Source organism: Rhinopithecus roxellana, chromosome 14 (assembly GCF_007565055.1).
Source record: "Rhinopithecus roxellana isolate Shanxi Qingling chromosome 14, ASM756505v1, whole genome shotgun sequence".
NCBI classification, from domain to species: Eukaryota; Metazoa; Chordata; class Mammalia; order Primates; family Cercopithecidae; genus Rhinopithecus; species Rhinopithecus roxellana.
In genome coordinates, this window is record NC_044562.1 from 71,411,419 (window position 1) to 71,483,507 (window position 72,089).

Genomic DNA, 72,089 nt, shown 5'->3' on the forward strand with positions numbered 1-72,089 from the left:
TCTGGGGAACTACTGTGAAGCTGGACAAATGATGAAACTGAGCTTTGAACAAATATACCCCTAATCCAACATAAGACATGGCTGAACAGCAGACTCAATGAGATCTTTGGTTTAGCAGAGAAATTATGTAATGTCAGAGAGCCCCAGACTTGCTTAGCTACATGTCTGAGAATGCTTAAAATGGTCCTTCCACACCAACTAATACAGATGTACAATTCACTGACCTAGTTTTCCCAAATTGGATCAGTAGCAAATGATGATGATTTATGTCCCAAACCTTCCACCATGAGCAATCCAAAAAACATAGAATTCAAAGGGGGAAAAAAAATCACATGTTCAAAGGAATATAGAATACCTGGATGTTGTAAATTAGGTTACAGGGCCACTGGCTAGTATTAGAATATATCTTCAGCATTATAAGCTGCTGCTAATCTATGAATATACAAAGAAAGAACATTGGTCTGGCACCTCAGACATTTATAAGGAACCATTCATTCATTCAAATGAACAAACCTAAGGAGAGAAGAGTCCACCTGTGAAGTTAGACCCTAATGTAGGGCATACACACTGGCATTAATATCAGATGGCATCCTAAAAAGAGGGTTCTTGTTGACTAACTAGCCATGTGTCTTAGGCAATTGATTTTGCTCTCTGGCCCTTACTCAGTTTTGTGATCTGTAAAACAGGGGTTAGATTAGAATATACCCAATGTCCCAAACATCTCTGATACTTTGTAATTCGAGTTGTTGATCAAATACCAAGAGAAGATTGTTAAGGACTAACATGATTTCCAGGATAAATTTAGATCAGTCTCCTCAGTGCATGCTAAACCTCTTCCATGATAGACCACTGCCTTAGGGTATGCAGGAAGTGGGCCAAAATGTTCAATTCCAGTCTTTAATTTGAAAGGGTCTGACACTTTGGTTCAGGAGATAGGACACATGCATAAAGTTGCAATATGGAGTCATCAGTGCTAAATTCCAAATGTCCAGCACAGATACAGCACAGAATTCAAAGGAAGAAAAGCTTCTCCAAGGTTTAGGGCAGAAGGAATCATTTTCAAGGAAGAAGTGGAGCTTTAGCTTAATTCTCTCTGAAGGTAAAAAGCTCAATTGGATAACTTCTCAGAATCCTTGCAAATCTAAAATTATCCTGTAACAAAAATTGTTATTAACTGTTATTAATGTTAATGTTATTAGTGTAACATTAATTTTAATAGTTAATAAAGGCCCCACCTCTAATAGGTATAGTAATATTACTAGTACCATAAAAATTAGTTCAATTTATATAGGACTTACTTTTCTAGTAAAGGTATTTCATGATAATTAATTACAAATTACCTTTGAATAATTATACCATACACGCTAACTACCTACCTTATATGTAACTTAATAACTAATTCACATTTAAATAATTGCTTCAAAATAAATGGAAGAAGATTGTTGAAAATTATGACTACCCAGCTACTAGGATTTATGGATTTATTTCTTGACCTTCCAGTAGCTATCTCCTCACCATTAGTACTTCTAGGGTGGAACACAAGTGAATTAAACCAGTTGTTTGGCAGCTATAAAGAATTCCTCTTTCCATGCCACTGACCTTTTCATTGGTAAACTGGTGGACACGGTTAAGAGAGCAGACTTAACAATTCTGCCATCATCAAGCAGCTTTATCATGTTTGGCAACTTGACTCAAATCTGAAAGAACACAAAAGAAAGCTTCCCCATAGCCAGTGGCAGAAGGTTACCTGTGACATATCCCTCCTTTTAGTGACCCCACCAAGATTACAGTACCCAGGAGAGAAGAGGGACTCTCAGCGGCAACACTCAGGGGCACATTTAAAGTACATCAAATTCTGAAAGAAACACAGGCAAAAGCCTAATTTCACAAAATGGGGCCATCCTGTGCTTGCAGCTCTGCTAATGGTCGAAAGGGAAAGATTTTTTTAAAAAATAAAAAGAAAGCAAAAAATGGTAAAGCACTTATTTAAAATTAATGTCACTTCTCATTTTCAATTAGTCTTTCCTGAACTCTGCCTCACCCCTAACCCTTTGCTTGTTGTATATACTTAAAGCTATAGACAAACATGAAATTAGTTTGCATAAAGACACTAACATACACTGCTTGATGATAATAAGCCCATCTTTTCATCTATTTTTAAATTCTTATTGTGAATCCTTAAAATATACCCCATTTTAAAGCATCACTGATTCAATTTTAAAACATTGCCAGAACCTGCTTTGCTAATCTGCAAACTCGATAATTCTCCCCCAAACCTCAGCACACTCAGCAACAATTTAATAGCAAATATCTCTAGTGGGACCTCATATTACTAAGATTCTATTACTTTTTATATTACCAAAAAAGTGCTAGTACACTCTAAAGTATTATAAATAGTTCAGACCATGCAATGCTTGTCAAAATATATGAAAGTTTATTTTTTTGCACTCAGAAACCTGGGATTTTTATCTTATGTATTTATAACCTATAATGTGCTCTCCACAATTAGTACAAAATGTAGATTACTAATCAACTTTCTAAAGTTTGTAGACATTTTATTTCTGTTAATGTGATTACTAAGGTTGGTATGTTGTATGCTTAATAACCCAATCTTGCTACTAAATGCAAATCATAAACATATCTTAAAATAATTGCATATATGCCTAAAATGGGCTTCTTTAATTATATTCTTCTTAGTCTGCTAAGCAGCCTTTTTTTGATTGAGGGAATTTGTGTTTATGCTTCCTGAAGATTTTTAGTTTGGGGTTTAAGAGACAGATATAATCTACACACTTATTTAACAGTTTTAATACACTTAAAAATGACCTTTAAGAAGTATATATCCCCCCTTAACTACTAAATGCTTTGTATCTTGTCAGAAGTCACTGTAAAACTGTTCAACTTTTGAAACATTCAAGTTCTTTCATCATTAGTACAAGTCCAACTAGAAGTATGTAGAAGTAGGTCAATCTATAAATGCAGAGATATTTCCATGAAGAAGAGATTTTATAATGCTCGATCAAGGTATGTCTTCAGCAATTTCATGCTAGCTCCATTTTTAAACAGATTATTACTCATTCTGTGTGTGACCACTGTGCTTTTTATTTATTTGCAATAAATACTATTCACTATACAAACCAATCTTTAATAAACTACTCACATTCTTTATTACAGGTCAATTGCAAAATTCCACCTTAATTATAAAGGAAATCCACTGTTGATATTTGCACCAAGTGTGTATGGACAAGCCAGCAACACAGACACACTATTAACCTCCAACTTGTATTCCCATGCCCTGTGAAATTTCTCTAAGGGTTACAAAGTGATGCCCTTTTGGCCCAATTTTCTGCCCCTCCTCTACCCTTCAATGTTTTTCTAGTATGTTCTATCCCTTTAAATTACCTCTCCATGCTAATACAATCTACTCACCTTTTAAAAAATTTACCGTGAGGTATACCTGTTACAGAAACAAAAATACTCCAGCTTCTTCTCTCCCTGTAGATGGATCTAGCCAGAAAGCCAAATCATAAGGAAGAGGCTCTTTAACAAACTTGATCAAACAAAGGAGGGTACCTGGAAATCGACTCAAAGTGGATCCTGTGCATTGAGAGATGGTCTTGCTCATTGCAATGGAATTTTCCACCTCCCAGTGAAGGCAGCACAACACTGCTCTGGGTTCCCCTTGGCAAAAATGTAGTCCTGCTCCCTTACTATTTCCATGGTATGATCTGGACCATGCCCCAGAGTGAGATTGATTCCATGGCAAAGCTAGAGGGCAGGCTTAGTCTCTGATACACTAATCAGGCGCCTTCAAGTGACAAAAGTCAACACACTTTTTCTGGCTTGATGGGCAGAAGTCGCCCTATCCATCCATTCCTCATTCAAACAATTTCGGACAAATTCAGCACCTACTACTATTCCAAAAACACATTTGTGCCACAAGTGTGGTCGTCGATAAGCTTAATGCCCAGCTGCTTAGAATCATAGAAAATTCCAAGCTCCTTTTAAGACACAGAAAACAAGACCCAGAGAAGTTATATGATTTTCCAGAATTAGACAACTGGCTAGAATGCTCCGGCTTTTCTTTATATCCCTTTTTTATTTTTATTGTTTTCACGAGACAGCATTTAGTACAATCTTTACTGGTTTTACAGCTATTTTTTTATTTTATTTGTCAGGCCTAAGGGTCTCTTCCATCCTTGTCAAAGGGGATGCTAACCTCTCTAGCTATTAAGTAAACTAGACCACAAGTGACTATTGCAACCAAGCAGGCAGGGGCTGGGTGTGGAGCATTGCATTCAACTTTAGTTTTCAGACGTCCTCGGTCGGGTGCTTTTATGTTCTTGTTAATGAATATAAATAAAAACTTAAAGTTAGTCTCCTCAGAGTGAGGGTCTCTAAAAGCACAGTTCAGACTCCCAAAACAAGGAAAATTCATGGAGATGTAGATCATTACTTGTGGAAAGTAGTAAAAAGGACATAGAATAATGTCTCTGGGCTTCTTGAATTTGCATCTCTGCTTCTACCTTTGTATGTGATAGATAGATAGATAGATAGATAGATAGATAGATAGATAGATAGATAGATACAGATACCCCCATTAAATATGTATATATTGCATATAAATATGCTATATATATATATATCTGTTTTCTATTTAGAGTGTAAAGAGTATCTTTAATGTTTTCAAGCTTCTATAATTGGAGCTAATGTGAAATTGTGAAAATAACTAGGTCGAGTGGATTGGCTGTGTCAGACAGATACAGATTTGAGATATGACTAGAGGGTAATCTTTTGCTGTCCTGGTCCTCAGTGTCCACCCCTCCCAACCCCCTGCTAAAGAGAGAGCATATCAAGTCATTTCCTCACACAAGTGACATCAGGAGTGTTGGGAGGAGGTCCTGCAGCTCCTAGAACAAGAGATTAGAATCAACTGTTGATGGCAGAGGATATTTGGGAACTTAGAATCCTGTGAATTATATCATGTATAAACATTCTACATGAGTGAGCCAGGCTGTCACAAACCCTGGTTGACAATATAACTGGACAACAAGCCGTTCACCCCTAGGAGCCTCTTCACCCTGGAAGCAACCATCATCCTCCTGACGGCTCCCTACCCTTTAAAGCTCACATGTGTCTGCCTCTTCATGTTTCTTCCAGTCAGAAAGTTGCTCAGGTGGTAAGTATAAATGTTCTGTTCTACCTCCTTCAGTGGCAGAAAAAATAATGAAGGCAGTTTAGTTGCAAGAAGGCACTTGGCTTTTAGCCACTGGCCAATTTTCCCACCTATTAGCGGCCTTTGAGCCTTTTTCACTTATCTTCTTGTTGTTACTCTGCTTTTTCAGAAATTATATCACTTCTGATAAAATAACTCAAAAAGCCAGTGGTCTGAATGTTGTTTTAATCCCTGAGGACATCGCCACTGGTGCAGAATTCAGCCCCATGGGTGTTCCCATACACCTGATCCTGGCCCACCAAGAAAAGATTCAAAGTGTTCTGCCTACACTGTGCATGACAGCAGGTGAGGGAGAATACTTTAGAAAGGCTTCATTATGAAGTATTCAAAATTAAGGCAAAGTACCCAAATCTTAGCTCTTCAGAAAACCCAAATGCAGATATCCACGTTTTGGGGGTTTTGAAAGGATCTTAGAGACCATCTCATATTGCTTTATTTTATAGACAAGAAAACTGAAACTAAATGAGCAAGAATCATTTGCTTTTTGAGATTTTTAAAAACTAAAATGAGAAACAGAAAGAATTAATTGGTGTCATAACAAAGTAACTTTTGTCTGCATATACTTTCTTCTGTAAGCCACTGGTTACTATGTAAATGTTAGTGCTACAGGTCTATTTAGTAACCATGCTAAGTTACAGGAAAGACCTCATAATAGTGGCTTTTCTTAAATATTAGACTATCAACTGTGGGAACCAGTGGCTCATCAGAGAATGTTTCCATGCCTCTGACAACTTCAGAGCAGAACAGAACCGGGAGGACTGATGAGAACATCCAGCTGCTGTTGGTGTCTCGGACCATCCTTTCTGGAGGAAGCAGCAGGATCCTAGGAAATAAATGACCTGGGTTCTAGTCTTAGATCTGCAGTAAGCAGCTATATGGTGTCGGGCAATACATCCAGTCTCTCTGGGTCTTGATTTTTCAACTGCAAATTCAGAGCTTAAAATTGTATTGCTTCCTTCTAGCTCTGAAATTCTTTGAGGTCAGTATGCAGAGCTGGGGAGCGACTATATGACGTGTATTCATGTGTTTGCACAGGACAGATGTGCAACCTCTGTAACCAGCAAATAGTGAGTGGGCAGAAGGGTTAAAAATTTAAGCACGTTGGAATAGCAGCGAAATAAATGAAAGCCGCAGCTCCTACCTATTCCTTATCACCATTTGATTCATAGTAGAGTTACAGAGAAAGCATCTCTTTTCCAGAGAAAATTAAGAGAACCAGAGCATCATTCATGATGCAAGGGTTCAAGAAGAATGGAAAGAGGTGCTGGTTAGAGTGAGAAGTGCACTGATAGCAGATGAGAGGAATGCAGACATGCATAGGCAGTATTGTGGGTTGGGTACTAGGCCACTGCAATAACACAAATCGCACACATTTTTCGGTTTCCCAAACATATAAAAGTTATGTTTATACTCTACTGTGGTCTACTAAGCATGCAATAGCATTATGTCTAATAGCACAATGTACACACCTTAATTTAAAAATACTTTATTACTAAAAAATAAAAAATAATAATTAAAAAAAAAGCTAACAATCATCTGAGCCTTCAGTGAGTTGTAATCTTTTTGCCACTGAAAGGACTTGCCTTGATGTTGATGGCTGCTGACTAACCAGGGTGCTGGATGTTGAAGGTCGGGGTGGCTGTGGCAATTTCTTAAAATAAGACAGCAATGAGGTTTGCCATATCCATTGACTCTTTCATTAAAGATTTCTCTGTAGCATGCACTACACACGCTCTTCACAGAATTAAAGAGAGTTAAGGCCTTGTTCTGAATTAGGCTTTGGCTTAAGGGAATGTTGTGGCTGAACTGATCTTCTACCCAGACCACCCAAACTTTCCTCTATCAGCAATAAGGCTGTTTCATTTTCTTATCATTCATGTGTTCATTAGAGTAGCATTTTTCATGTCCTTCAAGAACTTTTCCTTTGCATTCACAGCTTGGCTAAATGTTTGACACAAGAGGCAGAACTTTTGGCCTGTCTCAACTTTCAACATGGCTTCCTCACTAATCATTTCTAGCTTTTGATTTAAAGGGAGGAACATGTGACTCTTCCCTTCACTTTAACACTTAGAGGCCACTGTAAGTCATTAGTTAGCCTAATTTGAATATTATTGTATCTCAGGGAACAGGGAGGCTCCAGTAGAGGGAGAGGGACTGGAGAACGGGCCAATCAGTGGAGCAGTAAGAATAGACACATTTTTTTTCACAAGAAATACCCATTTATTTATTTTCTTTAATCAAATTGTCTGACACCCAGCCCCTGACACCTGACCAGGCTGATGGGAATCTTCTGTCTCCATTGGTAAGGAACATTCTACTTTCCCAGGGATTTCCCACTCAGGAAGCCTTACCCAGAGCCCAAAAGACTGTGGACATTTGTTGGTTGTTCTCCCAGGATCCATTCCCCCTCCACCCTATTATTAATTTCAGATTTTCTTTTGTTGTACAGCAGTCATGGGGTTTAGGTGAGACTGACCCCATCGTCAGTTTCAGAGGAGGGCCCTGCTGGTCTAAGGCAATCTTTATTGTCTTATCCCACCTGCCGCTGTGCTCGGTTTGCAGTTTGCACCAGTCCAGTCAGAGCAAACCACAGGACACTTGTTCTCTGATTGTGGGAACCAGTGGTTTCTATCCCATAGGTGAATGGGGAGGCTGCAGCCCCAGGGTTTACAGCAGCTTTCTTGTGACCATGAGAAGAGTCAGCCTGAAAATGAGGCTGATACGTGGAAAAGCAAAGAATAAAGAGAATAAAGAGAACCTCAGACCAAAGGAGCTGGAGTCCAATTAACCATGCCTGAGGCTGGACCTACTTTTGAATAACCACATTTTTTTTATTGATATATAGTATTTGTACATGTCTATGGGGTATGTGTGGTATTTCATATTTTGTTACATGTACAATCTATATAATATAATGAATGATCAAGTCAGGTATTTAGGGTATCCATCACATCACCTCAAGTATTTATCCTGTGTTGGCAACATCTCGAGTCCTCTCTTCTAGCTACTTCGAAAACACACAATATATTGTTACAACACACCCAACACTTAAGAGTTAAGTTTGCCATTTCATATGAGCACAGTTAGTGGTGTCCCAAAATAACTATAATAGAAACATCAAAGATCACTTATCACAAGATCACTGTAACAGATACAATGAAAAAACAATCTGTGAAGCACAATAAAGCAAAGTGCAATAAAATGAGGTATGTCTGTCCATCACTCAAGTGTATACATGGATAGGAAGATTTGGCCTGCAACATGTCGCTCACCTGCAATCAACATGGTCTGAAATTTTCAAACTTCCTTTAGCTCAGGAATCCTGTTGTGGCAGCCTCTATTGGTTAAGGAATCAACAGTCATTCCCTTCACTCCTCCCTTTCTGCCCTCCCACACCAAATCTCAAGCAACTATGAGCTTTAGGTAGATAGGGGTTTTCTTCAGATCCAAAGACCAAAGTTGAAGAATCCTATCCAGGTGTTGAATACAAATGCCTGAACCAACATCTAGATGTTAGTGTTAGTGTCTTAACTAAATGTTCCAGGGCCACGGCTGCCTAGGCACAGACTATACAACCAGCTTTCAAAAGGGATTAACGTCGACTTAGGTGCCAGGTAAGTCAATACTCCATCACCACATTTCTAATAATTGTTTCAATACATAAGTGTCAGAGACTGGGTAAGTGAGATCCAATTGCAGTGAGGAGGAAAGATAAAGACACAGCTAATCAGGCACTCACACCTCCTTCCTGAAAGGATGAGCATAGGGGACCAGATTCTGGCTACAGGGAAACCCAGCTGGACCACCTTAGCAGCAGTCATGATAAGACAGGTCCAAATTTGTTTGTGTGTTTTTGTTTGCTTGCTCATGTTTTAATGAAAAAACAAACAAACAAACAAACAAACAAACAAAAAAAACAAAGATATTTCCTGTGCTTTCTGTGTTTTTGAAGATTTTCAGCATCAAAATCTTATTGCTTTTGCTAGAAAAATAAACCATTAATATTTTAATGGTACAAACTTTGAATTTGATAACTATTGCTCCTAAGACTATATGAATTTCCCTTGAAGTATGATATATAAAGTTATACATACATACATGCATATATAATTTAAAAGAACCAGTAGATAGTATAGTACTTCAAAGAAAAAAATGTGAATATTGATTTTTTTCCCCCTAATGAGATATTACCTGGGAATCACAGCCAAGGTGAGACTATTTAGACCACTTGATCATTAACCTTTCTCCATATGTAAGTTCACAGACATCTAACTATAGAATGTGATTGCTATATCTAAAGGGACCTCAAGTCTAATACAAACCCTTACTATGAAAATGAATATTTCTATCTTATTCCTAAAGTACTCCAAAAGTTCTTGGGGTATCCTGTTCCCACGTTCAGTCATAACCACAGGTCATCAAGTCTTCCTGTGTGTTAAAAACAGACTTTCTCTTGATGCAGTCTAAACCCATTTTCTTCTGTTCAGTCCAGTGAGATGGAGAAGGCTGACTGGTGTTCTCCAGAGTTCCACCTCACTGCCCATAGGTTGTTAATTTTGTCTCCCTTCAGCATTCTCTTCTCCAGAAAAAACAACCCACCTCCTTTCCTTGTGTACATAGTCTCCAATTCCTGTCATCATTTTCCTCTTCTATACGTGGATTCTATGCGATTTTTCTACATATGTTTTAAGTTACAGACCCAAAGTGTAATATTCAAATAAAAGCCCAACCTACAATAAATTTGACACAAGGGTTATTTCCTAGCTGCAAATAATACTCGTCTTAACACAGCCCAGGATAATATCACTTCCTTAATGCCATCACTAGGTTAATGACGAATATATTTCTGGAATGCCAGATCTTCTGCAGCCAAGTTTGTGTCAAATTATACCCTCTATCTAGACCCTTCTCCTACCATGTATTCTCCAAAGGAAGTCATTATTAATAAATTTACATTTCATTTCTTCCAGTGGTTTCTACTTTAACTTCAAATAAATTATATGCCTGCATCTCTCTCTCTTGATTTTTCAGTCTTAGGTAGTCTGTACCTACTGACTTCTCTGCATGAAAGATGAAGAATTTCATTCATTTATATGCCTTCCTTCCCTCTCCACCTGCTCCCCAATTTGGGTTAGCTCATGATTTTTTAGTTCTTCAGTTGGATAGATGTATTCATTTCTGGATCTAGCAGCTTTAGAAAAGATTTATTGACCTTAATACTCTCAGATAAGAAAGTTAACACACTTCACCATCTCTGGACTTCTGTCAGGGTATAGCTCTATACTGTCAAAGTTTGTAATATTTATATTTTGTTTTATAGATATTATGACTACCGATATTATGGAAATGTTATTTATTACAGACACAAGAAGAAAATTAATCCTATGTCACCAACTCATGCTGTTCAAAATAGAATGCTCTAAGCATCACGGTCAGTAAAATGCATTCTCTTCAACTCTAACAAACTCTCAAAATCATGCCACAATTTAGTTTACTTGTTATTTGAGTCCTGGATTTTTAGGCGGTGCTATAAATACTACAACTGGTTACAAGCAGTTAACTTAATAGAAAAACTTAAGAAATTTGTCGGAAGGATATAAGGGTCACTCTCAACTGAAAGGGAAAGCTAAGGATTAATCATTAAAAGTAATGGTAAAAAATGCAATTACTTTTGACCAACATAAATACAAACTTTGAAGATCTTTATACTATGAAACGAGAGAGACAGAGAGAGAGAGAGAGAGAGAGAGAGAGAGAGAGAGAGAGAGAGAGAGAGATGGGGGCGGGGAGCACTCATTACTGGAAAAGGGCATCTTACTAGCCTAGCTTTAATCACAAGCTAGGGGCAGAGCCCCTCGACTAAGAGTCTCATCAAGGTTGCATGCAATGGTGAAGGATAGTTCTCAAAAACAAAATCAAGATGCTGTCACTGGAAGAATAGAATCAGGGTAGACAAAACAACAGCATTTATTGCTTCCGACAGCACTTATCACATTTTCATTAATAAACAATTTGGGTAATTTTCTGTTTGATATTGTCCTTCCCAACCAGATTCTGTATTCTACAGAGGAGAAGTTACATAGAGCATTCATTCTCTTAATTCACATGCCTAGTAGTGTCTGACAAGTTATAAGCACTGACTAAATAGCTCTTGAATATTGTTGAATAAAAGCCAAGGGCTTCCAGGATATACTGCCTAGACTATTTGTCATAGACTATTTGTATTAGTTTATTTTAATAACAAGTATTTTCAGATGGCTGAATTACATATTAAAGAAGGGACTACTCTTTCCAAAGGCACATTATCATGGAGGAATACAGCCTAAATTTTCTATTACAAGTATTGTAAAAGAAGGGCACCTCTCCAAACTTTTAGATCATGGCAGGATACCATGATCTTGTCTGCATGCTACCCACACAACTGATGGTGTACAATCACCTGATCCAAAGAATTGGCCACCAATTTAAATGTTCATTATTCATTCAGGGTGTCATAGTCAACAGCCTGGTGATCTTTGCAGTCAGGACTTGGTAATAGCACTACATAATACCTGGTCTAATATCTCCTCTGCAAAGGGCTCAGTCCTTCTCCTGACTCCTCTCCATGTCATCTTTCCCACTTCTTTCTTTTTTCTTCTTCCTCCTTCCTTCTCCTTCTTTCTTCCTTCTCCCTTCTTCCTTTCCTCCCTTCCTCCTCCTCCCCCTCCCTTTCTATCTTCTACATTTTTCTAGCTTCTACATTTTTCTCTGTGTTTCACTGGCACTCCTCCTCCCTCTGTGTTTCACTCCCCCCATCCTCCCTCCCCCTCCCCTGCCCTCCTACCTCCTTCTCCTCCTCCTCCTCTTCCTCTTCCTCTTCCTCAGACAGGGTCTTGGCTCTGCTGTTCAGGCTGGAGTGCAGTGGTACAATCATAACTCACTTCAGCCTTGATCTCTTGGGCTCAAGTGATCCTCCTGCTTCAGCCTTCCATGTATTTGGGACCACAGGCGTACTCCATCACACCTAGCTAATCTTTTTTTATTTTTTTTTTAAAAGAGATGGAGACTCACTTTGTTGCCCAGGCTGGTCTCAAACTTCTGGGCTAAAGTGATCCTCCTCATCCTTGGTATCTGAAAAACGTTGGGATTACAGGCATGACACGGCACCCAGCCCTTGCCCACTTCTTAACAAACTGGGTGATAGTTAGTTATTTACAAACCTGTCTCTCCAACTAAACTGTGGATCCCATAAAAGAAGAAAGTATGTTCGATGCATCTTTGTTTCCTCAGTGCCTAGCACAGGGATTGGCAAGTAGGAAGTATTCATTAGATGTTTACTGAATCTAAATAACCACCAGGAGAGGAAGTCTTTGACAAAAAATGCAACAAGAACATAGAAACACCAGTCCAGACTCTAAAGAGGAAATATTTTATCTGCATCTAAGAAAAAAGCCCCACCCCCACCTCAAATAAGGAAGGAAAGGAAGTAAGGAAGGAAGGGAGGGAGGAAGGAAGGAAGGAAGGGAAGGAGGGAAAAAGGAAGGAAAGAAAAAAGGAAGGAAGGAAGGAAGGAAGGAGAGCTTTAGTTCTCTAAGCTGTAGAGAAATTTTAAGTTCTTTTTCATGGATTAGTCAGAGGGGTCTAATATCTCTAAATCAAATGATCTAAATCAAATGATCAAATGATGACAAAAGAAAAAACAAAGAATGCAGAAATTATCCTCTTCCAGGGTTTCATTCCTTTATGCCAATCAAGAAAAATGTTAATAAGGAGGGTTTGGCAGGGGTCAGTAATTCCTCACTGATGTCACAAATTTAGCTTCACTTTTCAGAGGCTGTTCCTGGCCATGCTTGTGAAATCTGTAATTCACCTCTAGACAATAACTAAGTATTACTGATTACTATGAAATAAGTCAACAAAGATTTTCCTGTTTACATTCTTATCAGACTGTATCACAACCATCTGTTTTCAAGTTTGTTGTTGCTGGGTGTTTTTTTTTTTTTATCCCAAGGGATAGATTCTCCACATTGTTCTCTGAATATATGCGTGCAAAACTGCCTTTTAACGCACAGTTGCAGTTTTCACTAAAACATTTGGGTAGGGGGAAAAAATCACATATGTTTTTGTGAAAGTAGATGATAATAATTAGGTATCTAGCTGAATTTATTCTATCGTCAAACGAAGGATATGTTGGGGTCTGTCCCATCTCTAATTACCATCTCTTCATCTGCATGCGGTGACTATTGATTTTGCTAAAAGTACATATGTGGAGCTTTATGACACTAAAGTAACTTCAACCTGGAAAACACAGTAAAGGACTCCATTAATATGAGAGAGTCTACAATTTTAAAACAAGCAATATGTGACTCCTTTGCTCCATTGTTCATTGACACCAATCTCCTGTGATACAAGCAATAATTTTGTTCCATTGTTAAGGAAGCAAGAGTGTAAGATTTTAAATACTGGTACTCACCAAGTTGCTACATGGCTTTGGGCAAGCAATTAACCTTTGGTGTCTCAGTGACTTCGTCTGTAAAATAGGGATAAGGATTTTACACAGGTGTGATGCCTGGACTAATTAGTATAATTATCATTATAGATGGGAAAATAATGCTGGTCGTTGATATCACATCTCACGTTAGCACCTGGAGAATCACATATCTTCTCTATGTTGACTCCATTTTATAGGAGTCTGTAAAAAAAATGATGACAAAGGCTACATATGAAAACTGGGACAATACAGTTAAAAAGGTCTATATCCACATAGGCTCATATCCTTAATGGATTATTTTTGAATTTGCATTTATCATTTAGATGCTTTCTAAACTGAACACATAAACTATGAAATTACAAGGAAATTTTTCAAGGCCTACATTCAGTTGATAAGCCTCCTTGCAGCAAAATGCTTTCCAGTTCATTTGTAGGTAACACCATGAGCTACCATAGAAGTTTAGGGTTGAGTGATAGAATTTAGGGTAATCAAAGTCAAGTAAAAGTATACACTGAAGACATTGCTCATATAACATTCCAGACTCCCCACTTCTGTGTGTGTATGTGCCCGAAAAGAACCCCAGCTCAAACAGTTAGGGACCAGGACAAACAACTGAGCTGCATGAGAAGCCAACTCTGCAAGACTGGGGTCATTGAAGCTGGGGACAGTAGGGTGTCCTTATGCCACAGCATGGGTAACAACTCATGGGGCAAGGAAAGGGACATGCGGAGAAAAACAAAAATGGCGTTTCTCTTAGGGCTTATCTAGTACTCCTAAGTGCACTTATTATGATTCCTAGGTGAGGATGAAATAACTGCTTTAAAAAAAAGATTACCTCTACATGTTGGCAAAAGTGCCAGTGAAACACAGAGAAAAATGCAGAAGATAGTGCTCAAAAGATCAGTACTCAACACTATAACCTCTGTATCCCTTACCACAGATTCGTGTTCTTTCTAGGTCCAAAATGTCTTCTTTTGGCTTTAGTTCCTCCCAGCAAAAAATTCTCTTTTCTTGAGCTCAGTGGATGCCAAGCCTCAAATCTCCAATGTCTCCAAAGAAGTAGCCCTAAATTAGCCTCTTGACAAGTCATTCATACTAAGGACCGTATTCTTTTCCTCTATATTTGCCTCAAAACTATGGGCAACAACTTCCAAAAGGAAAGGCTAAAGCTGTTGCCGTTTTCCTATTATCCTCACCTATCATATGAAACATAACAATTAGCATTTTTAGCAGGATTGAAACTGCTAACACAACTTCTCTATGTCTTACACCATTAAACTTGATGAGAAATCCCTTCATGATTAACATTCATCTCGCTGTATCGTGCTTGAAGGTTAATAATATCCACCATCTCCTGAGAGAGGGGGAGGGGAGCTTATTTATTAAATGAATAGCAGAGTGAGGCAACCAGGAAAAGAAATTCCCCCCTCAGTCCACTAGAGGGTGGTTTGGCAGAGCCGAGGGAGGACGGCCGAGGCAGAGAGGCACAGATAGCTTCCTGTCTTGTTCGCCTGCACTTTAGTTAAGAAGCAGCAAATTAGTATTCATTGTTTTCTATTCCTCACCCTGGGTAGGCTTTCATTTCTATTAGAGACACTTTACGAATGCCAGAAGTCAGTGTTGGCTGGGCCATGACATGGTGGGGGAAAAAGAACCTATAGAGTTAGACTGCTTAAAATAACATCCGGTCTAATTCTTCTAAATCAACACTGGGTGAGATAAATGGATATGTATTAGCAGATCCTAAGTTTAAAACTTTCACAGATTATGTAGCAGTATGTGTGCACTTCAGATATGGATGTGGAGTGAATGTTGCATGTACATTATGGGGAATTATACATAATGCATAAAGAAATGTACCTAGCCTTTAGCACAACAGCTGTTTCTGCTTATAAGCCTGAGTTACCCATGAAATGCAGTAGACATTTTGTAGTAAATATCCTACTTGATTGACTTTTTTTAGGCCTAGTCACCTATGCTGATTTATAGAATTTAGGAAGAAATATAAATTTTAGTAATGAAAGATGGAATTTTAAAATTTCCTGTATCAAAACATGCTGTGTTCTGAGAAAGAAGAGATGAGGAATTAGCCTGTTTTGGTGGTCTCTACATAGGTGGTAAAGCAAAAGAGAACACGTTTTTCCTATCTGTAATATTGTTCAGTGTAGCAAACCCTTTTGCTTGTTACAGTACAGCAAATGGAGTGTTTAATTTGGGATTCAATGTAGTCTAGAGTCAAGGTGCAGCAGTTTTATTACAGAAATACAATTTTATTGGAGGCTGAAGATTTAATTTCCACCTTACGTAGAGAGCCATAAACGGCATGCCTGTTTTACATTTTGCATAGTATTTGATATATGTAATTCCTGGCCTAATTTTAGAGTTTCAAAAGGTGGAAGAATCACAATACGTAGATTCAAATTCTTCAACACTTCAGCCACAGATGACATTTTAAAATGAGCAATTTTCTGTTTCTTAGTCATGGATTTGAAACCTTTGCTTCCCTCTCCAGAGCTCTGCACCACATCCTTTCCAGGTCTTCCTAACTAGGTGAGCCACAAAGCCACCTAAAGGACGCCCTCATGTTGGAACAAACGCTTCCTTTGTTTAAATCTGTCTACTAGATGGCATTCTACTAAAACCTAAGATGATCAGACGATATGGATAGCTTGCCATCAGTTGTGCCTAGTATTTGTCAGGGTCATATATGTTAGTAATTGTTCAGATGTATGTATTTTGAATAAAATAATTTGTAAACATATTGGAATGACTGTGAGAGAAATAATCAAATAATGTTAGCTGTAAGGCTGTATCCACATTGGAATCCAAATTTGGAGGATTTTGTCATTTTCTTTCCTTCAAACATATTCATTATCGGACACACACACACACACACACACACACACACACACACACACACACACACAAAATGTTGCTCTTCCATCTGTTTGCCTTTGCAGCATTAGTTCTCTTTATCAACATTTCATACCTCCTCTTTACCACCAGGTGGAGCCCTTTGTTTATGGACATCTGTCCATTTCCTTTCTCTCAAAGATGCTACCACATAAATAGCTCCAGAGCTAAAATACTGTTGCAAACACGAAAATTTAACACACAGAGATAAAAAAGTAAAGCTTTTCAGGCATTGGTATAATAAACCTTGCTTTGAGTCCTATTGCTACTAGATCTGATGGCTTACACATTTTCCTATTTACAACTCCGGCACACCAAACAGCAGAAAATAATATTGTTGCGTGTGCCATAAACAGTGTTGCTGCAGGTCTATTTTATGTAGTACTATCTTTTTTATAATCTCAAATGTTTGGCAACTGCAGTCAAAAAAAAAAAAAAACCTAACCAAATACTATATGCTGTAAGCTTCAGTTGTCTTCAGTCTTAAAAATATATACCTCATTGAGAAGAAAATATTTTTCTTCAGACAAAAGAGAGTGGTAATTCAGCTGTAATAGACAACAATGTAAAAATCTTCTCTTAATCAAATTCATCTCTCCTCAATTTGAGATCCAGTTAAGGATACGTCAAAATCCATTTTAGCTTTGATTCTATTTAGGAGCTAATTAAAACTGAATATTATTAGCACAGGTACATTGCTCAATTATTTTCATATTCTTATTTTAAGAACATAATCAAAGTTCTTCTCATGAACAAAAAGCAATAATATTTTTAAAATTGGAACCCCAGTTTGCATGTGCAAATAACTGTAGAATGAGCTCACCTAAACTACCTTGCCAATGACCTCAACTTTGATCTGGAAAGATCGTTTATGCACAAGTAAAACATTCACATTCTCTATGCTAATTCTGTGTTGGATCTTTTCTCAAGGTAGTTTACTTATGGCAACGTTGGAAGGTCTTTTAATAACATATGTATTTTCTAACATCACTGAATTATATATTTAACTGGAATATCATTTCTGTTTCATTTTTTATTTTAATCAGGATTTGCTCCCTTTGTACTTATATATGTAAAATTTTGGTTAAGCATCTGCAAAGCAGTGAGTGGAAGAAGATTTGCGTACCTGGTTTATTTAGTCAGTCTCCCAGCCTGAGAAATCTGGCTTTTCTATCGGTATACAAACTGGTTCTTCAATCAGAGGCTGAATGTGAAGGAGTCCTTATACAACAAAATGCTGGAACCACCATTTTGCCGTCTGCTCGCATACAATAAAATGGTGGCACAGAAAACAGTTAACACATTGTGCCCACGAGAGTTGTCTGAAAGTATTCTACTCTCTAATCCAGGTATCAAGCCGCTTTTTAAAATACTGTTACCAAGTGGCTAGACGTATTTGCGTATGTGTGTAATGCACGTGTGTATGTGTGTGTGGTGTGTATGAGATGCCAGAAGAACTGGATGTGTACATTTGACGAAAGGATAGAAAGAACTAGTCAAAAATTAACACTCAAGCTGAGAGTGAAAGTAAACCTACGTAAAAGCACAGGTCCTGCAAATTGCTTCTAACAGTTTACAAAAGCTGTATAGTGTATTTGGCCTTGATAACTCCTTTCATTTTAGCATTCACTGAAAGCAACTTTGAGCTAGGAAATTTAAGGGAGTTGGTATTCTTTTTATTTCTTTTTCTTTCCTAATGTCCTGTATAAATTAAAAGCAAGCCCCCAGTAGACTCTCACCTGGAAACTGAATGGTCTTGCTTTTTACAGAGGGGAAGGAAAACTGAGAACCACTCTTTCTTTCCTCTTTTACTTCTGCTCTTATTTTTGTCATTACAAATGCTGCCTTGGCTCTTTTAAAGTGTGAAAATTCTCATTTTTCTGCAGTACTTCAGACTCACGCAGACTCCTTGGGGATACAGTGAGGAGCTAACCAACTGCACATGGGAAATGAGACTGTTCGTGGTTAGAAAAACTGCAGTCTTTGGTAATTTTCCACATGGAGTAGAAGTCATAAGTGACTTTTTTTCTTTTATGTATAATGACTTTACTTGAGTAGTTGGTATAGAGTTGTAGGCTCAGGTTTGAACATGTGAATGCACTAATGTGTTTTACAAAATTTAATTTGACTTCTTTCTATAAACATTTTCACTATTTTCAAGTGCATAATAAATAGGTTAAAACAGGACACCCTCCCTCTGTGATCCCCCCACTTCCAGACAGAATTATAAAAGGCTACTGTCTGTAAATGAGAAATAGCCCTGTAAGACCCACCAGCAGGTTATGCAATATGTGACATAGACCACCAGGGGCTGAACTGAAACCACTAATACTTTTTTCATAGCATCATTAGCTAGAGTTAAACAAGGTGTCAAAGTGGAAAGATGGGGAGGTTAACCTGGCTCATTATACTTGCCTGCCTTCATTTTAATTATTTTTTGCATGAAAATTAAACACTAATATTCAATTTTATGATTTAAATGTGTTAGCCAAATACAGTACCTTTTATCTTTTTAAACGATTCATCGATTATTTTGTGATTATTATCTAAACTTGATTTTCAATAAATACTAAAATTCTCTTAACAAAAATGCAATTTAAATTTAAGGCTAAGGAGAGGTTATTAGTAAAAATTTTCCCCGTTGTATTTTATGAGATAAAATTGATTTTCTTTTTTTGAAATTTAGATCTTAAATCAAAATCTGCCTCCAACCAAGATGAGTGGGCCCAGGGCTTATGGAGTGAGTTTGCATGCATTCTTGACCTCATGTTGACAGTCATCGGGAAAAAATATGTTCTCTTTATAATAGCTGCTTTACAATTTGGGACATTGCTAGGTTTTTACATGCACTAATATTAGTTGCCCCATGTACCTTAAATAAAGCCAACCCAATAAATTTAGGATTGTGACTGAGAAATAAATGCCATGTCAGTAAATCTCAACCAGATACCAGAAGAAGGATTATGTGATTGTTTAGTCCAAAAATTAAGTTTCATCTCTTTAATTGGTGTCATATCCTGTCCTAAGTATGTAGTGCTTAAATCAAAGGCAGCCACATTAACCTGGGGAGGAAACATAATAACAACTCCTTTCATCCCTTGCCTCAAATGTTTGTATGCTCAACCCTAATTTTTGTTAAAACACTTTCAGGCAAAGACAACAGGAAATAGTAAACATGGCAACACCGTGAAAATAATTTTCGGATGCACTATTTCTCTCCAGGTTCAAAGAATCAGTTGTACAGGCTGTGGAAGAAACTGATGTATCATTAAACCCAGTGCAGACAAAAACAACCACCCTTCCAGCAAAATTGATACTTCTGTTCATTTTATAAATCTTGGTTCTAGCCAGACTGAAGCCGGGAATTAACTCGGTCTCTCACATCAATGGCCTGAAACGGTGGTGCATCACGGTAATACATTCAAAGGGAATCAGGAGTATCTAACAACAACTTTAGGAGCAGGAATGCAATTGTAACTGACAGCCAGATGTCTGGTCGGGCTGCTGCAACTACCTATCAAGACTGCAGATGGTCTTGAGATCTTTGCATCTAAACAGCAAGTCCAAGTGAATGATATACAGATAAACAACAATACCACAAATCATCAACACAAACCAAAAACATCGCTGTGACTGATAAAGATTTCAGATGTCAAGAGTTAGCCAGCTCAACTCCTTACTCTCCCCTTTCTCTCCTATCCAAACAAAAAGCATGATAGTGGTTGAGGGCCCAGCAGGAAATGTTTGGATACCCAGTGCCAAACATTAGTCCTTCACTGAAGCCTTCAATATACTTCAATGTTTAGATTACAGAGGCAAAAAAGGCTCCAGTAGAAATTACTTTACATGTGGGATATTAATAATTTGGCTAACTCTATGTTACATTTATTGTACTTCCTCTTTACCTTAGAAGAGTACAGTAAAATTCAAAGAGAAAGAAAATTTAATTACCATTAAAGCAATGATCGGCATAAAGCTTTTTGTTCCTCGAATATGTGTTTCAAAAAAAATGTGATGTTATTCTAGTAGATTAGATAGTGTTTTTTAACCTAGCTAAATACACATATTTCTTCATTTTCACAGATTCCATATTATCTTGAAATACTTTTCTTTTATATACCAGATTTGACATGAATTTTGCACTTCATAAACTACTACAAGTATCAAGCCATTCTAATCCAAATGTGGATAAAGAATTTGGGGGAAAAACTTAGTAAAAATGTCTTATTTTGTAAAGCAGTCTGAAATTTTAATTGATTTTATAGTATTAAATAGTTGCAAAAATAATAGAATTATATTCAACCTATGTATTCTTTTAGTGAGCATGGGTGGGTATTTCAGTACCATCAACCATTTTGCAGTTTTCATAAAGTCTCTTCGAGTAACTAAAGATTATGCCCTTTCAAGCAAATGCTTTTTAATGAAGTTAATCCAAAGGTTCCTAGATTAAATATTTCAAATACATTTCGCTTATGTGACATTCTTCACCAGGGCTCCAGTGTACCCTCCTATTGTTGCCGGTTCCAAACCCATTTTCAGGTCTCAGCTTTTTCCATGAGAATGTCAAAACTGGAGGCCTTTCAAAGTAGCTGTTGTGAATACGGAGGCCCCACAGCCAGGCTGACAGTCCCTCCAGTTGCTCTCAGAGACTTGCTTCATGTGGATACACAGAGCAATTCTCCAGACACAGACGCATCTGATGTCCTTTCCCGAAAATATCATTTCCAGAAAAGATGCTGACCAAGAAGAAACAGCAGGGGTGAGAGAGTGGCCAAAGCACTTGAAACATCTTAACAAGCACTAATTAAATGTCGTGCTTAAAAAATATGGCTTAAGAAAGCCAAATACAATAACTTCTTACAGATGGTTTTAGGAACTAACAAGACCTGTAGGAAATGGTGCATTAAGATTAGTGTCCCCGAAGTCTCTTACAACCATTAGTGACTGGAGGTGCTGTGCACTTTAGAAGGAAATAATCAGAATTTGCCTGATGTGAAGCTGTTTGTTTTTTTTCTCATTTCTCTCTGAAGGGAACTGCGCATCTGTCAGTGCATTACACAGTCAATATTGACACGGCCAGCAATGGAATATAAAAGGAGCATTAGTGGCCTTGAAATCTTTTTCTGATGGGGTGCAAAGCCATCCTGAAAAACAATTGTGAGTATCAAGAAGGCAGGGACTGTGCTTCATCATATAGGTATGACAATGCCAATATCGTGGGCATTTTGTAACTGTTCACTTATTTATTGAACAAATATTCCTTCAGTGGTTATCCTCTGCTGGCTATGGACTATGATTTGGAGATAAAGTAGACAGATATGGTATCTACCTTTCCGAGTGTGGAAGCTGTGTAAGGTTATTTGCTGGAGACGGATGAATGGATGGATGGGAAAATGTGTGCTGGGGGAAAAAAGGTATTTCTCAGACACAGGTCTGGTGCTCTAGTCTGATATTCCTTTAGGATGCGACCCTTGGTCTGAGCACATTGAAAGAAATATAGAGGCAGATTCGCCAGGTGAGATGGCTCAAGACAAACCCAGTGGCAGTAATTAGTCCCAACATGAGCCTGAAACTAGGTGCTAGTATGGAAGTCTGAGCTTCTAATGAAGGGGCTTTGAAGTTAAGTGAGGTTTCCCACGATCTTAGAACCTATATGGCATTATTGTTAGTATGAGCTTTCTTGGTAGAATCTGGAAGAGCCTCTGGTAATAAAGGAAAATATAGGCCTAATATTTAAACATTTTTTTAACCCAAAGCATAACTAAAAGATTGAAGGGTGTATATATGTCTGACTATTGTTAAGAAGACACCTGTTGTTTCCAGTTGCTTGTATATTACCCCTTGGGAAGATGTGACTTAGCGGCCCAAACTGCCTTTCACACTAGCAGGCTTCTTGATCTCTTTACTGTTATTTGTCTGTCTTAATTCTACTCCCATTTGCCATGTATTCAACTGTTTAATACTAGTATTCTACACCTTGTCTATACCCATGATGCAAATTGGGGTTCAGCTGTGAAAGGATTGTTAGAAGCAGTTAAGACTCAATGGAGGGGAGACTGGAGACTGTCAAACCTGCACTCTCCAGAGCAGCCAGCAGAGTGCTTTGGGGATAGAAGGAGCTCTGGGCAGGGGTTCTGTCACAGAAGCTCTGTCGAGTCAAGCTGGTCAGTTGGAAATAATGAGTCAATCTAGCCCGGCCATCAGGGAGGTGTGAGGAGACATTCAGAAAAAAAAAAAAAAAAAAAAAAAACTTCTGTCAACTTGGATGTTTTCCATAAAAGAACTAGTTAACTAGATTTTCCTTTTCTAGCTGGTTGCTTTGCAGTATAATGAAAAGGAATTTCCAAATGATTGGGTTGATGGGCTAGCCATCCCTGACCCCACACAACCACTTGTGCCACATCACTCCTGGCTATCAAAACCACATAGCAACCACCACCACCTACCCCATTCAAAACAAAATCCTCATTAGAATCAACAAGAGAACATAAACTTGCTTTGGAGGTGGTGGTATTGTTCATTTCATACATTCACTCAACAAACATTCACTATGAAACTCTTCGGTGTCATCTACTGAATAACTCTACACATGCAAATTGGTAGGAAAAAAAAGCTGCTGAAGGAACTCTTAAGGGAAAAAATTATCAAAGTTATAGCATTACAAATACAAGTTTCAGCCTTGGGAGAATCCAAAACCTAAAGAAAACAAGGCTGTTTTCCTCTAATGTCCTGGATGAGGACAGAGTGTTTCAGGTAATGCTGCTGATGAAGATGATGAGCTGATGTGGATGCTAGCGCTGCCATTCACATGGTGAGGGCTCACTGTATGCCTGGCACTGTACACAATACATTGGTTATTTCATTGCTGTAACAAACCTATTAAATTGGACTCATTATTCCCATTTTACAGATGAGAAAACTGAGGCCCAAAGAGGCTAAGTAGCATCTAGTACTGGTGACATCTAGTAAATGGAGGAATCCAGATTGAACTTCACAGTCATCTTGCTCCAAAGCCCATAGCATTTTGCCTTCTTTCTAATTTGGTTGACTTGCTTTTGGTTGAGGCCATGTAATATTCAAGTCAAAATCTAAGTGATTTTCACTCACACATGTGAGAACTGGGTGAATGTTTTTGAAGCTAGGTCTGGAAGACGATTAAGATGACCTGTTAAATGCATATTTAAATGCAACATTCCCATGTATTGTCTGAATCTTAGTAATATTTCATGGGTTCCAAATTTCATTCTTTGTGTTCCCTTTTACATCAGACCTCTCCAAAGAGGTGCCACAGATGTAATGTTGCAGGTCCCAAAGGTATTGCCCTTCATGTCCAGATGGAACAGCACTGCCCCAAAGCTGGCCCCTCAGCAGCTGTGACAGGCAAGAAGCAACCCCCACATGTGTAGCTTAGCAGGATGCCACCCAGAGGTCTGAGACACGGTCAGGGAAGAAGAAAGAATGGAGGAGAAAAGAAGAGAAGGTGAGGGAAGCATAGACAAGAAAGCAAGGGAGAGAGAGGGAGAGAAAACTGCAAACAGCCATCTGCCACTGCCTCCCAACTGGCCTCTCCAACCACAGGCCAGCCTCCTTTCAAGTTCCTCAGCAGAGAGCTGCATTCAGAAAGAAGCAAATGAGGGATGTGGAGGCAGAAGACCTGGAAGTCTTGACTTGTCATCTGAAACATTTGAACTCAGGCAAGCCGTGAACCTCTCTGGGTCTCAGTTTCCTCATCTGTAAAAATGAAATAAGGATAAGGTCCATTTCACCAAATATTGAACACCTAATGAGATCATGTATTTTTAACAGCTTTATTGAGTTGTAATGGACATATAATAAACTGTACATGTTAAGCGATGATGCATTTGAATAGAAGCATTTGTAAGCCATAAAACTTTCATCTCTACCAGGCTCAGAATCTCACAGTAGCTCCCTAATTTCTTTAAGCCATTTTCTGTCTGGTTTTTAGGAGTCTTCATAACTGGTCTGCACCTTACCCAGCCACCTCATTTCTCACCATTTTCCACTACAGACTCTGATAACAATGAGGCTAGCCTCCTTAATTCAGCATTCTCTCCACTAGTTTTTCCCTGGAACACCAACAATGACCACCAAGCCCCTCTGCTCATCTTCAGCATCTTCATTCTCCTGCATTTGTTCAGCCGTTGAACACTGAACACTCTGACAAATACTGTCCTATGTACTGGTGATGCTTCTGGGAGCAAGAAAGAGAAGTTCACTGCCATCAAGGGCCCTCCGAGAGAGCTCTTGACAGTAAACAGGGTGTTCCCTGTCAGCATCCTCCTCCCTATGTGAATCCTCCAGCTCTGATGCTCTCTCCTCTGTGAAGTCTCTTTTAATTACCATTAACTCATTATCTTCTCTCTCTCTTTTTTCCTACAGCTCTTGTGGGCTGTTTCATATAAATTAGGGTATGATTTTATTTTTTTAAATTCTCACCTAAAAAGCACCACCCAGGAAGCTGTTTTTTTTCCATATTCTTATAACCCAGAGTAGACATCAAATGCTTGTTGATTTCAGAAGAGCACATCAGAAAAGCTGGGCATGTGTGAGAAACTCTCCCAGGAGACAGAACCCACCATTGCCCCTCAGTGGCACCTGTATGGTGGGCTGGTCGGCCCTGCTGGGAGGGTGGCACTAGCAAGGACAGTCTGATTCACGGCTTGTCCAAAGCCAACCACAGGGGAAGCCATGCTCAAGGACATCTTCCTGCTGCTGGCAAAAGACGAGTGTCTCCTAGCAACCGGCTTGCAGTGGCTTCCTGTCCTGGAAGCCTCCCTGTGTTCACAGCTTTACATCCTGGGGTTTTGTATTTTGGCCTTGCTAATCACTGTGTTTATTCTAGGTTCTGAAAATTGAGGAATAAATGCAGGTTAGCTGCCGACGTTCAAGCGGAGACACCATTTTATTCATAACCTCCTTTCAGCAACCACTCATGACTTTCATGGAACAGAATGTTTGATCTTCGTCTAAAAAGGGTAAATATATTTTTTAAAGATTTCATTTATATCAAGGCAGTTGGTTTGAAAGATACATAAAAAAGGAAAAGCACACATTCTTTCCATTGAATAATCAAAAAGTACTCAGACCTTTTCAAAACAGATACACTATCATTCAAAACCTGTTACAGCAATAAACTCTAACTTGGCAAGTTCACAGATGCAGAAGGAAAGGCGAGGCAAATTGGAAGAAAATGGTTCAAAGGTCCTTAAAAGTTTTGGTGGCTTAAAGTTATGTCTGCTGCAATATGGATTGAGCATTTATTTCCTCCATGTTCTTCCTAGAGAGTCTAACATTAGTTTCAAGGTATATAGTGCTACATTTTTATTTTTGTGGGATTGAACTCTGCAGTTGATGTTGCTTTTTAACATGTTCTCTTGTTTTTATCAAATATTCATCAAGACACAAATTCCTCATCTGTTAAAAAAAATTAATCAGACTTCCCACAGTGAAGAGCTCAAAACTATAAGTATATCCTTTATTCAAAAAACCCACAAATGTAAGTTAAAAGTATGATTACTCATCTCTTTCAATAAGAAAACTCAAAGACTTAAGGTGAGTTGAGTGCCCAGAGTTAAATATATGAGAGGGCTGGTAAACCCCAGAACTCTTTTCCAGCAAAGCCACCAAAGCCTGGTACTGCCTGGGGTTCCCTGAGCAGCAAGTTGAGGTTTGGAGTCTGCTACTGCTGTATTTAGGCAGTGAGCTTGGTCTCTGCAGACTTGTGAGTTCTTTGGAGGTATCCCTCAATTCCTCCCCCCATTTCCCTCCCCCTGTCCCAGCAATACAGCCACAAAGTCATGAGTCCAAGATTAATTCTAACTGTTTTGGCCGTAGTAGACCCTCTATAAACCTAAGAATGACTTCTGCCTTCTCAGGGATGGTATAGGATTTACCAGGTAGCACCAGTGACTTCCAACTTTTCAGCATCTACTTTTGAAATTTATCCATGGATGGAGTTTTTAATAGGGGGTGTTGCACATTCCTTAGAATAACTCACAGGCTCCTTAGCTTCCTCTTTTGGGGTTCTGTACATATTTGTTTCAGGGGTACAAAATGAATCACATGGCTACAGCAGGGCACTCCTGAATGACTCTTGCTTATTCATTAAAGAAACTCGTACATGAATCAAGGCTTTCCTTATGGTCTCAGGCTGTTCTTCATTCCCTGAAATGGTCAGAACACCCATCAAGCATCTTGGAAGAATGCATATCTTCAAAGGCCATAAAGAAAGAACGTTTGGTTAAAATGAAAAACTGCTCTGCCACCCACTTGTCTGAGTTCTCCTTTCTTCATCTTTAATCAATATGTAAATCTGTTCACTTGATGTTTTAATACAAGTTGAGGTAAATTCAGCTTCATCATGTTTTTCCACAGAGGGGAAAAAGTAACCCTGACTTTTCCTCTGGCCCTTTTCAAATGTCTACATGTAGTGGTGGAATGAGCTGAAGACATGAAAGGCCCTGGGAGGCAGGCCTGTGTCTTACCCTGCTGGGCCTAGTATTCCAACCACCACACAAGACTAATTCAAGAATAACAGGCCTGGCTCCCAACCTTAATCATTTCCATTTTCATTATGGTTTACACATTAATTGTAAATGACCAGATTGATTAGGGACTCTTTAAAAAAGCCAAACAGATTGGGAGGCAGTGCAGGATAGCATTAACTGTATAGGTTTGACATTTTCATAGACCTGGACTAAACATCCAGACCTGTCATTTACTAGCTGTGTGACCTTGGGAAAATCACTAGGCTTCTCTGGGCCTCATATTTTCCTTAACTATAAAATAGGGATTGTAACTACCTGTATGAAAATCAGTGTGAAAATAAAATGAAACACTGTATGCAAAAGATTTTGCATAGTGCCTGTAACTACTGTTTATTGAATAAAAGACTGTAATACGTACTGCTTTGATATGTGTGGCATACTAACTGTCTTACCAATTGTCTATTACTTATGTACAAAGCACTGTGGTGAGTGCTATAGAGACCCCTCAAAATTTTGGATGCTCTCTTTTCTTAAAAGCTTTATAATCCGATTACTAATCAAGGAGACAACACAGAAATCCATAGAAAAAGTAAAATTGCAGTTGGATAAAACTTCTCTTGGAGTGCTGCCCACTCTCAGTAGTCAGGTTCACACCCGAGGCTGACAGTGCTTCAGTTATTGTTTCATGGGTCACACCTGAACCAACTAGGGCAGTCAGCGAAATAACATTCAACATTCATCCAACAAATTTTGATTGACCTACTGTGTGCCAGGCACTGTGCCAGGTGATGGAGATGTCAGTCTTCCTGGAGTTTAAGAAGCACTCGGGGTCTGTTTTAAGCATTTCATATGAATTAACTCTTTTAACTTTTTCAACAAAAGAGGGGGCTACTAGCATCAGTCTCATTCCACAGATGAAAAAACTAATCACAGAGAGGTTACATAACTTGTCCAGGGCCACACAGTAATAGACAGCAGAATTGGATTGGAAACAAGCAAAGTGGTTCTAGGGTCTGCCCTGGTATCACCAATACCTTACTGCTTTGTAACAGCACCTTTTCTTATGAGGAGACCATTGCATGCCTCTGGTGTGGTTCCTTTACTCCTGTTTTTGAAGATGGATTCTCTAGATGAAAAGACTAAGGGTTCACTCTTTTCTTTCCTTTCGTCACTGAAGACCTGAGAAGGGACTGTAAAGTCCCTGTGGACACTAGTTAGCCCTCCATTAAGCAAGCTGTGTGTCATCAGTTATATTTAAGCCAATCTCTTGCTGTTTTGAATAAGAGTTAAAAACATACTTTGATGCATTAAATAGACCTACCTTAGGGGAAGTTTACTTCATAATTGAACACAATAGATTTCTAACTTGAAAGCTACTGTAGGCTTTCAAGTATTATCTAAATTGTCCTAGACACAAATTACTCATAAAATTGAACTGTCACTTCATAGCAGAATGAAAATTAATATGCTCCTCTTGATTCCTGAACTTGAGCATAAATTCCCTTATGCAAAACACTCTGGAATTTGGAGAGCTAAGATCAGAACCTTTTTCTCTGCTCCATGTCATGTCTTGTGTCTCGTGTGGTAAAAGGCAAAGAAAACAAGCTATCAGTAGTAAGCAGAATGAAGAAAGAATGTTTAGTCAGGGCATAACATCACTTTCTTTCCTAGTTCTTTAACTGTTAGAGAAATAATTTGAAAAAGACAAAAAAAGAAAAACTGACTCATATTTGCAAACAGAAAATACCAGAAAAGAAGATAAATGGTTGCCCAAACGGCCTCAGGACATAATTGTTTTTAAGGGAGGGCTGCAGTCCTTCATAAGCTCTTTTCAGAATCTAGACCATCACAGACACATAGGAGACTATTAGACTAGGCGCTAAATTTTGTCCATGGTTAGCAAACGATATACAAAAAACTAAACTGCTCCCTTGAAGTTGAAATCAAAGAGTGTCATGAGCAGCCTTATATATTTCTGAATGGGAGAGAACACACATGTGTGATGGAGGCAATCCAGAGAGAGGCGCACTTCCCAGAGGCTGTTTTAAACAGTGACAGATTACAAAATCCTAATGTGATATGTTGGAACATGAAATACACACACACACACACACACACACACACACACGCACTTGCTTGTGAAAAACCCTGCTGAAATCTTTAAAAAGCCAAAGTTTAGAAGAACACGTGCTACGGATGTACCAACGGTAATTTCAAAATCACTCTGTTTGAGTCCATTCCTCACCTCTTTTATCACTTTGACACACTCTTTAGGAAATAACAGAGAAAGAGAAATATGAAGCTGAAGACAGAAAATTTAATTATAAAACAAAGCCACCCACCTTGCTTTCAGGGTCAGGAGATACAATAGCCTTCTTTTGCAGCAAGAATGAACTTAACACCCGTGTGTTAAATGATCACTTATCTATTTAAAAGAAAAGGAAATGGTTTTTTAAAAGAAAGCTATATTCTCAGTCCTTCTCACTGCAAGTCTTACCAAAAAATAAAATAACTGTACTGTGACTCTCTGGCACAAGGCACAAGGCAGAAAGCCGAGTCCTTAAGTCACTATTCCCCTGTTTCGCAAAACAAAATAAAACCAAAAACCAACAGCAAAAGGTGTTTGGCAGGTGGGAAAGGGCCCTAAAACACCTTATGCCCTCCTGGGTCCCTCCCAATGCCTTCAGTGTGGGCTGTGGAAGCAACACTGCTCAACACCAATGTCACCATCGGCTGTTTAAATACCACAAAAGTACACTTACAAATGAGAGGAAAGTGGGGCCAGGCGCCGTGACTGACATGGATATGTACAGCCAGCCTCACTGCCACTAGAACAGCCTTAAATGCCCACACAAGGAGAATAAAAAGAAAAGCACATTTTGCAATAGAATAATTTTTTTTTTTTTTTTTTATTGAGACCGCGGAAAGTCACATGACCCTGCATGTAGCCTTTTAGGAAAGCAACCGAAATGGTAAAGCCAGGAGCGGGGGCTGCCTGCTTCCTCCTGCAGCCTTTCAGCCCGTCCTGTCGCGCGTCCACATTCTTCTGGGCGCATCTGTGGAGCTATTAAGTGGGATAATCCCTCTGGCCTTTGATACATTTCTGGACATGATTATTTCATTACTCGCAGTATATCAGTAGGATCATAATAAAAAGGACTTCTGACAACCTGCCAAGAGTTTTGTGGCCTTGTAAACACAAAAGTGCTCTAATAAAATTTTATTAAGTGTTAAAAAGTCATAAAAAGTGAAATAACATAAACTACAAAATTTACTGTCCTCAGCAAATGCTGAAAATATCTTCCACAGTAAAATTAAATTAGCATGTAATAGACAGAGAAGCAGTGTGGAGTGGATTTAAAAGAGGATCCAGGGAAAATGACACTGTAACCCAATCAGGGTCACGGGGATTTAATTCGGATTTCCCCCCCTAAATGTGGATAAATGTGCTGATTACAGACGAGAGCTCGGGGGTTACTGGAGTCTCACACATTGTCAATACTTCGGAAGGAATAATATATTGCAGATTGTAACAAGCACCGGGAGCCGGCGAAAGGCAGGGTGTCCACTAGAGCGCGCTGAGAGACCGGGAATCCCCGCAAGGGCGCCCGCGCCCGCGCCGCCTGCCGCCCGCTGCCGCGCGCACGCCGCATGCACGCCGCGCCCTCGTCCCGCTCCAAATCATATTTACAGTTAATTTTTTTTTCCGCTCTCGCCCGTGACATTTTCTCCAAATCGGAAGAAAATGAAGTATAAGTCGAGCTTTGCTGCAGGCAGCCCTCGGTCTCCACTTTCAGATTCGGGGTCTAGGAGCAGAGCGCCCTGCCCGCGGCGGTGCTAAACTCGGGGTACAGTGTGTGGCCCTCAGCGAGCGCCCTGGGACTGACCGCCCCGCAGAGGGATGCCGAGGAGCCGGCAAGGCCGGCGTCCGGCTCTGCGCGGGGCGCGGGTGCGATCCAAAGGCCGCGGGCCACCGGCCTCGCCGCGGGTTCAAGTGCGTCCGGGTTTGGACGCCGCGGCTCCAGGAGTGTGCTCTCTCTCCTCCCCATCCCCTCCCCGGAGTTCAGCGTATCCGCGGCTCCGGGGACCCCTCTTCCCGGCCCTCCCAGCCGCGCTGGGCCGCCCGCCTCGGGCCCGACCCATCGCGCCTGTCTCCAGTTCCTGGCCAAGGCGCGAGGACGCGGGCGGGCACCAGGTTCCCGCTTCTCCCAGGCCACGATCCCGGCCCACGCACGATCCCGGCTCCCGCGCCCATCGTGGAGGCTCCGCCTGGAAAAGAAATTCGACTTCCTCTCCAAGCTGCTCCGAGGGGAATCGGAAATCGGCAGGAAATGACCAGAACTGCCAGCCTGCGCCTTTGCAGCCGGCTCTCGCTTTACTGAGGACGAGCAGCTCCCACCAAAGTCTTGCCTCCCCCTACCCCGAAAGCCCCGCTCAGGTTTGTAAAGAGGGGTGCGAGATCTGAAAAGTATTTGTCTTCTAGGGAGAGAGATGTTGGTAAGGGGCCCAGTGAAAGACGGGTCCTTTTTAGCTCATCAACGCACCACGTCTTGCTTTGCAGCTCCAAAATGATGCCAGCGCTGCTGTCCTGAGGGTCAATATTAATGCGTTAAGTGGAATGGGAAATAAATGGACAGTGGCACATTTCGTGGCATCATTTTTATAAGGGGGACGTCCAAAGTTTTAAGCTGCACTTAAGAATTAGCCACATCTTGCCAGAAATTTAATATTTTTTGATAAACTCGTTAATAAAGCCTAGGAAGAGGTAAGTTAAAGTTAGTTACCGCGTAGATCCTCCAGTCACTTTGTAGAAACTTGCACAGGTTACTAAGATGAGGACGACTTGTATTTTTAATTTTCTAGATTAAGTGCAAAGGCATTGAGTTTTGAGGTGGCAAGGTTAATGTTCAAGGACAAATGGAACAGCCAAGGATCTCTTGGAAAGCATTCACTTGCTATTAATACGTAAGCCTGAAATAAATAGAATTAATTTACAGTGGGAATTATATGCCCATGTTTTAGGCTTTTTTTGTTATATTAGCTATATGAAAAGGGATGCTCTTTAGTGATTTAAAAAAACCCACCTGTTTGTTGTCATTTGCAGTTTGAAATTGCCGACAGCAGTAAGGCTAGCTAAAAAAGCTAACAAGTCGACTTCAGTGTGGTTTGACATTTACTATCAAAGCTTTGAACGCTAAGAAAAACAGAATTTTAAAAAATGCATATAAATAATAAAATTTCATTGTGACTCAATGTCCCTGCTCCTGGAGAAGGGACAGATGACATTCAGCGACTGGCTTGGAACCATTCCCCCTGCAGATGCATTTGTGGATACAGTGGGTCAGGGCTGCCTTTGAGTATGTACAGCAAGTGCTTATGAACTTACAGAAACAAATGTTTTACTATCTAGGATTTTCTCAATAGTTTACTCTAAAAGTTTTGCATGTAGAAATGTAGGATAAATATTTCTTCGAAAGGAAAAGTTTTGAAAGGAAACTTTATACTTGTATTTTTTTTCTGTGTTCACATTTCAAAGTTCATCTGTCTTTCAAAAAACATATTTTCATAAATATTAAAACACTGCAACTATTATTTTTAATTCTTTTGAGCACCATGTTTGCTGTAAGTAGTTTTTTAAGTAAGATTATATAATCCTGTTTAAGGAGTTTAATAGAGAGAACAGGATTTCCAAGCCTGTAAATGCAGTCTATATAAAATAGTGAGATCAAAGCTTTTTGTTAAGAAACTTGAGAATGTATACATTTTAAATGAAGATAGAAACACGTTTTAAAATTATTTTTTCCACACCATTTCCTTCCCCGCCAAAAGAATTCAGAGACTATATTCCATAGTCTAAAAATGGCATAATCAGATGTAAAAATTATTACCATAATATATAGTTCTCTCAAGATGGTGGATACTTTTTAATATATTATGAAGAAAGAGTTATATTCTCAGCCCACTATAGGTTTGAGGGAATGGAAAAGACGTTTCTAAACACACTTTACTCCTGAAATCTATAAGACTATTAAGCTGTGCAGGTAATTGTATTCTAAGTGGTAAAAGTATTTTTCCAACTGCTTTTTAAACTTTGAAAATTTTATATGTATTTTAATTAGCACTTTTATTTTAAATGTTCCAAATATTTCACTATATCAGCTATGTGATAAAAATTATTGGAATTTGTTCCCTACTACTTTCTGCATAAACAATTGAACATATTTTATACTAATCTTTTTATATACATGGGATAAATTTGAACATGTGTCTTGTTGGTATAAAAAACAATCCAAATTCATTTCTTTCTTGAAAACTTGGCATCGATCTTCATCTTGTTTTTTTATGCACACAATTTGGACATGCCAGTTTGTAGGCAAGTTTGAAGACAGTGCAAGTTTTATGTGGAAGAATGTATGTTAAGGTATGAAATAGCTAATAGCCAAAATGAAATCAGGAGGTGTGGCATTCACTCCTTTGGATGATGATTTTAAAGGTAGTTTTGCACTCAGGAAGGATTTTCTTATGCTCTGTATTTATGAATATCTAAATTATCCTGCCTTGCAACTTCAAAACTCAATAACCAAATACCAAATTTATGTATTTTCAATGTGACTAAGGCTAGGAATATGAGAAGCAGATTGGTTTTATGAAAGAAAGCAAGCATTTACAATTATAATTTAAAATATAATCCTAATTTCAGTTTCTGACAGAAATCTTGTGGTCAGCTCATCAGTTTTTTAGATCAGTTTCTAAATAGCATGTAAAAACTACCTTTTCCACATCAGAAGTTCATATTTAGGTTTCCTTAACTGCAAAATCACTTTAAAAGAGAGTGTTTTATGTGAAGGACCATTTCATGTGTTGGTTCCATCGATTACATATGAATGTATAAAAATCTTGTTTAAAGACCAGTAAAAGTGAGGAAATTCCAAGTCAGGCTAGCTAATTCCATTCATAATTCATCCCGAGTACCTGACTGAGGAAACTTGCAAACAGTTTATAGCTATACATACAAAATAAGTTGACTTGCTTTGTAAGCTGGAAGCAGAGTTAAGTTTGATCTCCCTGCTTGGAAAGTCTTAAATTAATAAAATTATGGAATATGGTTAAGCTTTTCAGTTTCCCAGGAATTTTCCAATATCAATGCTTTTTGGATTTTTGCGTTTTGAAAATGTAAGCATGGAAAGGCAACTTTTTTGTGCTGAGATGAAGTTAACTTTCACCCATCCATTTCCTTCCCACTTACACATTTGTTCAGTAATTCTTCGAGTGCTGGGGGACAGAGGCCCTGCCGTGAGAAAATAGCATATGCCATTTCTCTGCTCCCTTCAGCCATCCCTACCCACAGCCCTCCCTTTATTCCAAGCCAGTTGGACAAGTATTTAGCATTGACACATGTTTCAAACTGCTACATCCACAGCCCTAGGTAGTTTTGGGGATTGGCAGGAAATCCATCTAGACTTTGCCTTCTGAGCTGGGAAAAGCTACTGGAAAGCCCTATGCCTTGATACTGGGGCACTTCTAAGCTGTCTTTCCAATTTTAAGCAATCCATCAGTTGTTAAGCAATCCATCAGTTGCTTTCTAAGACTGCACTGTATACTGATGCCTTCTCTTAGTTTTGATGTTCAGAAGATTTTTTAAACATGTTCGTAGATTTCTTAAACATTCTAATTGTAATTTTAAACTAGACTAATTTTAAGGTTGAAAACTGTCCCAGAGAGAGTACTTACATAGTAACTTCAATCTGATGTGAACTCGAATGACTTTTAAAAAATAAGATGTTGAAAATGTGGGTTTCCGGTGGAAAAGGCTGCCATCTACTTAGAGTGGGATCCTTAGGACAAGTTAATATCCAGCAGACACGCTTCAGTAAACTGGAACAAGCCTGATGTGGAATTACTGACTCCCTGTTTTCCTGAATGTAGGTCATTTTGTGTCCTTACAATTTAACGTTTGAAGGGATTTCCTGTCTTTGAAGTACAACAGTTTGTCACCTGCTTGGCTAGCTGCCTTAACAGTTGGGGCTCCTTTCCTACTTTGAAAGACTTAGTGACTCCATGTTCCCTAACTAGAGTTTCCCAGCTCACTGAATGCATGCTGCCTGCAGGTCTGGGACTCTCCTGTACAAGTTAGTGCCTGCAGATTCCCTGTTCCAAGCTTCATTTCTCTAGGTCAAAGAGCCTAAAAGAAAAGCCCGGAGCCATACACTCCTCTGGTTGAAGCCATAAAGAGGTAAGCTTTCATAATGTAGAGCCATATATCAAAATTCATAGATTTTTAGAACCAGAGTAACTAGTGCTCAGTCATTAGAGTCTCGGGCTAGAGCAAAACACAGCAACTGGTGCCAAATGTACGCTAGTGGCTGAAACCCATTTAAGTAATAAACAAACAAATGTCCTTTTAAGAATGTGGTGTTATTTTTACTTAAGAATGCATATGACTTTATCACCCCTTATAATATATGATATTGATCCTGAAGTTCAATATTTCAAGTGAAAATTTGCCTGTTCAAAAAGAAAATATTCACAAATGAGCAGTGTGTTAGAAGACAACTGAATTGCTTCTAGGAATGGTGGGTATGCTAATATTTACCAAATGATACAACATGTGCATGCCAAAGCTCTTTGTAAACTATAACACACCTCCAAATGAAAGCTATTTGCATATATTTCAATCAACTTGTCTGCCTTTACCACATCCACCAACTAATCCTTATGCTCCCACTGCAAAGACTCTCCTCTTTTTGGAGAAGAACACCAATTGTTTGGAAGCCTGGACTTTCCAACAATCTTAAGGCATCTTCATAGTATCCCTCCTTAAGAGGGCTTTCATCTTAATATTAAGTAAACATTTAGAAGTTTATGAACTTTGGGGACTTTCTTTTCAGATAACTGAACATGTGTATATAAAATTACAATATTCGGATAAGTGAGGGGAAGAAAATAAAAATAGGTTTCAATACAGTTATGGCTTAAGATCTTGATGAAATCGAGAGGAAAGTAGAAGTCAAGTGCATCAAATGAAGAAGGGTCAGACTGAATTCTGTTTGTAATTTTTTCATATGAACTGAAATGCAGTTTTTCTGACTATATGTTTTATTTTATAAATATTAATCACTTTGATTCATTTAATTTCTCTAGAAGAAACTGTAGCTTTTGTAACAGAGTCTGCTCTACTGGGTTGTGTATGGGCACCTACCAGTTTGCTTTCTAGTCAGTATCATGTGAATTGTCTACAGAAAATGCCCTTAGCAAACACCTTCAAAAAGCACCCATTCCAAGAGCACACCTCTTGTGTTTCTCACGAAGCAAGTGGTACTATGTCTAGCCAAGGAGGCAGACTCAAATTCATGCATTTATCTCAGGTGTTTTGGTGACCTTCTTCCTAGGTCCTGCTCTTGGCAACTGTAAGCCAAGTGTATATAAGTATCAGAATGGATTCTCTAGGTACCAAGTGAAAATTCTATCTCTAGTCACATGCTCCTGCACCCTTTATGTGGGAAAAATGTTCCAGTCTTTCCTTGATTACATCACAGATGATACGAGAACAGGACACAGGGGATAGGGAACTGCTGAACAGCTGGATATCTCTGGAAACTTGGAGCACTTAAAAACACTTTGAGGCCATGCAGCTGCTCTTTTTTTTAATTGTCTTCAGTGAAATTCCAAAACCCCAATAATATCTACCTTAAAAGCATCAGGAGTATTTTAATTGGGCAATAACCATCCATATTTTCCTTCTGATAAATTAAAATGGATTAAGAATGACATTTTATGATGATTATAAAGTATATTACTGACCCAAGGGACAAGAACAATTATGAAAAATATGTCCTACATATTTGGCATGAATATGAATTTAGACTTTAAACCATTCAACTTAAATGCTCAAGCATCTTATTAAAGCTTATAAAATAATATTCACATAATGATAACAGAGTAACTTATAATCATGATTGATATTATAGCATCAATATTGCAGCAGGCTTTGTGCCAAATACTGAAATTGACTTGGTCTTTGCCTGTTGGACTTAGAATAAAAATAAATACATTATTAAAAAGATGAAGCATGGTAAAAGATTTTGTGCATTTGAGATTTTTTTTTCTTTCTCTGATTAAAATTACTAACCATGAAAAGGAAAAGTGATTTTTGAAAAACCTGGAAAACCTAGTGAGTTGGAATTGTTCTACTAAATGTTGGAAGAAGATCTAATCAAAATTAAACTTTAATAGCCAGCAGCCGTTTGAGGACAAGTTCAACTTACATGAATCCGGGTCATCATTTGAGGGTAACCCATCAAGCTTAGCCTAGCAGTGGCCAGGCCCTAAAATAGGAGTCGTCTTGGAGAGCAAGAGCATTTCTGTATTTGAGTTAATGCTACCCACCAGCAATCAAGATCAATTAACTCTTGTAGTAAACTTTTTTAATGAATTGGAGATGACTACAGAAATTGCCAAAGACAATGTGGGCAAAACTGGATGGGCTAAGTGAAGCGGCTGCCTGTATCAGCGTTTACTTAGGCCCGGCCCCACAAAGCCCTAGCAGTTGCCATTCAGACACTTGCATGTTAACAACATTAAGACCTTTAGAGTGTATATTTAACTGTATTTTCTTCCACATAGGTATTGGCACTTTTTAGCATGACCTACCTTTGTGTGTCATGCTAAAAAGTGTATGTAACTAATAGAACACACACATTTAACTTATTATGGGCCTGGGTTTCCTGGGTTTCAGCTTCAGTGTATGTCCCCTGGCAGGTTTCTTAACTGGTCTGAGCCTAAGTTTCCTCATTGATAAAACAAAGGCAGTAAGTGGTGCCTTTTTGCAATATTAAAATTAGTATTAAATGGAATAATGTTCACAAAATATCTGGAACAGTTTGCTGTCAGTAAATATCTGTTACTACAGTTGCAAGGGAAAACAAGATTGAATCTTTGTTCTCAGTTTCTGTAATATACAATTTTAGAGATTGTTTAAAGAGAGAGAGCATCTAAATGAACAGTTTCAATAGCATCTTGTTCATATTCAGAAATACAGCCCTGAACTCAAACTTGAAACTTCAGTGTTAGCCAACCTCCCCTCCTCCCATCACCACCTGAAGGAAAATATCTTTGTGTAGCACAAAAGAACTTAATTCTAATTCCTTTTTTTTTTTTCTTTTAAGACAGGGTCTCACTGTGCCATCACCCAGGCTGGAGTGTGGTGGCACCATCATGGTTCACTGCAGCCTTGAACTCCTGAGCTCAAGTGATCCTCCCACCTCAACCTCCCGAGTAGTTGGAACTGCAGGTATGAGCCACCATGCCTGGCTGATTTATCTTTTAAAATTTTTTTATAAAGACTGGGTCTCAACTATATTGCCCAGGCTGGAAAAGAACTTCTTTCCCTCCAAGTGATACCTTTTCCAGACAAGTCAGCTTAAAAACTGACCCAAGGGCCCTGAAGTACACAATTTCCTTGGAGAAAGAAAGAAATAAGGGAAAAGGACTTGCTGACGTGCTAATTCATTTTGGGGCCTGTGGGTAACATCAGAATGGCAAAGCACTTGGGGCTTTTTTCTAATTTGTATTTTTTTAATCTTCTGAGAAGTGACTTTCATATGCCAAGATTCATTCCATGATTAGTTTTTGTGACCAAGTTATGAACTCTTTTGAATATGGGGACCTAGAATAGAAATGATAACCTACGTGTAAGAACTTTGTGATTGGCATCCCCATCATGCTGTAACTGACACAAAATAAACTTAGGATTATTGCTGCATAGTGTGACTTTAATGCATAAGCATATTGTAACATCTGACAAACTGCTTGATCTAGATCAGCAATGTGTAACCCATTCATTGTTGTCACTCTCAACAAGGTCTTATAGTCAAACATCATCACTCTCACTAAAGAGATAGTTTACTGAAATATACTGAGATTTTGAAACTGGAGTCAAGAGGTAGCACACTGTTTTATGTTGATCCATTTAATGGTCCTTGACAGCCAATAAAAGGACACTGTAAGAATACATGAATGCAGTAATTAATAGGTCTATTGATAATATTTTCAACACCAGGTAGGGAGGGAGAGAGGGAGGAGGAGGGAATGAGGAAAGGGAGAAAGGGAGGAAGTGAGGAAGTGAGGAAGGGAGGGAGGGAGGGAGGGGGAGAGGGAAGGAGGGAGGGGAGGCGGGAGGGAGGGAGGAAGGGAGTGGTCTGACATCTTACTCCAGAAATAGAGCTGTTTTTATATATTTTACTCCATTATTTTGGATCTCAATACTGACCATACTGAGGTTTTTAGTCATTTACACAGTTGGCCAAATTTCACTGAAGTTTGTTTTTCAGATTCTACTAGGTGTTTTCATGTGGCAGTTGCCTAATTTTTTACTATATTTAAGATTTGTCCTTACCTTTTGGATATTCTGCCTTTGTTCTTCACAAATGCTCAACTGTCTTAGAGGGTCTTCTGATTTTTTTGGCGTGGGGTCACTCAACTAAATTATAGCTACATAATAACTCTAAAGCCTAGTTCTCCTGGCTTTTCCTGCTGAACTACTTATGTCCAGATGTTCTTATTTATAAAGTGTGAGTCTTTGAAGAGTCATTCTAAGATTGCAAACTGCCAGGTTATATTCAGTACTCTGGACCTAAATTATTTGGTACATTTGGAAGAACCTGGTAGGTAGGGAGGAGGTGGGTGGGGTGTGGAGTCTTTGTTAGTAAGGAAAGAACATTCTGCTTGAGGTACTAAGGTATCAGATTATTCAGTAAGGTAGACCATTAAGAGCTAAATTGTGTGGTGTGCACCTTAGTGCTTTAGGAGATCAAAGGAAAGAAATACCAATGAGGACAGAAAGAGTTCTCCAGAGGAAGCAGACTGCAACTGTATTTGTGAAGGATGAGTGGCTGTGGATGGATGAAAAGAACGTTTTCGGTAAGGGGACGTGGTGGGTGAAATGCTGAGGCAGGGATGGGCTCAGTGTTCCCAGAGCTATAAGCACCCCAGGAAAATTTCACTTGTACTCTATGTGCTTACTATTTTTGTCTGTCCAGAGTGAATCAGTTCTCCCAGGGACAGATTTGACAGTCTGCACACATTGAAATCGATTTCATTTTAACTTTTCTTCTTGCTTCTCTCAAATCTGGCTAAAATACTATTCTGGTCATGTCATTTTCCTGCTTCAGACCCCTCTATGGCTCCCTATTGCTTAGTCTCCTGAAGATTTCATGCCAGACCTTTGCACCTACCCCCCACCCCCTGCCACCTTGAGCTTTATTTAACATCTGGACCCTTCTCACTTCTTGTGTCCCAGCTCCAGCCACCTGGAACTGGCACCCGCCATATTCTCTCTTGCCTCTGGCCCCTCACATAAAGCTCAGGTGTTGGTTTAAACATCACTACCACAGGAAGACCGGACTAAGCTCCACTGCTATTCCCTCTCACCCCTGCAGTGAGCCTATTTTTTTTTTTTTTTTTTTGTATAGACACTGCCATTTTCAAGTTCAAACTCATGATCTTGGAGACACTTAGATACTTAGATTTTCTCACAAATTTGCACATTTTTAATAGACTATTTTTTAGGTAATTTTACATTCACAGCAAGGTTGAGGGGAAGGTACAGAGATCTCACATATGCCCCTGCCACTCCCCCTGTTATCAACATCCCCCACTACCAACATCCCCTACCAGAGTGGTACATTTAAAACAATTCATGAACCTGCATGAACATATCATTATCACTCAAAATCCATAGTTTACATCAGGATTCATTCATAGTCTATGGGTTTGGACAAATGTATAATGACATATATCTGCCATTATTGTATCATAAAGAGTAGTTCCGCTGCTTTATAAAAAAAAAAAAATCCTCTATGCTCCATCTATTTATCACTCACTCTCCCTAACCACTGGAAACCACTGGTCTTTTTATTGTCTTCATGGTTTTGGCTTTTCCAGGATGTCATATAGTTGGAATTATTGTAGTATATAGCCTTTTTAGATTGGCTTCTTTCACTTAGTAAAATGCATTTAACTTTCTTCCACATCTTTTCATGGCTTGATAGCTATTTATTTTTAGTACTGAGTAAATATTTCATTGTCTGGATGTACTCAAGCTTATTTATCCATTCACATGCTGAAACTTGGTTGCTTCCAAATTTGGGAAATTGTGGATAAAGCTGCCATAAACATTTGTGTGCAGGTTTATGTGTGGACACATTTTATTTTAATTACTTAAATATCTGCCATCCTCATGAGACATAAACTCCTTGCAATGAGAAACCATATTTGACTTGATCAGTTGTGTCCAGCAGAGAACCTGACCCCATTCATTCATTCATTCATTCAAAAATTTATATTAAATACTCATCATGTGCCCTAATGCAACAGAGAGCCAAACAAACAAAAATTCTGTCCTCAATGCTGCTTGGGGAGATCAACACTAAAATGGGCCAAAACTAAAAAATAGAGTATGTGTATATTTATAGTGTAGCAATAAATACGTGGGAGAAATAGCAAGACAGGAGAACAGAAAGTGCCCAGTGCAAGGAGAATTTTAGACAGAGCGGCCAGGGGAGGCCTCATTAAGAGGATGACATTTGAACAAAGAACTGGAGGAAGTGAGGACGAGTCATGCAGATAGCTGGAGAGGAGCCATCAGACTGAAGAAACAGCAAGTGCAAAGCCCCTCCCCTGCCGTGTGCCCTGGCATGTTAAGCAGGTCACTTGGGCTGGAGCAGAAAGAGCAAGAAGAGGGGAGGTAGAAATTGAAGTCAGAATTGGGGGCAGGCTCCATCCTGGCCTCACTGTTCACCTTCCAGCAGATGTGGCTCAGCAGGCCGGAATATGAGTCCCGCCCCTCCACTGTCCACTGCAGATGCCTCTAAGCAGACTGTTACTTAGTTGCATTACACCCTTTCTTGCCAAAACCTGTCTATGCACAAAAAACAAGGTAAGATTGGCAAGGCTTTTGTTTTGTTTGTTTTTGGATTGACTCAGGATTTTAAAAACTAGACCGATAAAGGTGACAGCTCTCATTTGGAGTGAGCATCCCTCAAAGTTCTACAATGTGTCTAAGGACTTTGATTGTACATTCATCTTCTTTAATAGTCATTCCAAATATTGTGAGATGCATTGTTACAGGAAGACCCTTGCCATCCCAAAAACTACCCCACTTCTAAGGAGAGTGGCCCAGTCCTCTCCAGAGTCCCACACAGGGTAGGTGATAGCATTGCTTTCATGTAAATAAGGTAATGCAATTTTTTTAAATCTTCAGTTTAATACTTTTTGTTTTATTTTGAATGATCAACCATCATGGCCCCCCTTTTTTGTCTCCCAACTTGGAATGTATGAATGCTTTTGGTCTCCCTGGGAGTGGGTGGAGGTGTGGAGGCAACCAGGGCTTACCTGTACACTGACTTGAGACCAGTTGAATAAAAGTACACACCTTAAAAAAAGAAAAAAAGAATCAGGGGGAAAGGACAGTGATCATCACTTAACCAAGTGGTTGGAGAAAGATTGTTGTTTGCTGCTATGTAATATGTGCGCTTCAGACTGGAAGATCCAAATAGATGGACAGACTAGGCTGTGTCCTTTTCTGTTTTAAAGACTGTTTTAAATGACAGTTTTAATGATTTAGAACAATAATAGTAGCTCAACATGGAACAAAGCTCAGCTATCAAAAGTTCATTAAGTAAAAGGATATCAATACAATCAAGTCCTACCCAGGGATCTTATGCAAGATGCAGATCATATGCACATCTTCTGTTATTATTATACTTTAAGTTATAGGATACATGTGCAGAATGTGCAGGTTTGTTAAATAGGTGTACACATGCCATGATGGTTTGCTGCACCCATCAACCCATCATCTACATCAGGTATTTCTCCTAATGCTATCCCTCCCCTAGCTCCCCACTCCCTAACAGGCCCCAGTGTGTGATATTCCCTTCCCTGTGTCCATGTGTTCTCATTGTTCAACTCCCACTTATGAGTGAGAACATGCGGTGTTTGGTTTTCTGTTCTTGTGTTAGTTTGCTGAGAATGATGGTTTCTAGCTTTATCCATGTCCCTGCAAAGGACATGCACTCATTCTTTTTTATGGCTGCATAGTATTCCATGGTGTATATGTGCCACATTTTCTTTATCTAGTCTATCATTGATGGGCATTTGGATTGGTTCCAAGTCTTTGCTGTTGTGAACAGTGCTGCAGTAAACATACACATGCATGTGTCTTCATAGTAGAATGATTTATAACCTTTCAGTATATACCCAGTAATGGGATTGTTGGGTCAAATGGTATTTCTGGATCTAGATCCTTGAGGAATCACCACACTGTCTTCCACAATGGTTGAACTAATTTACACTCCCACCAACAGTGTAAAAGTGTTCCTATTTCTCCACATCCTCTCCGTCATCTGTTGTATCCTGACTTTTTAATGATCGCCATTCTAACTGGCATGAGATGGTGTCTCATTGTGGTTTGGATTTTCGTTTCTCTAATGACCAGTGATGATGAACTTTTTTTCATATGTTTGTTGGCCGCATAAATGTCTTCTTTTGAGAAGTGTCTGTTCATATCCTTTGCCTACTTTTTGATGGGGTTGTTTTTTTTTTGTAAATTTGTAAGTTTTTTGTGTATTCTGGATATTAGCCCTTTGTCAGAAGGATAGATTGCAAAAATTTTCTCCCATTTTGTAGGTTGCCTGTTCATTCTGATGATAGTTTCTTTCACTGTGCAGAAGCTCTTTAGTTTAATTAGATCCCATTTGTCAATTTTGGCTTTTGTTCCCATTGCTTTTGGTGTTTTAGTCATGAAGTCTGCCCAAGCCTATGTCCTGAGTGGTATTGCCTAGGTTTTCTTCTAGGGTTTTTATGGTTTTAGGTCTTACATTTAAGTCTTTAATCCATCTTGAGTTAATTTTTCTATAAGGTGTAGGAAGAGGTCCAGTTTCAGTTTTCTGCATATGGCTAGCCAGTTTTCACACAATAAAATGTGATAAAGGTGATATCACCACTGATCCCACAGAAATACAGAGCACCATCAGTGAATACTATAAACACCTCTACGCGAATAAACTAGAAAATCTAAAAGAAATGGATAAATTCCTGGGCACATACACCCCTCCCAAGACTAAACCAGGAAGAAGCCAAATCCCTGAATAGACCACTAACAAGTTCTGAAATTGAGGCAGTAATTAATAGCCTGCCAACTAAAAAAGCCCAGGACCAGATGAATTCACAGCTGAATTCTACCAGAGATACAAAGAGGAGCTGGTACCATTCCTTCTGAAACTATTCCAAACAATAGAAAAGGAGGGATTCCTCCCTAACTCATTTTATGAGGCCAGCATCATCCTGATACCAACACCTGGCAGAGACAGAACAAAAAAAAAAAAAAAAAAAAAAAAGAAAGAAAAAATTTCAGGCCAATAACCCTGATGAACATCAATGCAAAAATCCTCAATAAAATACTGGCAAACTGAATACAGCAGCACATCAAAAAAGCTTACCCACCATGATTAAGTCAACTTCATCCCTGGGAAGCAAGGCTGGTTCAACATAGGCAAATCAATTAACATACTCCATCACATAAACAGAACCAATGACCAAAACCACATGATTATCTCAATAGATGCAGGAAAGGCCTTCCGTAAAATTCAACACCCCTTCATGCTAAAGACTCTCAATAAACTAGGTATTGATGGAATGTTTCTCAAAATAATAAGAGCTATTTATGACAAACCCATAGCCAATAGCATACTAAATGGGCAAAAGCTGGAAGCATTCCCTTTGAAAACCGGCACAAGACAAGCATGCCCTTTCTCACCACTCCTATTCAACATAGTACTGGAAGTTCTGGCCAGGGCAGTCAGGCAAGAGAAAGAAATAAAGGGTATTCAAATAGGAAGAGAGGAAGTCAAATTGTCTCTGTTTGCAGAGGACATGATTGTGTATTTAGAAAACCCCATGGTCTCAGCCCAAAATCTCCTTAAGCTGATAAGCAATTTCAGCAAAGTCTCAAGATACAAAATCAATGTGCAAAAATCACAAGCATTCCTATACACCAATGACAAACAGAGAGCCAAATCATGAGTGGACTCTCATTCACAATTGCTACAAAGAGAATAAAATACCTAGGAATCCAACTTACAAGGGATGTGAAGGACCTCTTCAAGGAGAACTACAAACCACTGCTCAAGGAAATAAGAGAGGACACAAAGAAATGGAAAAACATTCCATACTTATGGATAGGAAGAATCAATATCATGAAAACAGCCATACTGCCCAAAGTAATTTATAGATTCAATGCTATCCCCATTAATCTACCATTGACTTTCTTCACAGAATTAGGAAAAACTACTTTAAATTTCATATGGAACCAAAAAAGAGCCCATATAGCCAAGACAATCCTAAGCAAAAAGAACAAAGCTGGAGGCATCACACTACCTGACTTCAGATTATACTGCAAGTCTACAGCAACCAAAACAGCATGGAACTGGTACCAAAACAGATATATAGACCTATGGAACAGAACAGAGGCCTCAGAAATAATGCCATACATCTGCAACTATCTGATCCTTGACAAATCTGACAAAAACAAGCAACTGGGAAAGGATTCCCTGTTTAACATATGCACATCTTATGCAAAATGCAGATGTTATGCACATCTTAGGGAAAATGCTTATGCACATTACCATAGTAAGCAAGAGATTCATGCACGGAAGTGAAAGAACAAGAAAGGAGGTAACTTCAGCTACCAAAGAAATTTTACGATCCACCTTCACCCTAAATGATTATCCAGTTATGACGACATAGAAAATTGTGGTTTTCTTATTGTTGTTTTCATCTAGTCATTCAGAGGCCTTATTCTTGTCCACTACTAGTATAACTAGCAATTAAAGTAACAATTTCTTTTTATTTTATTTTATTTTTTTGAGAGAGTCTCACTCTGTGGCCCAGGCTGGAGTACAGTGGTGCCATCTTGGCTCACTGCAACCTCTGCTTCCCAGATTCAAGTGATTCCTATCTCAGCCTCCCAAGTAGCTGAGATTATGGGCATGTGCCACCACGCACAGCTAATTTTTGTATTCTTCGTAGAAACAGGATTACACCATGTTGGCCAGGCTGGTCTCGAACTCCTGACCTCAAGTGATCCGCCCACCTTGGCCTTCGGAAGTGCTGGGATTACAGGTGTGAGCCACCACGCCCGGCCTAAAGTAACTGTTCCATCAGGTGATACTTAGCACCATACAAAATTCTTTCATCCACAGGGAAAGTATTAGACGCACTAGAAAGAGGATGTATGCAGAAAGAATTTCTTTCTTGAAATACCTCTTCATAGCTACAGACTCCAGAGTTCATAACTTGTGTGGGTACCACAAAGCCCTCTGTACAGGACATCTGCTGAGGCTGTGTGGAATATCACTCAGCACGGCTGACGGGCTCCGCCCACCACCCTTGCTTCATCAGCACACATCACGCACACCAGCTTTCCTTCTCTCAACACTTGGCTCCCAGCCCTTCACAGAACCCATGAACAGAGCCTTCTAAGGAAAAAGATATACAAGAATTTATGGCTAGACAAATACCACATCTATTTCCAAAACCAGTGAACTTATCATGAGAACAGCTTTCCAGTGTAGGGCTTAGTTTGAATTCCATCGTAACAAAGAAAAACAAATCTTCATTATGTTTGTCCAGAATCTAAGCCATATCAAAATTCTCTGATTATCATAGCATATCACATGGCATAGAGAGCATATATGCACTAGAGAAATAAATGTTAACATACAAAACACAAGAGGGCAATGTGAAAAGATAGTATCTGTGAGGGAGGTGTTGATGCCTCTGTTATTAACTGCAGCCCAAAGCATTGTTCATGAGGCACTGACTGCCTCTCAACACAGTGTTATCTCCTTGGCATGTGCTTGAAGTTTTGGGTCTTCCTTGCTTTCCTCTAATCTCCACCTTCTGTTGTTGTTAGTGAGCCTCAGTTTGGACTGAAATCCTGTGTCACTTAGAGCTACATGATCAAAGCCCTGTGTAGGGATTTGGGTCAGTGCCAGCAAAGTTCAGGTTGTACTTCAAACGAGTCCTCAGAGTGCCTCACAGCCAAGGGCAAGGGTTCACTGGGTTTGTTCTTGAGCTGCCCACATTTAGGGAGTCTTCAGCCCCTTCAGTTGATAAGCCCTACTTGGCAGAGCTCTGCATTAATTAACGTGGCCCTTGGGTCGATTCGATTTCCTATGTGTCAGCACCTGACTGGATGTAACCTTATCTTTGCACGTCATACTCATGATGGATCTGAAACAGTGCAGGTGAAGTTTGTCTTTGACCTGACAGCTGGATTACATCCCAGTTTCACAACCACCGAAGAAAAGTCTGAAATCTCAACTCATCATTGACGTTTTATGGAGCAGCCACAATGGGTGAGATGCTAATATGTTTGGACACAGCGATTCCAGTAAAACGATGATTACTTAAAAGTGTATTTCACTACTAAGTGTAAGTGTTAGAGGCAATAGAAATAAATAAGTGATAGATGGTTCTTGGGGGTGACATAGAGGCATCTCTCCAAAGCTTAGAAGTTAGGGCAAGTAGTTGTTCTCTAAGCAATAAGTTACTTAAATACATGCATAATTGAAGGAGACAGAATGTTTCTTTACCTTTTGCAAAATTTGATTTCAGAAGAGACAGTACAGCCCAGTGTCCTAAGGAGCATGAGTCCTACAGTTCTTCTCAAATCTGTTTGGGACAATCTTCCATAGTCACAATGCCGATTTCACTTTGTTTACATTTGCATTTCTTAAACGTGTTTTAAACCATAGAACTCTGTCACACGACCTCTGCTTTTTAAAAAAACGTCATACACATTAGTGTACTAAGGAGCTAATTTACAAAGCATACTTACTCTGGGAATATGGCCTGTCCCAAGCTAAGGAAAAAAGCTCACCTTGGATGATCTGCACTGGAACACAAAATAAGTAATCATAGAGGCAGAGTTTTGTGACTTGTGTAGAATTGTCCTAGAGAGATGGTGATGGAGGTGAAAGGGGGAATCACTCCACTCACCAGAGATCCTGTCCGTGTGCATGTGTGTGTTTGTGTGTGTGTACACGTGTGTGTATGACTTGAAGTGTCATCTCATCTGTCCTTACCATAGTCTGTATGGAACATCCTCTGATACTATTCGCTCTCCCTTTGCAGATTTCTGAATAAAAATGTGATATGAGGAAGGTGTTCTATGGATAGGAGCAAGGTATTCTGGACCCCAGAAAGGGATATCCTCCACTATGGATAGTCAAAATTTTTACTTATTAGTTTCTTGTGAATTAACCAGATACAGTACGACCATCTCTGAATACCCTGAAAAATACCTGGGTCCAAATAGTGGCTTTGCTACTCACTAGATGTATACTCTCAGGCTGGGCTCCATTTCTTCATTTGTGTATCGGGGATACTATGATCTTGTGGGATTTCCATAAGTATTAAACAAAATATGATTAGTGCCTTTCACATCATAAGCATTCCACAAATCTATTTCATAGTTTTGTTGTTTCTATTATGATACCTTATTTTAAAGATCAACAGACATTAGCACAATTTATAATGTGTTAGAGTCCTTCAAACATTTTCCTCAACAGGTCATTGTTAACAAAATGTGCATTGCTGTCTTTGATTTACCATTGCTAAGGCAAAATGAGTGATGATATATGTGAAAAATGGAAGAAAAGGTCTCTAGATAGGCAAGATGCCTTTTCTTTTTCCTTTGACTTTCAGCTTCTGGAAGACAGGGGCCTTGTATCTCTATACCCAGAGTGCCTAGTAATGGGCAGGTATTTCTGCTGAATGAATGGATATGCTAATTATCAACTAGAAGGTTCTGAAAAAGAGAGTTGTCATTGGAGCTGCTGTGTAGATCCAATAATAGAAACCAACTCCTGGAAGGGAACGCCAGCTTGGCAGAGCTTGCAAGTGAGAAGCAAGTCTTTAATAAGCTATTGCTGTTCATAGCTAGAGAGAAAGGGGGAATTTAGACTGGGAGACAGAATGGCTTCAAGGATTCCTGATCAGGTTTTTATTCTGATGAAAACTTGCCGGAAAAGGTCCCTGCTCTCTGATACTGTGAATGCCTGTCTGCGAGAGGCGCAGGAAAGTCAGGCGAAATCGGTTAGGGTGTTCTGCTCAGTGCGGCTGAATGTGATGGATGGCTCGGTGTGCTGTTTATCTACTGCAGGTTGGTATTTCACCTCTGTTTTCATTAGACTGATGGTAAGGTAATAATTCTTTCCTCTGGCTGAAAAATCTGTCTTCAGCCATTTGTTGATCTTCTTGAATGGGCACTTCAGGTGCACAGAAGTCACCCTAAAGGAGATTTTGAATGAAAACTTAAATAATGCTGGTCGGCATCCATGGAGCTCTCGGGCAGCATGGGCCTCCGCTAGACTGGCTGTGATTATTGGGTGTGCAGTGTCACATTTGCCCAAGGACACAAGCCTACAGAATGGTACAGGGTAACCACCGCTGTAGAAAACAAAGCATGAACATTACATTTGATTTCTTTGGAAACACTCAAGCTTATATTGTAAATTAAATTAAGGCAATGCAGTCTTTATGAGGTGTTTCCATATAGCACTGTGTTATGGTGAAAAATGCCTCAGCCTGGGCCTCGGAAGTCTCCACCACAATACTGTCTCTGGGCAAATCTCTTAATGTCTCTGAGCCTCCATTTCTTCATCTCTCAAGAGGTAATAATAATGTGTGCACTGGTTTTAATAGAAAGCTCTTATCAAGATGATACAGCTTTGAGTTTTTCCCCAAGGCAAGGGGAACAAACAGAACAATGACAAAGGCTAGTGGCCTTAGTAAGCTGTAGCTCTATAGCTCCTCCCCCTTTCCAGCCTCTCTGATGGAGGGCACAGAAAGGAAGATGGCAGAGTTGGCTCATTAAGCATTGATCAAGGAAGGCCTCTCCCCACACCCAACAGAACAGATCCATCCCAGCACTTTTCTAAGTTTGTGAGCTGATGGGCAAAGTGATAGAACTTCCACTCACAGGGCTCGTCAGTTGCTCCATCGGGAAGGGGACTGCTGCAAGGTTTCATCCACCCGAGACAGAGTGGCCAGTAGAGAAGACAGAATCTTGTAACTGCTGGTTCTAACTCGTGGGACTCCCATTAAGAATGAGCGTCCCTTTCTTCCTATCAACCTGTGAGGACAGCCCATCCATTACTTCTATAGTATGGGTTACTTGCCTAAGAAACGGTTCTCATTTAATATAACGAGGGTGCCCATATGTCCTGATTTGTTCCTGACAGTCCCATTTATGCTTTTTGTCCCTGAATAAATATTATAGCACTACCATTAACTCTCAAAGTGTCTGGGTTTGGTCAGTAAATTATATGACACTTCAAACGCATTAATTTTATAATAGGCACCTTCTCAATTCCCAGAAAATGCTTCATGTGTATCACCAGTAACCTCTCTACCATCAGTTTAGTTGATTTGTGATATACAAATACAAATACATTTTTACTTTATAATTTTCACATAGCAATTTGTAGTCATCAATATCATTTTCACAGCACTCCTGAGTTGAGGGAGAGTAATTACAAAGAATTGTGGTTTAATAAAATGATGAAGAATTTTCTTTCAAATACATTTTGAAATGTTGCAGAGGCTGGCCAGTAAGTTTTCATTTAATCGACACTATACAAAAGTTATGTTAGTTGATTCTCATAAATGTATTTTAGGAGGCCAAGGTGAGAAGATCACTTGAGAATGGGAGTTCAAGACCAACCTGGGCAACATGATTAAACACTATCTCTACAAAAAATAAAAACACAAAAAATTAGCTGGTTGTGGTGGCACACGCCTGTAGTCCCAGCTACCTGGGAGGCTGAGGTGGGAGGATCAACTAAGCCCTGGAGGTCGAAGCTGCAGTGAGCCGTGAGCATGCCACTGCACTCCAGCTCAGATGACAGAGTGAGCCCCTGTCTCAAAAAAAAAAAAAAGTAAACTACCGTAATTTATAATTCTGAAATAACAATGTCAACTAAAGCAGTATTATTATTTTTAGAGACAGAGGCTTGCTCTGTCAACCAGGCTGGAGTGCAGTGGCATGATCATAGCTCACTGCAGCCTCAAACTCCTAGGCTCAAGCCATCCTTCTGCCTCAGCTTCCAGAGTAACAGGGACTACAGGCATGCATCGCTATACCCAGCTAATTCTTTTAGCTTTTGTTTGTTTGTTTGTTTTTTGTAGAGATGGGCTCGCGTTATGTTGCATAGGCTGGTCTTGAACTTCTGGTCTTAAGTGATCCTTTCACCTTGGCCTCCCAGATTGCTGGGATTATAGGCATAAGTCATCATGCCCAGCCAATAATTATTTTTATTTATTTGTTCTTCAGTTAAGCAATCATTCAACAAATGATTGTTTATGAAATGTTTCCAGGTACTGTGCTACATAAGGGAAATATAACAATGAAAGACAGAGACTCTTACCATAGAAATTTATAGGAAATGAATTTAAGAGACAAGTAGATTATAATGAAACCAGATTATAATACGGCTAGAGTAGCACAGAACCCACCTAACCCAGCCAGCTTCATGGCACTGGACGGCCAGGAACAGAGGGATGTGGTAGTGAGGGATGGCTTCCAAGTGGCAGTGATGGAGCTGTCTTGAAGGACATGTAGGAGTTAGTCAAGGGAGAGATAAAAGAAAAATACTTTACAGTGTATTTTCCAATATTAGAAAATAAAATAATTAAGACAGATTTTAAAGCCAGGAAACATTCTCTTCTTTGAATATTCTCTTCCTGTGTGATACAGTTTGGATATTTGTCCCCTCCAAATCTCATGTTGACATTGATTCCCAGTGTTGGGGGTGACTGGACCATGGAGGTGGATCACTCATGAATGGTTTTGCATCATCCCCTTGATGATAAGTGAGTTCCCACCCAGTTAGTTCATGAGACATCTGGTTGTTTAAAAGTCTAAGACCTCTCCGTCTCTTTCTTGCCCTAGCTCTCACCATGTGACGTGACTGCTCCCATTTCTCCTTCTACCATGATTGGAAGATTCCTGAGGCCCTCACCGAAGCCTAGCAGATGCTGGTGCCATGCTTGTACAGCCTTTAGAAACATGAGCCAATTAAAGCCCTTTGGTTTATAAATTACCCAGCCTCAGGTATTTTTTCATGGCAATGCAAACGGCCTAATACACTGTGCGTTTGGCAGGAAGCTGTTGCTGGTGGTCTGGGGGACTGAATGATTGAGTAAGCTTTCAATTTAGGAAGCTCTTGAAAGGAGAGAATTCTCTAATAGCACTTTCCAGTAGAAATATGTGATTCACGAATAGAATTTTAAATGTTCTATTAGCTACATAATCACGTTACACAATTACACAAAAAAGGTGAAATTCATTTTAATAATCTATTATATTTCACCCAGTATTTCCAAAATATTATCATTTCCATGTGGAATCAATATAAAAGTAATGAGCTATTTTGCAATTTTGTTTTTATATGAAGCCTTCAAAATCTGGTGTGTATTTTACATGTATATGTTTCCATTTGTACCAGCATATTGCAGTGGTCAATAGTCAGATGTGTCTAGTGGCTCTTATATTGAGGGGTCCAGTTTTATAACATCAATATTAAATCCCACCATGGTCACAAATGAAAATGAACCCAGAGTGTTCTGGCTGGATTTATTCATGATAACTAATCCCTCACTTACATAAACAGCATATGCTTCCAGAAGGGATAACAAAGATGCTATAAAGATCTGTGTCCTAGGCATTTGTCTTATATTTGACAGCCAATCGTGTTTATGACAGGCCCTGTACTTCATAAGCAAGCTATAATACAGTATTGTAAATACAAATGTTTTAACTGTGGGCATAGTAAAAGCATTTTGGGCTTCCCAGATTGACTACAGATTCCATCATCACTGGGGCCAGTTTGTGATTATGCATGTATGATACAACTCAGAACCAATTATTCCGTCATAAAAGGTGTGGTCAAGGCAAACTCTCACACATACTGTCACCTGTGATAATTTTTTTCTGACTGAAATAGCTGCAGTGCTGTTGTATACAAGCGTATTTCCTTTAGTGAGGTAAGACAAAATGATAGCATTTAGATGAGAGACTTGTAATGATTTCCCACTGGGAGCAATGATCTCTGGTTCTTAATTTCTCTACCTGTGAAATGGCAGTAATAATTTTGGCCCTGAGGTCTCTTAGTACCATGAGGATATGAACAAATACTTTTCATTTTTCTGATTCTCAGTTTAGCACAGGACTTACAATTGCGAAAGTATTTCTTCAATCTCCAGAAGTGTTTGTGAGAGATAGGGCCATCCAGTGAGTTACTTTTTCTTTATTTTCTTTAATGGGTCACTCACAGTTTGTGACAAGAGCATTACTAATTGCATAGCTGGTGCCAGGGGCACTGTGGAGTCATTGAGGAAATCACTGTTAGCTACAACCCGCATAAAAGCCAATTACTCTCTAGAGAGGCAACATGCCATCCTGAGAGAATACAGGGCTGGTGCCTCAAAGTTTTTCCACAGACGAGGTACGCAGCCTGGGGCAAACTATTTTAACTGCAGCTTTCTCAGCTGTGAAAAATGAGAATGGCAATCCTTACTGCTTTGGAAGAGAGTTGTGTTTATTAATTAGTTTGTATTTCAAAGTGCTTCACAACTGGAAAGTTTCACTATTGGATTAAGGAAAAATTTCCTTTCATTTTATCCCCCTCCACGTTAGGATGAAAAGAAACTGTGCTCACTGAGGCTGGGAGAAAAATGGAGGGGATTCAGGCAAAAAAGCTAACAAACCTGACTTCCATGGTAGTGGCTCATTTCCCTGGCTGTACGATGGCACCCATTAAAGGGAGCTTTGTAAATTAGGTACCTTAAAGGGCAACCAAACCTGCCATCTGAAGAATAGCATTCGTTTTAGACTTAATTTTTATGATTGCTTCAAGAGAAAAAGGGAAAGAAAATGAGCCAAATCACACTGTAATAGGGGATTTGAAAATGAGAAGTAGCATAAAAAATATCATGTTTTCTTGCTTGAAAAATAGGAGGTTGGATCTGCTTATATCCCAGCCTTTAGACTCTCAAATCTCCTTGCTCTCTTTCTAGCTTATCTCGGTAGGTCCACCAGTATTTTCCTACCAAGTGTTCTACTATCATTAATTGTTTAAAAAATAGAGAAGAGAGAGAATTCATTTCTATTCTTCTTGTGGCTGTCCCCTAGTTTTTCATTTCTCCTTCCATGCTGCAGAATACAGTTGCCTGGCCAGGGACTGCACTTCCCAACCTCCTTTGCATCTATCTGGGTCATGTGACAAGTCCTCACCAATGGAAAATGAGCAGAAGTAGAGTTTCTAAGTGGCTGTGCCTTTTCCAGTATCTCTGGGGACTGGAAATGATTCTGAAGCCATAGGGAAAGGCCAAGCCTCAAGAGAGAAGGCTGAATCCTTTATCACCACATGGAGGAGAATCTCCCACAGAAATGGAACATCTGCTTTGGATTGTTATCTGAGTGAGAGAGAAACTTCTGTTGTGTGAAGTTGCTGGTATTTTGAAGTTTATTGTTACAGCAGCTAATGTTACCCTAACACATATACTGCCAAAGCTGACCCTCTGCCCCAAAGTTTCCATTATAGTTGTCTTTTCCATGTCAGAACTTGAAATTCCTTTAGGACTTTCATGACATTCAGTACAGTTCAGGACATATAAGGTATTTAATAAATGCATAAGGAATTGAGGAAGGAAGGTATAAAGGAAGGGTGGGAAGAGGGAGGGAGGAAGGAGTGGTTGAATTAATGTGTATGCATTTAATATGACTCACTTATTTTCTTTTATGCTTTTAAAGTCAACATGTCCATTTCCACCCTCCACCCTCATTCTCACATTAAGCTATGGAGACGGGGAATATTTGTACTTTTTTCATGGTCTTCCAAAGAATGGACATATTGCCATGAGAGAAATTGCTGGTCAGCGAGAAACAATTCCTTAGAGAAAGCAACCCACATATCATCACCCAAGAAAGCTGGACCATCGCCAACATCTCCATCAGGAACTTGGAAGAGTTGTCTGTCTTCCCAACACAATAAAACTGGAGACACGAGCATGCAGAGCTCCAGCCAGCACAATTACATAAAGCCAAAGCACATTATCGCTTGCAGGCTGCAGGATTTATGACCAACTATGATGGAAAATACAGAGATACTTTACTTGTCTGAATTCATCACCCACAGAAGACAATATGTATATTAATAATAGAGAAAAGTTGTCTATATTGTACTTTTTCTAATGAAAACCTTAGTAAACAGAGCAGAAACAGATGCCAGTGTCTTAGAGAAAAAAGAAAAATGGAAAAGATTGCCAGTTTGCTCCTCTTCAGAAAATATGCAATTGCGGTTCTTGTTGAAAAATTCCTTTCAAATGCATTGAGGCAGCATTTCTATTTTGGCAGTTTTCTTTGTTTGAGTTGCTGCTTCTAACTTGAGTATAACAGAGAAGTAAGTCTGTATTCTCTATGGGTGTCTGCTGTTCCAAGTATGAAGCAATGAAGCTAAAATCACTTTACTTCTAGAAACCTGTGATTTCCATTTGCCATGAGGTTGACACTTCCTCTGGCAGTGTCTTTGCCCCGAACTGTCACAGAACCATGCTCTTCATCTAGCAGAGCATTCTTCATCTTTATCATAGCTGCTTACCACTTGCTTCTGCTCTGGAATGCTCACCCTGCACGTGCAGGTTGTGTGGTGTCCTGGCCCAGTGCTGGCACATGGTGAGCACTCAAAAAAGTATTGAAGAGCTCTCTTCAGGTTGTAATTTTATGTTACCAGTGTTTTTACACAATTGGTTTGCATTCTCAGTCCCCTTGTACACAATGAGAAGGTAAACCAGTGTGCTCTTTGTCTATCATTTTCAAATTTTGAATTATTTAAATACATGTTAGTGAAATCACTGTTTCTCAGAACCAAAATTGCAATCTTAAAACTTCTGCAAGACAGAAAAGATTGTTTAACAAAGGAAGCAAAATGTTACAAAACCAGATTCCCCTCTTAATTTTGTCAGTGCTTGGACTTGGCCCCCAAACCCTAAAAGTGAATTTGTTTCCAGAACACCTGAAACAGAGACCACATTTTTATGTTTGCCTTTTCACAGTGAAGTTTACATTAGGGAGCTATATTTTCCTTATATTTATTTTTAAGTCATTTGGGCTTTCCAATAAAATAGCATTCCCATTTTCTTCCCTCTTCCCAGATTAATGCATTTATTATGTTAATGCATGAAGGGGTCCACATGGGGCTGGGGTTGGTGGCTGGGATGCTCTGCAGTGGTGCATTTGGAAAACAATGTGTTATTTGCATTTAAGAAAATACTTTGTTGGCTAAGTGTCTAGCCAGTAAAACAATAACAGTTCACCAAAAGACAGTTGTCCCAGATACCCTTCCAAGAGTGGCAATCAGTTTTCCTAAAGAGTCAAAGAAAAGAGTGAGAATTGTGGGAAGTGGGAGACTAGAAGGACAGACTCATTTGGAAACAGGAAGTGGTTCAAGTAATTTAGGATTTGGAATATAGGAAAAGAAATGGGGAAACATACCCATGCCTTCTCTTCTCTGTAGACATCCGATTTGAACCTACTTCAGGTTAGTAGGAAGTACAATCATTATCTGATGTTCTGTGACCACATGGAAAATACATTGGTAGTTGCAACCAGAGTAGAGTCAACATTGAGAAACCACCAGAACAACTAACTTGGGCTGGTGAGGCACAGCTACTGGTCAAAACCTGCCCAGGAGGCCCAGTACCACTCACAGTCAGGATCGGGGTCATGGTAAGGGTAGGTCAGCTAGCTTACTGCAGCCCACCTCTGATGGGGAGGTGAGGGCTTCCAGCCCTGGGCTGCTCATTCACCTTCCCTTTGGAGCAGTAAACAGAGAAGTAGCAAGAAGCTAAGCTCCTTTTGTTAGGCATTATTAATTCCTCTAAAGTGACCATTGATGTATTTTTTATTCAGTAACTTAGCATATATATGTGTAAACAATTAATAGTTATGTATAATAAATGTGAATGTATTAAAATTTTTAAACATAAATTGTGATCATTCACAATTCTGTGAGTACACTACAAACCATTAAAATGTATACTTTAAATGGGTGTGTTTTATGTTATTTATGTGATTATATCTCACTAAAGATGTTTTCAAACCATAAATGTTTTTATCCATTTTTTCCCTAAAACATAATATACTGGGTTTTGTTATTATTATTGACTTCCTTCCTGCTATGTTTTTATGTTGACTTCTTCAAGTCTTGGTGATCCCAGGATATACTCCTGAAGTGATAAATGTTGGCTAATGAATTATAGCTTTATTCCAGTTTTAGCACTGCCAGGCCAGGCTATGTTGTCTGTGTTATGGGGTCAGTACGAAAAATTTTACTGAAAAATGAAACTGACCCAGAGAGAGGCTCTTCATGAGCTCCTGCACTTCCTCCTACTCACCTCACCTCCCAGGGTGCTCCTTGCCTTCTCTGCGTGTTGATACTTATTGTGATCTTGTGTACTATAATTTGAAAGGTATTCTCTGATACCTTCCACTATTACACTCTATGATTACAGAAGAGACTGGTGGACATTGTTATGAATGTAAAAATGGGTGATTATTTTTTAACCTGTCTTCAAAGCTAATTCATAAATAATAATTCAGCCTTACAATGTTTTGTGTGAGATAACTGTAGTTATTTTATAGATAATAAAATCTTATAAGGATTATATTTGGTTCATGAGAGTTGCTCATTTCCTTTTTTGGGGATGGGTTGGTGAATCAAGTGAATAGCATAGAGAAGAGTTTCTCAAACTATCTCTTGTGGAAGGTTAGTTAGTTTTTTAAAAAATTTTCCAAGAGGTTGGCAACTTTTGTAAAACCAATAAAAATAAACTACTGTTTTTCAAAAGAAGACATACAAATGGTCATGGTATGAAAAAAATGTTCAACATCACTAATCATCAGGGAAATGCAAACCCAAAGCACAATGAGATTCCACCTTGCTCCAATTAGAAAGCTGTTACCGAAAAGACAAAGGAAAAGTGTCTTTTCTTAAATACTGTTGGTAGGAATGTAAATTAGTACAGCCATTATGGAAAACAGTATAGTGGTATCCCAGAAAATTAAAACAAGTACTACCATATGATCCAGGAACCCCACTAATGGGTATATATCCGAAAATAAAAATCAGAATATTAAAGAGATTTCTGCACTCCCATGCTTATTGCAGCACTACTCACACTAGCTAAGTGTCCAACAGTGGATAAATGAATAAAGAAAACGTGATATATATACACAATAGAATACTACTACACCATAAAAAAAGAATGAAATCCTGTCATTTGCGAGAACATGCATGAAGCTGAAGACCTTATGTTAAGTGAACTAAGTCAGACACACAAAGAAAATACCACATGATCTCACTCATATGTGGAAACTTAAAAAAAAAAAAAAAAAAAGTTGGGGCTGGGCGCGGTGGCTCACGCCTGTAATCCCAGCACTTTGGGAGGCCGAGGCGGGCAGATCACGAGGTCAGGAGATGGAGACCATCCTGGGTGAAACCCCGTCTCTACTAAAAATACAAAAAATTAGCTGGGCATGGTGGCGGGCGCCTGTAGTCCCAGCTACTTGGGAGGCTGAGGCAGGAGAATGGCGTGAACCCGGGAGACGCAGCTTGCAGTGAGCCGAGATTGCGCCACTGCACTCCAGGCTGGGCAACAGATTGAGACTCCGTCTCAAAAAAAAAAAAAAAAAAAAAAAAAAATGGTATCACAGAAGCAGAGCAGCGCAATGGTTACTAGAGACTGCAGAAGGGGATGAATGAGGGAAAAACAGGGAGAGGTTTGTTAATGGGTACAAAGTTACAATTAGGAGGAATAAAATTCTGGTATCCTGTGGCATAGTAGGGTGACTACGGTTAACAGTAAGGTATTGTGTATTATAAAATAGCTGGAAGAGAGGTCCTAAACACAAATAAATGATAAATGATAAAAGCCTGAGGTGAGGGATATGCTAACTAAGCTGATTTGATCATTATATAACAGGTACATGTATCAAAACATCACATTGTACCCCATAAATAGATATAATTACAATGTGTCAATTTAAAAAAATGCTAAAGAATGCAAAATGCTTGTCTCCTTTTAATAGATTCAGTAGACATAAAATTACATTTCAACTAATATTACCAAACATAAGAAAAAAAGTGAATTTTAAAAAATTGTACACATTATTCATTGACAACATCTGGAGAGGCAAATAGAGAAAATTACTGTTACACTCATAATTTTTGTAATTCTTCAATCATAACATGAAGTTATGAATGGAATAAATTCTGCGTATTAAACACCTATGTGCACACTTTAATGAACAATTTGTATATTAATGTGTAATTTTTGTGTGATGAATGAGCTTGCTTCTTGATGTTAACTTACCTAATCTAGGTTAGACTGATGACAGTGCTACTCATAGGGGATAATGTATATCAAAACTGTCTCTATGTTTTGATAACAAAATAGACAAACCAGTCTTACATAAATATATTAATGGCAAAGAAAACAGGATATTCATTTTTAACATTTTTTCCCAAAATGTTCAAGTGATGCTCTATGTGCAAAATTTTTAAATTCTTTATCAGTACCTATGATTTATTCTGTAAAGTTGTGGTTAAATTTAACTTAACTTTTGAACAGACAGGAACTTTTGTATTTATATACATTTGAGTTACAGTTGACAACTAAACCTTAAAATATTACATGCTTTAGCATGTTCTTACTACTTACCATCTCTAGCTCATCTTATTATTTCATCACTCCCTGATCTGGTCTATATACTGTTCGATGAAGAGAGTCCACTGACCATGCATTTCAATGTTAAGGCAATGTCAAATTCCTATAAAATTTTGTGCCCAATTACTCTCAATTTCTGTACATCTCATTTCAGACTAGTAATAGTTGATGGACCACACTTTGTGTAGCACAGTTATGTACATAAAGGATTCCTTTAGTTCACCAAAGCAATTGAGGTCATCTGTTATGGTGAACTCAAGCAAGAGATTGGTGGTTAGACTGAAAACAGATTTTATGAGATCCCATAGATTGATAATAACCTAAAGGAAAGGCTCAGAAAAATTGCCGTTGGGTTCTTCATTTGAACCTTTCCTGTTCACTCCTTTTACCAATGACTTAGATGAGGTTATAAACTTATCAGACTTAAAAATACAGTTTATATTTATTAAGCATTTATTTTATATAATCCATATACTGAGCTAATTGTTCAAGGATTATTTCATTTAATCTTTAGAACAAAAATTGTATTATGTACATACTGTAATGCACAGTTCACAATAGGGTTATAAATCGCCAACTTATAAATGAGAGAAGTTAAGTAACTTCCCTGAAGTCACACTGCTAGTTGATGGAACTGGGATTTGAGTCCAAGCCAGCAGACTCCACATCCAAAGGCAAACCACCTAGTGGACAGGCAAAACTGGCCAAGATTGGCACAACTGTAAGTGAAGGAAAGAGAATAATTGAAATATTCTCTAGGCTAAATTGCTAGGCAAAAATCAGTAAGGTGAAAATAAGAGGAATAACTCTCAATTCCTCTATTAGATTAACATAAGTCAATTGCACAAAAGCAGACTGAGGAAGATCTCACACATCAGAGTCTCTTGGGCATCACCTTGTATCTTGCTAGCCTCTTTTTTTTTTTCCCTTTTTTTTTTTTTTTTTTTGTCTTGAGACAGGGTCTTGTTCTGTCGCTCAGGTTGGAGTGCAGTGGCGCCATCTCAGCTCACTGCAACCGCCAACTCCCGGGCTCTAGTGATTCTCCTGCTTCAACCTGCCAAGTAGTTGGGATCACAGGCATTCACCACCAAGTACAGCTAATTTTTGTATTTTTTTTTTGTAGAGACAGGGTTTCATCATGTTAGCCAGTCTAGTCTCGAACTTCTGGCCTCAAGTGACCCACCAGCCTCGACCTCCCAGAGTGCTGGGATTATAAGCATGAGCCACTGTGGCCGGCCTAGCCTCACTTCTAATTCTAGCTGCTGCTGGGGCACATATCCTCTAAAACAGGGGTCCCACCACCTGAGTCACGGACAGGTTCCAGTCCATGGCCTGTTAGGACCCGGGCCACACAGCAGGAGGTGAGCCGCAGACGAGCAAGAATTACCAGCTGAGCTCCACCTCCTGTGAGATCAGTGGCAACATTCAATTCTTCAATTTTCATAGGAGCTTAAATCCTACTGTGAACTGTGGATGCGAGGGATGGAGGTTGCACACTCCTTATGAAAATCTAATGCCTGATGAAATGACCACCACCCTATCTGTGGAAAAATTGTCTTCCACAAAACAGGTTTTAGTGCCAAAAAGATTGGGGACCGCTGTGCTAGAAGCTCTGCAGGACACTTCTCCTAACAGAACCTCATTTAAAGAGTTCACATTTCTGCCCTGAGATGATTATTATTCTTCTCCTCCTTCTTCTCCTTCTCCTTCTCTTTCTCTTCCTTCCACTTCCTCCTCCTTCTCCTCCTCTTCCTTCTCCTTCTTCTAGCTTTATTAAGTATAATTGATGTGCAAAAATCTGCATATATTTAATGTCTATAATTTGATGAGTTTGGATATATGCATACACACATGGAACCATTACCATAAGCAAGGTAATAAACATATCCATCATATGTATCCTCATTAACCTCCCCAAAAGTTTCCTTGTGACTCTGTATTTTTTGTTTGGTTTTTGTTTGTATGTTTATTTGTTTTTATGGTAAGCACACCTAATATGAGATCTACTCCCCTAAAATGTTTAAGTGCCCAGTACAGCATTGTTAACTATAGGTACTGCATTGTACGGCAGTTCTCTAGAACTTATTCATGTTGCATAAATGAAACTTTATACCCATTGAACAACTCTCCATTTCTTTCTCCCCCAGTCCCTGGTGACCACACTTCTACTCTCCACTTTTACGAGCTTGTGTAGTAATAAACACCTACATTAAAAAGGAAGAAAGATCACAAATAAACAATCTAACTTTACACTTAAAGGACCCAGAAAAGGACAAACTAAGCCAAATTAGCAGAAGAAAGGAAATAGTAAATATTAGAGCAGAAATAAATGAAATGGGAAATTTTTTAAAAAATCACAAAACAGTTATTTTCTTGCAAAGAACCCTATTGTGAACTGTGCACACAAAAGATTTATGCTGCGCACTCCTTAGAAGAATCTAACGCCTGATGAAACCATCCCCCTGACCACCACCCCATCCATGTAAAAATTGTCTTTTTCCCCTGAGAAGGATGGTGAAAACTGACAAAATTTAGCTCAACTAAGAAAAATACGATTCAAATAAATAGAATCAGAAACGAAAGAGGACACATTATAACTGATGCCAAAGAATACAAAAGACCATAAGAGGCTACTGTGAAAAATTATATGCCAACAAATTGGATAACCTTGAAGAAACAGATAAAGCCCTGGGATTCTTAGGAACCACACCTAGAGAAGCCTGCTCAGGTCACATGCAACAGTAGCTGGGACAACTCCTAGCCTACAGACATGAGAGTTTATGGATAAATATGTTTTGTTTTCAGTGGTTTTCATTTTGAGCAATTCTGAGAAGCAGTCTATATCCTCAGATGGTCCTAACAAGATAGTCCAGTTGAGTACAAGAGGAACCAACTCCATAAGGCACTGATGGGCTTCTCCTCTTTCCCTGGTTCTCACTCCTGATCCCTAGGATAATCTCCAAAGACACCTGCTGCACACAGGTCCTGGTCATCAGACTCTACTTACTCTTCTTTGGTAGGAACCCAGGTGAAGACACCGACCTAGCAGCAAATCATGTGAAAAATAGATCTTGATAGATGACAAAGTTCAGCCCAAGACAGGAGTGTGATACGATAGAGGGAGGTGGTAAGGTGGGAGAGACAGAGAGAGAGAAAGGAAGAAAGGAATGAGGTAGGGAAGGGAACATAATAATACCTTGAGTGCTATCACCTAGAAGTTTGTGCATAAATTATATGTCACCTGTAATCATAATCTCCAAGAGAATAGAAGGAGACAAAGAGAGGGAAATATGTTTTTGCTAGTTGGAGAATTCAAGGTACAAGGTGAGAAAAAAAACTGAAAGGTAGCTTCTAGCAGAGACAGACTCCTTAACCTGACTGTAATGACATAGGTTTCAAGAAAGTTCATAACTCTTAACATTTGGGTATGAGTGTGAGTGAAATATTCTGAGAAGGGCCCATACCTTTCAACATATTCTCAAAAGGCCCCTCATACAAATAAAACTAAGAGAATCAAGTCCCACACTAGGTTGTATAGTAATGTGTACAAAGAACTTTTGAACTTCACAGAAGAAATGCTCCCAAAATTACTGCAATACTTCTCTAACTAGCTGTCATTCTCTGCTTATTTACTGGTCCTACACCCAAGTACAGCCCCTCTGAGATAAGAGATGTAGGCTAGGAGGAAGACCTCAGTTCTGGTCTGCCCTCTGTAACCACAAGACCCTGTCCAACTCATCTAAGTCTTGATTTTCTCATTGGTAAAATGGGCCAAGGAAGTAGGCTGGGGGAATGTAAAGTAAGGATTTGGAAAATCAGATGAGAAGACATATGAAAGTGCTTTGTGAACCCTATGGCTCATACCAGACGTAAAAGGTATTGTGTGGCTGAATGGACTTATTTTCCAGGTAGGGAGCTAGGATAGAGCTCCCTAGTTGGTCTATGTACCCATCATCTGGGAGCTGGTTGGAAATTCAGAAACCCACCACCCGACCTTCTGAATCAGAATCCCACCACCCGAACTTCTGAATCAGAATCTGTTTTTTTTTTTTTTTTTTAAGACAGAGTCTCACTATGTTGCCCAGGGTGGAGCGCAGTGACCTGATCGTGGCTCACTGCAGCCTCCGCCTCCTGAGTTCAAGCAATTCTTATGCCTCAGCCACCCAAGTAGCTTGGTTTACAGGTGTGCACCACCATGCCCAGCTAATTTTTGTATTTTTCGTAGAGATGGGGTTTTGCCATGTTGCCCAGGCTGGTCTTGAACTCCTGGCTTCAAGTGATCCACCCACCTCAGCCTCCCAAAGTGCTAGGATTACAGGTGTGAGCCACCACACCTGGCCCAGAATCTGCATTTTAATAAGACCTCTGGGTGATTCTTGTCCACATTAAAATTTGAGAAACCAGAGTAGATGACAATTGGGATTCTTTTCAACTTGGAATTTCTGATTTAATGACTACAATTTTTAAATTTCTTCTCTCCCGTCTCTCCAAGTTGCTATTGTATCCTCCTTTTTTCTAGTCATTATGGCCTAATTCAACATTGTTTCCACATGGTGTTCCACAAACATTGACTTAACACTGCTGAGAATGAGCTGAGCATAACCATATATCATCCTTATCATCCTTTTTAAAACAACTGACTTCTTAAAAATTACAAATGCCCATATTGTTCACATTCTTCTCTCAAAGGAAATCTGCTACTAAAATTAAAACAAAATATTTAATTTTAATTGGGCTTTTCTAGTTAGTCATTAGGTGCTTGGAAAACAAAGTGTTAAAAAAGAATCCTGGGCAGATGCAAACATTCAAATGATACTGATAATAAATACGCCTCTTAACATTTGCTAACTGCTCTAATCCCTGTTATTTTGACATTGGTGTAAAGGAATTACCACCTGAAGACATGGGGCAGGTCAGTTGGCATCTACAGAGACTCAGTTCTTCTCAAGTTAGGGCCCTTTGCATCACTTATGGCCACCAAGAGGGATTAATCAACATCCCCCACCCCCCCAAAAACACACACACACAAGTTTGTGAGCCAAGTGATTTGGTCCTATTACAGTGTTGCTCTTAAGCTCTGTGCTCAGCCTGCCTGCGGCCTTCCAAAGGTCAGAGCTCCCACACACATGAAAGGATGATTTTCCAGGCACTCCTGGATGGCCTCAAGATATTTGTTATTTGCCATGTTGGCCTTGTTTTTGTTTGTTTTCACTTAGACTTTTTACAACTGGGTACTATACTGCAGCATCCTTGAAGAAAAAAGCCTGCTAGAACAGGTAATGGTAATGATGCTAATAATACCTTGGGTGTATACAGTACCTTTCTTTCTGAATGCTTGATATGTCGTTACATTGATGATCTCTTTTATCTTCATGACACCCCTTAGAATTGGGCCGAGGCAGATAACACATGGGCTAAGATCTGGCCTCTTGAGCTTCCAGTACAATGTCTAAAGTAGAAAGCTTAAGAGACTTTGGCTGAGTCATAGCCACTTGCAAAATCTTGCATCTTCTGGACTAAGAGATCATTTGTCTAATTGTTTTTACTGCTTTTGAGTTCTTTCTAAAGTTAATTACCAACCTTAATTAGTTCTAGTTATGAGATCTCCAAGACTATATTTTTTGTAAACATATGCTACTTTATTAGTTAAGTCTAAATATTCATGAAATCTTTCAATCTAGTAGTTTGGCTTCTCTGATAATGGTTGTCTTTATCTCTTTATAAAATGAGATACTGAAAGAGACACATTCAGCCTTGGTGCCTAGACCTGGCAGAAAGCAGAAAATGGTCTATTTTCCCTTATTTTTCTTCATTTTATTTTTAATCTGAGTCCTTATTGGCAGAGGAGGTTGGAACAGAATAAAACAGGCAAATGACTGAGTGAATAGAAGGCAGGTGTATCAAGGATGAAGAAGGGGCCAAATTTGTAAGCACAAGTAAGGATCACATAACATTCTTCAACACTGATGGCTTTGGTGTATCCAAAAAATTTTTATACTGTTTTCAAGGTAGCCCCAAATGACCTGTGCCTGCCCATGTATCTCCAGAGTGCCTTGGCTGTGCCTACAGACTACCTCACTCAACCAAGAATCTGAGTGGTTTGTCTGAACCTGAAACTAGTGCCTCACTGATGTGTACAGAAGACCCACGGGTATGTTCACATCAGTAAAAAAAAAAAAAAAAAAAAAAAAAAAGGTCCATAGCTTAACTGCTGTGCTTCTTAGCTAAGGTCTTTGGATAAACTCCAAAGCAATAAATCATTACATATGCCAGGAGAGAATTTTTTTGGAGTTGGAGTTATTATATGGCCCTTATACTACCACTTAAGAATATCAATAATAATAATGGATACCCTACAACTTTTGCACTTACAATACACATGTCAGTATTGGATTGACCTATTATGTCATATGGGACAGCAATGTTCTTTCTCAGAAATGTAAATGGACATAAAGAGATCAAATGAGGGTTAGCAGTGAGAGGACATACAATTGTAGCAGAGCACATTATTAGATGGGTGGACAGCATGTGAAGTCACAGAAAGTTAAGAAGTAGCAAAAACTATGAATTAAAAAAAGGAAGTAGAGAAAATATATAAAGTGGTTTTAAACTCAAATGCCTTCATCTGAAAAAAGTAAATGTACAAATTTGCAACAATGTGGCAAAAATTAATACACGTCTTGCCAAAAACATTCAAATTCAAAATTTGATCTAGATATTAAGCTGGCCAAATAAAGCACTTCAAGCTGTATTTGGCTTCTTGGTCACCATGTTCTAAATCCTGGAAGAGATGGAAGGAAGAAGCTGGTCAGTGTGGAGAGAGCAGTGGCCACAGCAAGAGGACAGCGAGGTCACAGAGAACAGACACAATGGGAGCAGGAACATGTCACCTGAAAGGGAGAGAGAGAGGTGGCCGGAGGAGAACTAGATTGTCCTCTATCCTCTGGGACTTCGCTTTCTTCTTCCAATTCCAGTCCACATGTAATCTTGCAATAAAGGTGTTTCTTTTAAAGGAGTCTGGGTAAGAGTCACTTTTTCAGAATCGTCACCTACATGCCTTTGCTGATTTTCACAAAAACCCTACAGAGTAGAGGGCTGGAAATTGGGGTCCTGTGGTCTTGTCTAGTGCTGCTTTCAACACAACATATAAGAATTACCTTCAGTGTAGTGTGACTGAGAAGCACACATAAGTGTTTCCTCCTAATGCATTACATTTCAAACCTATTTGATTCACAACAGCCGTGTGGTCATTTCTTTTAAAATCCTTGGAGAAAAGTTGCTCCACAAAGAGGAATTAATGGTGGTCTTACCAGTGCTGGGAGAGTAATCTTCTCAAACTCATCCAAACAGAGGATCTGAATACCTAATATGTCATCACGTGAAGTATATGAAGTAAATATGTAAAATAATACAGCCATACATTAGCCTAAATAGTGCTAATAAATTGTTAGGCTTAGCAGGAAATGGAAAATCACTAATGGAATAACGAAGAGTTTGTTTAGTCCCTGAGTAGATGGTCATCATTCGTCATGCTCCCAGTTCCCCTGCTGAGAGAAGTAGCTAACAGGCTTGCTTGAGGTGATGAAGCAAGCCCAGGAAACCACTGCTTTCTAATAGCTGAAGGAAGTGCAGTTGTCACTCTAGGACTGAGAGAATTAACAGGGAGAATAGTCCACATCAAGGGGACTTTGTAATGTGAACCATTGATGAGGTAGGACTGGGTAGAGATAAGAGACATTGCATTTGGAGACGGTCAGATTTGCATCCTTGAATGGATTTTTGGAGCAGGAGTGGACACCTGACCCAAAGGAAATCAATCCATAGGCTAGCACTCAAACTAATTTTTGTTCTTGTAGCATTTGATCGTTATCTAGTTTTGCTAAATCCTACTTTTCTCTTTGTAAAATGGGAAAATAACAATATGTAACTCAAAGGGCTATTGCAAACACTGAATGAGATACAGCAAATGATGTGCCAGGCATGGTACCTATGACATGGGACATAGCAACGATTAATTATTGCTATTGTTTAGCTAAAGCAGTAGTCAAATAGCCCAGAAACCAAGGTTCTATGTTTTTAAGGCCAAACTAGGAGGGTAAACTTTTGTAAACTTCTATTCACTATCAGAATCGAAGAGAAGTATAGGTGGGTGGATCACAGCACCAGCTACAATTCACTTATTCATTCATTCGGAAACAAAATTTACTCTTGAATTAAAGTAGAGAAAAAAACTGATTGCTGCCAGAAATGATCAACACCTGCTTTGTAGGATATTACTTTATTCTGTAACAAAAATTAGAGAAATTAAATAATTTTTCTCTTTTGTTATGAAGAAGAAATATCGAAGTTACATGTTGGTGATATAAGGCAAGGTACATACCACACCCCAGTCATCTTTCATTGGCATATAAATCAGTACACGTAAGTGATGGTAATGCTGTCAGTGTAGCAATATACACTGTGGTAGACCCTGTGATGAAGCCCATCGTGAATGACACGCACCTGTTCTCCACTTTCTCATCCTCCCTTGCAGCAGCATGGCATTGAGAGGAATAATAGGCTGAGAGACTAGGTAGAGGGTGTATTAGTCTGTTCTTGCATTGTTATAAAGAACTGCCTGAGACGGGGTAATTTACAAAGAAAAGAGGTTTAATTGACTCACAGCTCCACAGGCTGTACAGGAAACATGGCTGTGGAGGCCACAGGAAACTTACAATCACGGCGAAGGGAAAGCAGGCCAGAGCAGGAGGGAGAGGGCAAAAAGGGAGCCGCTACATACTTCTAAACAACCAGATCTTGGGAGAACTTACTCACTATCACAAGAACAGCAAGGGGGAAGTCACCTCATGATCTAATAAACTCCCACCAGGCCCCTCCTCCAACACTGGAGATCAAAATTCGACATGAGATTTGGGTGGGGACACAAATCCAAAACAGATCAGAGGGCTTTGGGTTTTTTTGGTCACGGTTTTCAATTTTAAGGTTCTTAAAGGCAGGAATTGTGTCTTGTTCATGATCTCTTGGGCATATTCATAGGCCTCAACTACCAAATTAAAGAAATCTTAGAAATAAAAAATGGGCAGTTATTAATTGCAACAACATTCATATGCAGGAGTCATTTTCTTTCTTTGAAGTGCTTTATGAACTTGAGCAAAGGCCAGTTTGAGGAGTAGGTTTCTTCAGCTTGCTCATGTTAAGTGATCGCAAGTTAGGCAGAGAAAGTGGCCTAGGCATGTGGCATTTCTCCATTTTGGCCAACTTATCTCTTGAAGTCAAACTCATCATGTGCTGTGCAATAATGGAGACAGGCGAATCAGAGAGGCTCTGACTGAGAGCACCGGAGGTGACTTCCTTTCTGCCAGCCTATTTGTCTTCAGATTCCTTAGAGCAATTGCTCCAACTCTCATCTCATGAGCAGCTGGTTATCCTTGACACTGGGGGACTAAAGTCATCTTCTCCCTTCTCAGGGACACAAACAAAAATGACACTACCTTGAGATAATACCTAACACAGATTATTCCACCACATCATATCTTGGGGCTCAGATACTGTATTCTTTCCTAGCCTAACACATGCAGCAAGAACACATGGCAACTATAATAAATGCTTCTAATTAACAAATAAAAATATATCTGCACCAAGTGACAGATATAGCTTCTTAAGAATGCTCCTTGGCTGCTGGGGTTGCCCATGATGGATCAAACCTTTTAAACACATTATAATGACAAAAGGGATGGGATTCTCAGACCCTTTCATCCACAGAATGCCTTTTGGGCTTACACTGCAGAAAGATTTTTTTCCCTACTTGTAAGAAATGAGTTTAAACTAGAATCAAATTTTGATACTTAAAAAAAAAAAAAAAAAATTCAGCCAGTACAATTGATAGCACCAGTTAAAGGAATGAAACACTTTTGCATGGAAACAATGATTCATGAACTGCTCTTCCCTACAGGAGATGAAACCATTTGGGCTTTCCTCAGCGATGCTTATATTACTGGCAACGTTTTAAAAAACTTCATTACATAGAGAAAATTCCAGCCTTCAATTTTTCTTGTTGAGAGGGTTCAGTGGTTGCTTTGGTATATGTGTGTCTCTTGGTGAGTGTGTGTGTGAGCGCGGGCGCACACACGAGTGTGTTTCATAAAATTAGATTCCAGCAAAGGGAAAGTGCATTTATGCAAAAGCAATTCATCAACCACTTCTGTGGTCAGAATTCACCGAGGTAATTTAGATACTTTAATGGCAAGGTAGTTTAGGTAGGTAGGAGGCAATGTCCCCTCCCCCATTAACAGCTATGGTAATAGAAAATGTGTCCTCTAAATGAATCTTTTCAGGAAAGTAATTCTCGTTTTAATTATTTATCCACTACCAAATATAAAATATAATTACATAGCCAATGTCCATGGGAACAAAATCCACAGTGCAGGATAGAGTATGAGAGCTTTCTGCTTTTAGAAATTTTCCATTAAAAAAAATAAGATTAGCTAAATGCAGCTTTTATAATCTGATTTTCATAATATTAGTGTTTAGCAAAAGTCCACCACTTGCTCAAACAATGGCTCCAGAATTTGCAGTGTTTCCACCATAGCCTTGACCTTTATGATGTCAGACATATATTACCTCTCTGCTATAATTTACTATTGACATCATGGATTAAATTTGTTGTTTCAGCTAATGTAACTGAGCAAGCAAGGTAGATTGTGAAACCAAAGCCAGCTACTGAAATACGAGGCTTGTCAAGTATAAATTTACAAAAGATATTCAGACTGGGTGTGGAAGACAAAAATAAATGGACAAAGAAGCTGTTTTTGACAGACTGCAAGGGGCTAGAGACTTCAACTTGAACACTGTAAATCCAAATGTCACGAAACACTGCTGCAGAGTGAGAGACACGTCTATTCCTCAGCAATATAAATGGTGCTGGGAAACCAAATTTCCAAGATGCTGTGCATTTTTGAAAAGTATATCCCTGACGCCCCATAACAAACTCTTTTGAAAAGTATATCCCTGACGCCCGATAACAAACTCATTCATCTCTTCTTCCTCTCCTCCAACCCAAGTTTGAAAAATCACTGCAAGTCACTAGCTCAACACCAGTTATGACCGCAAAGCCAGTGTTTGCTAGGGCATCATTTGGAGAAGAGACCAAGGAATGTCAAAAAAATATGTAAAGATGTATTTTTAAAAGAAAAATAAATTAGTGTGGCAACAGTATTGCCCAAACGTGAGCCATGATCAGTTTTTACTTCTGACACAAATTCTGTTTTTAATACCAAAGTATAAGCCACTAAGAGGGGATGTTGTAACTACTGAAGCCTGTAAAGGTGCTCCCATCACTCAGCAGGGAACCCCTTGGTGGTAACTGAGCCACCTCCACAACTGGTCTCTTAGAGTAACAGTCTGGCCTGCAGGGTTGTAGCTACATGAGACTGCTGGTTCATGGTCAGGCTTTCTTTGCTTTCAAATGCTTTATTTTCCCAGATACCCCGCAAGCTAAAAGAATTTGAGAATAACTGAAACTAGAAAACAATAAATGTGTGCTACATGGATAGACTGGTGGGTGGATAATGCAAGAAGAACCAGAAGCCTCAGAAGTGAAAATACTTTTTCAATGTCACAGCTTGTTGTTATGGACAAGGCCCAGGTGGATTTCTTAGTTTAGTCTGGGGGTAGACTACTCATGGTGGGTATTCAGTGATCATGCTTTTGGGAAACTTTTAGAGGGATGGAGAGCCTGATATTCCTCTTACCCCTATGTGCCTGCTTAGTGACCTATTATCTAGCCTTTTCTATGGAAGCTGTAAGAACTTCTGTGTCCACGACTCAAATACACGATGAATAGTTATGGAATAACACATAGCACTGTATGCTGTACTGGGGCTTGGAATTACATAGTAACCATTACAAATAGACTTTGCCTTCAAGTTTATAGTCTAATGTCTATGTGTGTCTATATATAAGAAAGAAAATGTAAATTCTAAGAGCAGTTCTAATGTGAGAAAATGAGGGCATGAATAGGTCCTTTGCTGCTTGACCCAAATAGTGCCTTTGAATAACTGTCAAAGGACTTGAGTTGGGCCAGACAATGTTTTCAGGCAGTCATGAAAAGAAATGA

General features: G+C 39.2%; 2 long non-coding RNA genes and 1 other non-coding gene across 3 annotated transcripts; 1 reads left to right on the forward strand and 2 right to left on the reverse strand.

The window, feature by feature from the left end:
* Window positions 1–4,118: 4,118 nt before the first annotated feature.
* Window positions 4,119–4,240, reverse strand: LOC115893383. The gene has a single exon (XR_004053394.1). It is a non-coding gene; the product is annotated as a U6atac minor spliceosomal RNA (small nuclear RNA).
* A 9,011-nt stretch (window positions 4,241–13,251) lies between these two features.
* On the reverse strand, window positions 13,252–31,262 carry LOC104677379. The gene is made up of 4 exons (XR_750040.1): window positions 31,015–31,262; window positions 29,470–29,552; window positions 13,689–13,745; window positions 13,252–13,513 (listed from the first exon to the last, which is right to left on the reverse strand). It is a non-coding gene; the product is annotated as an uncharacterized LOC104677379 (long non-coding RNA).
* A 190-nt stretch (window positions 31,263–31,452) lies between these two features.
* On the forward strand, window positions 31,453–52,271 carry LOC115893136. Its single transcript, XR_004053074.1, has 4 exons — window positions 31,453–31,565; window positions 35,608–35,700; window positions 38,297–38,417; window positions 52,140–52,271. It is a non-coding gene; the product is annotated as an uncharacterized LOC115893136 (long non-coding RNA).
* The last annotated feature ends 19,818 nt before the right edge of the window (window positions 52,272–72,089 follow it).